The following is a 72,089-nucleotide window of genomic DNA, read 5'->3' on the forward strand; positions in this document are numbered from 1 at the left end:
TCTAATTCTAACCTATTACTAAGCAATAAAGAATAAAATCCAATCTTGGTGACAGACGATGCTTTCCTATTCCCCATGATCAAGTTCATCTTCCCGTGCTCCACATCACTACTTCTTTTTAGACCCTGCAAATTAGAACAAATGTGAATACTACATCCTGTATCAAGGACCCAAGAATTAGCATGTGATGAGTTATTAGAATGAATAGTATAAATACCTGCGAATGTGGGCTTTATATTTCCATCCTTAATGTCCTATAATTACTTAGGGCAGATTCGTTTCCAGTGCCATTTTCATGACGATGGAATCACTCTGCTTCCTTTGGATTGGAAGAGGGAGCAGTAGAACCACTTTTGGATCCACTAGAAGAGGCTCCATCGCAATACTTTCCCTTGTGATTCATTGTAGGAGCTTTCCTTTTCTTCCCTTTACCATGTCCAATTTCCAGGACTGCGGCAACACCAGTAGGAGTACGTACAACAGATTTTCCTTTCAAACTACTTTCAGCAGTTCTGAAAAGGCCTTGAAGCTTTCTTAGAGTGACTTCCTCCTTGTTCAAATGATAAGTCATTCTGAACTGATTATAACAAGAAGGTAAATAGTGTAGGATAATGTTGATAGCCAACTCTTCATCAAAATTGACATTCAACTTCAGCAAGCGGTCCACATATTTTTACATCTTCTGTAAGTGGGCCGTGATGGACTCTCCATCCTTCATTTTAGTTGTTCTCATGGAGGAAATGATTTCATACCTTTCCTGGCGAGCACTTTGATGGTAACTTTCCATCAATTCTTGGTGCATCTTGAAAGGATAGTATTCCTCATAGGACTTTTGGAGTTCAGCTGTCATAATGGCAAGCATGACGCTCGTGTCCTTCTCATGAGCCCTCTGTTCAGCAAGTTCTTCTGGAGTAAGAGTCGCTTCATCAACCTCCTTTAGCTTTTTAACGAGGACATATTCCTTATCCTCGTAACGAGTTACCATCCGTATGTTTCGAATCCAGTCATTGAAATTCGACCCATCGAAAATCACCCTCCCACATAAGTTCATGAGGGAGAAAGAGCCAGGAGAGTTGGAGCTAGCAGCGTTTGGGGTAGACATCTGAAAAGAAAGACAAAGTTTAGTTTAGATAAGAATCCTTAATATAACACCCAAATGAAATATTAAGGCTAGGACCCAACACAATATTTCACAATTCGGAAGAGGGATGCCGTAATCCAATTGCAATATTTGAAGGTAGGTAAATGACAATTTACCAATTTCCACCATGAAAAACGAAATTTATGATTAAGTTTTTAATGAATTGAAATTCCTAGATCTTTGAGATTCATTGAACTTTTTCAATGGCATGTTTAAATCTCGATTATGCCCTTCAAGTTTCTGACTAGGATACTGAGGATCACAAACAAGGTGTGAATAACCATGCAAATGTGCTTGGTACTCTTGATGTCATTTATCACCTAATCAATGTGCCGGTTAACCACACATGCTCCATTGATCTATGACAAATATATAGCTACCCTTTTCTACGCTTGCTAGTCCAAGTTAGTGTGCCGATTAACCACACATGCTCCACTAACGACTTGGCGAGGTGCAAAGTGCAACTTCATGGAATAGCACAAAATTTCTCATTTTTCGTAAAGTAACTAAGATCGGGAGTTTATAAAAACATTTAGTTACTTTTATAATTAACATTATACCTTTTAACCGGTATTAATGTCCCATCCTACCCATTCGGCTAACGACCCTTCACTAGTCAAGGAAGTGGTGGGTGAGAGTGGACACCCATTTAATCACCATTTTATAGGCAATTTCCATATACCTTCTTATAGACCAGCTTTATGAATAAGACATGATAATAGTAAGGCTGACTTGTCTTATATATATACACATATAAGTATTAATCCTTTAATATTATAATAGTATAAGGGTTGAGTTTTAACATTTTAAAGTTCTAGGGTTTAGAATTTAATGTTTCAAAAATGAGACTTTTCAAATTCCAAAACTTGAGGGCAAGTTTTAAAACTCTTCAAAAACTCTTTAATTTTAGAATTTAATGTTTCATAAATGAGACTTTTTAAATTCCAAAACTTGAGGGCAAGTTTTGGAACTCTTCAAAACCTTTTGGATTCTAAAACTTGATGACAAGTTTTGTAAGTCTTCAAGACCTTTTGAATTCCAAAACTTGATGGCAAGTTTTGTAACTCTTCAATGCCATTTAGATTAAATTTTAAAGAAAAAACTTCAAAAATGGTCCCTGTGGTTTTTGAAAATATCAAGTTGAGTCCTTAGTTTAGAAAACCTCACAGATGGTCCCTATGGTTTCAAAACTTTTAACAAATGGTCCTTTTCGCTAACATCGTTAGCTTTTGGCAATTAAGTGAAGGGCATTTCTGTCTTTTCACTACCACAGGGACCATTTATGAAGTTTTGACTTTATTTAAAAAAATATAATTATTTAATATTAAAGGTCTCTCTCTCTCTCTCTCTCTCTCTCTCTCTCTCTCTCTCTCTCTTTCTCGTTCAACCCCTGAATACTCTTTCAAGACTCCTTCGACTCAATTTCCAATCAAATTTGTTGTTTCAGGTTACAAATTTCCAACATTATTTTGTTAGTATATGATCTGAAGAAGTGTGAATTTATTGTTTTCAAATTTGTTCTTTCAGGCGTTACTGAAGAGAAGCATAACAAATACAAGAGTCAATGATCAATTTCCCCAAATCGAACCTGTAGGAGATAAAAATTACATAAATCATTGAAACTCAAGAAAAAACACCATGGGGGATCGGACCAATATTTGAAGGTCAAGAACAAATTGGGGGAATCTGAATCTATCAAAATGCCTCAATAATTGTCAATTTATGGGTGTAGATGCACAGCTCTCTCATGGCTTCTTGACCAACTTCTAAAGCTCTGTCCAGTTAACAGATCCAAAGACTCTCTATTCTCAAAGAAAGATTCAAACCCACCAAGAAAAACCCTAAAGGACTCTCCGATCTACCTGGGATTGATATCTTCGTTTCAATTGTAAATGTAGAGAAAGACCACCTCCCGTCACTGCTGATATTTGCATAATTAGTCATATATTTAGCATACATTCTTATTCATTTTTAGCTAATTATGTGTATAATGTGGACAAAAGATACTTAATAATGTTTAAATTTTGTTTTCAGTCCAAAAGGCATGCTTGGAAGTAAAAAGGAACAAGGAGAAGCAATTAGAGACCAAAGGTTGAAGAATGAAGGAATGACACACTCCTACTCGGCGAGTCTGCGAGCTTACTCGGCGAGTACCCAAGAATATTCTAGAGGATAAGTCAAGACTCCTGGTATAAGACGGATTTTGTGCATATACTCGGTGAGTTGGGTTTTCTACTCGCCGAGTACACCCTGTTTTGTGATAATTATAAATATCAAACCATTATCCAAAGGAAAGGGACTTCTGGCATTTTGGGAGCTGCACCTGCGATTGAAGAACCCTTGGGAGAGCTGAGAAACCCTAACCTTCAATCCCTTGAGGAATCAAGGCAATTTAGGTTAATCATTCCACTTAACCTTAGGAATTAAGCATGTTTAGCTTAGTTGAATTTGGTTTTGAGTTTGTTTTTGCTATGACTATGAACTAAATTCGTTTTGTTTCTGTTGGGGAAGACCAAGTTACTCCTATGGTTTAATTATTACTTTTTGATTGATTGTTATTTGGTGATTTTATTAAATTAAGTTTGTTAAAGAACCTTATGCATTAATAACAACTATTTTCTGTTAATTGGAAGGCAATTAAGTTGCATGAACATCTCTTAGTTGTTAACCTCATATGTTATGTGAACACTATATCATATGCCTAGGAATAATGAATATGAAACTAGGATTAATTAGAGAGTAGGTAAATTAATGTGTGAGCTTGTTTAAGAAACCAACAAACAAGAGGTTAATTGAAACACCAACTTGATTAACCAATTACAAATCTTATTTAATCCAAATAATTGAATTAGGGAATTAATTAGTTTAAACAATTGGCCACTGCTTGAATTGATTAATTGTCTAGGGGTTAGGAGTAATGAATATGAACCTAACCACTATAGTTGGTAACCAATAATAGTTGATCTATTATTTAAATAACCATAGGAGTGAATTGGTTAAACCTAAATAGAAATCCTTTATTAAATTTGGTGAATTTGTCATTTGCTTTAATTGTTTAGTTAGTTAAGTGCTTAAGTGCTGTGTTTAAGTTTCTAGTCTTGTAACACTAGAGAAAAACCCTTTTACTTTTATTACTTGCTTAGTCAAAATTAGTTATTAGATTAATTTCCGTTCCCTAAGTTTGACACCCTACTTATCCAACTATACCACTAAAAGACAGGTTCACTGCCTTTGTGTGCTTAATTTATTAACCAAAAGTAGGATTAAAACTAGCTCGTTTGACACACATCAACTGCAAACACCATCCTTTCAATTTTAGCAGTTGATTATCTGGTTGATAAGGGCGCCTGTTGCAAGCATCTGGTTCTATTTTCTGGCGAATTGTGCTTTATGGTTTTAGCACACCTCGTGCCACTGAACATCATGGATGGTTCGGTGGGAAGAAGATCAAGTTTTCATTGAGAAGAATGAAGAAGAAATAATTCGATAGCGATGTTGTGATGATCTTGCCGATTGTAGATAATCGGAACAATGAAGAAGATGATGAACTCAAACTGGCCTTGATTCCAGAGCGATTCGTAGATTCCACCTATTTGATCGACTCGATTGTTGTTGCTGAATTTGAAGGAAGATTGATTCATGAATTAAGAGGAAAAGGCAGCAATTGTAGACCTTCAAGGCCTCTTGCAATCGAACGCAAACCTATTGATCGAGCAGTCATTGGAGAAACGATTAAGGTTGTGACCTGCTTCTATGAATGGAATGGGGTAAACGAGTAGGGTGGATGTACGACTCAAGTTTGAGAGAGAGAGAGAGAGAGAGAGAGAGAGAGAGATGGGGCCCTTTAATATTAAATAATTATATTTTTTTCCTTTTTTTTTAAAATGAGGCAAAACTTCATAAATGGTCCCTGTGGTGGTGAAATGACTGATATGCCCTTCACTTAACAGTCAAATGTTAACGGTGTTAGCGAAAAGGACCATTTGTTAAAAGTTTTGAAACCACAAGGACCATCTGTGATGTTTTTTGAACATAGGGACTAAATTTGATATTTTCGAAAACCACAGGGACCATTTTTGAAGTTTTTTCAATTTTAAACTAGTAAAATAATTACATATTTTTATCATTTACGAATTTGATCTAATTCAACTCATATAGCAAGATAATTTCAAATCAAATAATAAAAATAATTAACTTATCATATAATCTAGTAATTATCTTAAAATTTGACAATTATCCTCTTAATTGGATGAGGATAATCACTACCATATCAGAAAAACGGATTTTATGATACAAAACAGTTTGTGGTAATGATCCTAATCCAATTCAGGCCAAAAACCTTGAAAATCTGCCAATAGTGGTCTCCGCCCTCGAGTCCGAGACATAAGCCAGAAACCCAAAACACCCCTGCTGAAGAAGTCTCCTAGCCCTCACAGTCGAACAGTGAGTTGGCCCATACAAGGCTCTCTCACCATAAATAACCAGTTCTCACCCACTTGGGGTTCGAACGCTCACCCGCTGCCGCTCACAATCAATTACGGCCCCATTGGGCCCCAACCAGTCCATCCCGATGATTAATTTCAATCGCCTCAAAGGAATCGGTACCAAATTGATAAGAAATCTCTCGCTGAACATATTCAGAATACTCCTCCGAAATACCCTTGCAACGCTCATGGTATGGTCATCCACAATCTCAACCTGGAGAGGGGGATCCAAAGTCCCCGGAGCATCTCGAAACTTCTTGCTGAGTGCAAGAGATACAAAGGATCTCGAAACTTTTGGCTGAGAGCAAGAGATACACCTATGTATCCTAGCGTTCGTAGGGACCCCTTTTCCAAAGAAAAATCATTCTAAGGGAAAGAAAAGTAATTACCTGAATTCCGACCGTTACACATGGAAGGAAACTGAGGTCCAAGATTACATTTTTATGGTTCCTAATAACTCCATAATGGATAAAGTTTCCAACTTTATCCATTAGAATGGTCCAAACAACCAAGATCTAGTCTTTAAATCTCAAAAGAACAGAAAGTGCATCTTTTTCAACTTAATCCATTAAGTCCAAGTCTAAAACCTTTAGATCTAAATCAATATGATGTTTAGAAGGATAAATTTTCCAACTTTATCCAATACAAGGTGACAAAATTTCAAGATCTTAAATTTATGCATTAAAGTGACCAAAAGCTCATAACACCCAAGACTAGGTAGATCTATCAAATGTATCATCAAGATTTAAACTTTATACCTCTAAAAGCTAGATAAAGATGAAAAAAGACTGGATCTACAAGCTCCAAGACAACCAAGACTTCTCCAAGGTGTTCTTCTTCTTCCCAATGCACTAAAAATCCACCAAAATCACTCCAAGGCTCAAAATACTTTCAAATGGGGGCTAGGGTTTCGAATTTAGGGTTAGAGGGGATGTAGGCTGAAGATAAGGAGGGTTTGATAGGAGTTAAGGTCATTAAATAGGGTCCACTACCCTAAATTAGGGTTATCACCTAGCGGTCTTACGCCCAACGTACCAGGTTAAACACTCGCAATCATCTAGTCCAGTATGCCCAGTGTACACCAGGTACGCCCAACGTACTAGACTAACCCATAATCCTCCTAACTTATAAAGTTCATAACTTCTTCATTCCAACTCCATTTTCGATGATCTTTATATCCACGGAAAGGTATTGAGGAACTTTACAACCATATCTAATTACTTTTAACTTAAAACACATCAAACTAAAATACTTAATCAAGTTAAAAGGTATGAAGCATCACTTTTAGCATTATGCCCTTGGGCTCCAAGGCACAAACCGAACTTTTGGATCACATAATCTGCATTACCCACTTCTAATTGGGTCTAAACTTCTCTTTCCCCAAATCCCGAAGCCTTATGATACTCAATATTCGGGTCACGGCCCCGAACTATGAAACGGCTCGGAACAGGGTGTTACAAATTATCTTTTATTTAAACTAAAAGCATCAAAATTAGAACCCCCAACATATAAAAAAATGGCTCAATTAAAAAGAAAAAAAAAAAGTTGTTGATTTATTTTTACCAAAATCTAGAAATATACATTATCAAGTTAGCTTTCCAAAAACAAAACCTAAATTAGATTTCAATAAAAATAATTGATAAAAGCACACAAAATCATCATGGTATATATAGACATCAGATAAAAATGAAAAGCATGTATACTTGAACTATGTATTGAACCATGTAATCTTTGATGCGATTGCCGCAATAACAAGATTGCTCTAGTTAGACAAGGATTTATTTATTCTCCAATGTTTTCCCATTTCTTGCTTCAACGACTATGTTGCCATCATCAACCTAATACCATAAATACATCCATGCAAAGATTTTGTAAAACATAAAACAACGAAAAATTTTAAAAATTACAAGATGTAAGACTTTATAATACAAGATAGATTGACCGATTGATGTTTGGAAAAAACCTCCATCTAACTTTGAGAAAAGATAGCAACAAGAACCACCTTTATATGATATATATCTCACATTAAGCCGAAAAAACAACCAAAACTCAATAAGATGGTAGGTAATACTTAAAATAAGGCTTCACAATAAACTAACTTGACAATCATGTAAAACGGTAACCAACTTTGAGAACATATATAGAAATAACAATAAACTTTAACCTATTTGAGTAACATCTTTTAAAACAATTACTCCTCTTGATCGTTTAAGATTTATATAAATAAAACACAAGAAAGAAAAGTATAAGAAATCATAATAAACATTAGGAATTTTAAAAATAGAACATGACATACTTATACTAAACATGGTACATACATATCTTGAGCAATAGCAAATATTGGTTATACAATGAAATAAACAATTAAAAGGATTAACAAAAAAATACAATCAATAGCAAATATTAACTACCAAAGGGCTTGTAGCCCAGCGGTATCAGGTGGTGTCCTCCCTCTTTGAGGTCGATGGTTCAAGTCTCGTCGTGGAGATAGGTGTAATAGGTGTTGTTAGCTTAGGAGTAGATTAGATTGTCGGTTCAAAAAAAAATAGCAAATATTAACTAGTAATATAGTAATGATGTAACATACAAATGAATGAAATAAATACATAAAATTTTAGAGAAATTTAAGACATAACAACTTTGTTTAAAGCCATTGCAAGTAATCCATCTTTTAACATACAAGGAACCAAAATAAATGCATAAAAATGTAGAGTAATTATAGCCAAAAACACTGTGCTTAAAGTCGTTAATAAGTAATCCTTTGTTAAACATGATTTCTTGAATATAATACAAAAGGAAACGTTGTATGATACTTATGGATAAAGATAATTAAACTTAATTTTTTCTGAAGAACGTCGCCTCATATAAAATAAAATGTTTTTAAATCAAAACAGAGTGAGATTTATATTGATAATATTTTTAAAAGTAAAAAAGAAAGACCAAGTTTATTAATTAGCATTGAATTGTAACAGTGATAGTAATTCAAATTGAAATGAATGTTAACAAATTTATCATCATCACATGATAAAGAGATTTAATGTCTCAAAATTAATTCAAAAATGTCTAAATAGTCTAACAATGTTGTCATCCTTGATGCTGCATTGGTCTATAAATCAATCAACATAACATTAACCGGTTACCACAAACTATAATGGTTCTGTTTGTGGAAAAAACAGTATGAATGTTGCTAATTTTGTTTTTGCCACAAACATAGCCACTCACACCACTTTGGACAATATACATTATGTTTTACCCTACAGATAGCAACTTGCATTTGTTTTTATAAAAGACTACAAAAATTTTTATAGATTAGAACTATAAAACATTGTTTGTTTTAGACAAAACTGCACAAATGGTCCCTGTGGTTTGCTGAAAATTGTCACTATGGTCCAAAAAATTTTGGACTAGCACCACATGTCCAAACTTTTCGTTTTGTTGCGAGTTTGGTCCATTTTACTTTAAAAAACTTTGTAGTGAAGATTTTACCATACTTTTTTGTTTTTTTTTCAAGTTATTTATTTATTTAAATATTTTCATAATTAAAAGAAAATAACTCTCTCTCTCTCTCTCTCTCTCTCTCTCTCTCTCTCTCTCTCTCTCTCTCTCTCTCTCTTTTTCTTCTCCGATTGGATGCCAAAGAAACCTCGAGAGTGGTTGCTGATTCCGGCGAGGTCAAAAGGGAGCAACAAACCTTGCTTTCTGTAACACCGTAATTTTCAAAACTAAAATTTTCATATAAATTCGCTTGATTCTTAAAACACTTTTCGTAAAAATCTCATTTTTGTTTAAATTACAAAACTTAACTCCATAATCAAATAAATAATAATCCAGGATCCTCTAAAACATAACTCTTCCTCTGATGTGTATAATCGATTCGGTGCCGTCCCGTGATCCCGAGAGAAACCTACAACACATAACACATAACACGGTAAGCACGAAGCTTAGTGAGTTCCCCAAAATACCACATACAACACATATTAGCCACTCAAGGCTATAACTCAGTTGACCCTCTGGTCAATGTGTCTCAGTGGGACCCTCGAGTCCCATAACTCTGTGGACCCTCTGGTCCTAAGCTCGTTGGACCCTCTGGTCCGGTCTGTCTGAGCCTTCCGGCCTCATGAATTGTTGGACCCCCCCGGTCCGGTCTATAAACTCCGCATAGCATAAATCACAAAGAAATAATGCATAGCATGTCACATACAATAGGATAACATAATACTCAATGTAAGCACATAAGACCTTCCGGTCACACATAACTACCACTCAAGGTAAAGTATAGTGAGAAGACTCACCTGAAAGCAGAAAGCAGTGATCCTTACACTTGAATCGCAAACTCGCAACCGCTTAACACATAAGGCAAATATCTCTAATTAAACCGACAATTTCTCTTTCCCTCTCTAATCGGGTAGTGGGTAAAAGACCATTTTACCCCTCTATGATCTCTATTACTTATGTTGACCAAAACCCCAAAGTCAATAGAAGTCAACTCAAGTCAACGGTCAACTCTGACCAGACTCATCGAGTGCACAAGAGTGACTCTGCGAGTCCTTGCGTGTCTTCTGACTCCTCCAAGGCCTCACTCGACTCGTCGAGTGAACCTTCCACTCGACGGGTCTCCATTGGATTCGAATCGTGGGGCAACCCGACTCAACTCGTCGAGTCTTCCCATGGACTCGACAAGTTTCCTCCATGACTATGCTCATTCGACCTTCTGAGGTCAGATCTGCTTTACTAACTAGTAGATCTAACCTTCTAGCACTCAAAAGTCACGTAAAGGTTCAAACTTTATGTTCATGGAACCCACATATAGCCATAAATGGGGAAATAACCCTTAAAATGATCACCTAAGCTCCAAACTCATAAAGGACAGCATAAAGCTGGGGAATAGGGACTCTCTGGACCTTTCAAGGTCCCGATCTGAAGATATATACACAAGGGGACATCACATACTCTAGATCTCTTACCTAGATTCATGAAATCTATCACACAAATCAAGATGGACATGAATCCTTACCTCTCACAACATCTTTGAACGAATTGATGGAAGATTTGAGTCCCATAAGACAGCCTAACACGAAATCCATCCTTCCCTTTGCTAAAACACACCAAAATATGAAGAATTGTCCCTCCCATTGCACCACAAGCTTTCTCTCTGCTCTCTAGGGTTTCTCAGGGTGTGGTAGCCGCAAGTGAAGGCCATAAGGACCTTTAAATAGGTCCCAAACCTGAGAAATTAGGGTTTCTCTGCCCAGCACCTACTCGGCGAGTCCCTCCTCTGACTCGTCGAGTCCACTCATTAAATCTGCGTGAGAAACCTGACTCGACTCGGCGAGTTGGATCCTCAACTCGTCGAGTCTCTCGTTTAATCAAAAGATTAACCTACACAATAATAACCCTAAAAATCCGGATGTTACAATTCTCCCCCACTTGAATTAGATTTCTCCCTCGAAATCATTCACACACAGATTAACTCATTAACCCGAAAGGCACTATCGAAATGATCTTCATACTACACTGATGTCTTTCTCTATGGACACCCGAAACCACATAGGACCTCCAAAACCAGAGTTTAAACCAACTCTTTCGCCGCTAAAATACTCCTTCCCAATAACCAGAAACTCTAGTGGCCTAACCCGCCGCCAGACCGCCTACTTGAGCGATCACCATGATATTTGCTCCTCGAATATCAACCCAGTTTCCTCACTGGCTCTCTGATACTCATGAGACCACATCCAACAACCAACTATCTCTCCTCCAAGCCGATCATGCTAAATGATATGAATCACGCCTTACGAAATAAAGGGCTCACACTCCACCGTGGCACATCTACTATACTGCTATCAAAAACCATCCAAACAAAGAATCCCCAACACTCTTCCCTTAGACACAAAAGCATAACCATGCTTGCACAGAAGTGTCCTCAAACATCGCATTCATAAACCTCAGCTCCAAATTCCATATCTCTTTTAACATCACATGAGGTCCGACCTCAACCCAATAGTTGAACCTCCATGGTTACCCATAACATGATCCAAAATGCCTCACTGAGTTCCTTCTAGTATCAACTATCTCGGCCCAGTGACACACAAGTCACAAAGTCCTCTTTACCCCAAATGGATACTTTACTCTCAACTGAATTCGTCTCATGTACCCCATGGTATTTCTCGTGCTCTCGAACTGACCTTGCTCAGGTCTAAGATATTGTTGACAACAATAACCCCCCTCTTAACAAAGAATCCATCTCTAAATCCGAAACTCAACCTGCCTACCTGGCGCATCCCCAGAGTCAAACTCAACTCGAGAGTTTTGTCTGCCCCAAAGTCGGAACTACTCATCCCAACGAAACGCTCACCTCATAACTCATGACTCACAACCTGCGTACAAACCCCGCTCAATTCGGAATATAGTGATTTCCGACAAGGACGGAGACCCCAGTCTTGCCCCTGGTACAACCACCAAGCTCCAAACTCACTACTAGGGCTACTCAAGCCTAAAACTCTTCTACATCATACTCTGATTGGAGATCACTTCACCGTCACACTCTATAATCGTCTAGTGAGTACTATTGTTCCCTGCAGCATCATGATGACCTCTCGATGACTAGTGAGTACCACAGCTCCTCGTAGCATCACAGCAACCTCTGACTAGTGAGTACTATGGCTCCCCGTAGTATCACAACACCATCTGACTAGTGAATACTACGGCTCCTCGTAGTATCACAATTCCCTCTCTCTAACTTGTGAGTACTACGGCTCCCCATAACATCACAACACCCTCTGACTAGTGAATACTACGGCTCCCCGTAGTATCACAACTCCCTCTCTCTGACTTGTGAGTACTACGGCTCCCCATAGCATCACAACACCCTCTGACTAGTGAATACTACGGCTCCCCGTAGTATCACAACTCCCTCTCTCTGACTTGTGAGTACTACGGCTCCCCGTAGCATCACAACACCCTCTCTTATCACCTCATAATCTCATTCTCACTACAACACCACACTACGTCCACTAACTCATGCTCCGCAGACTATCATAGATAGCTACACACACTTGACCCAAATATGCATCTCAGACTCTGACGGCGACCGCCATAACAAAATACCTTCCCCTGCTGAAATCCATAATCCTAAATAATCCCTCTTGATGGCAATACTCGAAAGGCTCCCACTGGAACCGTAGATACTCAAATCACCTCTTGCCGCCTCAAATTCACGACTCTAATATAATTCGGAATTCAGGACGTCATACTCGGACACCCCAGAACACCATCACAGAACATCGCAATGTCCTGCTTCAACCACCAATCCCATACTTACGACATCATACATGGATACCTCCTTGCATTCCCTCAGGATATCATAACTATCCTTCATTTCACACAACGCGCAACTTCGGAGTATCCCAACTCTCAATCGAAACACTAATGAATCGACAATGACTCGGCACATGATGACAACCATCTAAAACTCCCTCCTTTATTGCTCAAAACACATGCAAGAATAAACTGACCGACCCTGAGGTTTGTCGCCCAATCAACTTCTTTCCTATCCATACTGCATATAATAGCCCATACTCTGAACCAGAAATTCGCAACCGCCAATCTAACCTCGCAAGCCAATCACCTCGATTTCACCATTTTAACCTTGAAGGATTCGTAATCACCATAAGGTTTCTGACCAACGGCCACTTTCCATGGAGACACTCATCCTTTTCTCAAACGCGTACCACATGGACTACCTCGCTCTGCACCTCTCCTTGACCACCAATAACTCTGGTCTCAGGAATTCGCACCGCAGGCCTCTCTATCTAGTTCTCTAATCGCTCTTGAACAATTCTTAGATCTCCTTAAAAGCACTCGGTTCTCCCCCACTTAGGGTTTGATGCATCACCAATTGGTTCGCCAACAATCTAACCCACAGACTGTTTTTACCAATAACATCACACCTAAGGTGATACACAATGCTCGATGATCTCCCTGATGGAGGTCAAGTAATTCCAAATTCTCCGAATCTCCGATGAAATCCTCAGAAACTACTCATCATGACTACCTCTAGTCATTCAGAATCTCGTACCATCCCACTATCGGACATCTCAACTGTCCATTCGTAACCCTGACTCTCAGTCTGAAAATAACGAACTACATAATCCTCATCCTCGGCTCTTTATCCAACGTTCCATCACGTGGGTTGTAATAAGAGTGGATTCCTCGTTACCACACTCGATACTCATCATAGACAATAAGAGCCACCACCCCAAAAATCCTCTCCTTGATCGTCTGCCGCTGCAGCTAATACATGCCCTACTATGCTCAAATAGGGTGTATCCTCGTCCTTAACCATCTCAGTCTCCACTGACAACCTGCTCAGGCTCTAACACTACCTCTCGGCAGACATACTGCCCAAATACTCTGATGAAGGATTGTAACCCAAGCCACCCCACAGGGCTCACCCCCATCCTTGGAAACCGAAAATCTCAATACCTCTCCTGTCTCCCACATGAACAGAAATAACACTACTCAGGTCACAGAAAAGGACATCTCCATCATCGGCTGAGTGCTCAACTCAAACCACAACCCTCCGTAACCGCCATCTTTACTCATCCTTGAGTCTTGTGACTACATGTTCCATCTTACCAAGATTACTTTGAAATGCTCTCGACCTCCCTCTCCAGGGATGCCTCTTTGGACTCAATCATGGCCCTCAGACCTAAAACCCTATTGCGTCCAATCTCCACCTAATCAATCATGACCGGATAACCGGAGATCCACGAGCATCATTCGCCACAAACCATGGTACTCAGCCCGTGATGTCACTTCTCAATCCGCTATGATGCATGGTACCCGAACCATGAAATCACTCCTCAATCTGCTACGATGTATGGTACTCGAACCATAACATCACTCCTCAATCTGCTACGATGTATGGTACTCGAACCATAACATCACTCCTCAATCTGCTACGATGTATGGTACTCGAACCATAGCATCACTCCTCAATCTGCTACGATGTATGGTACTCGAACCATAGCATCACTCCTCAATCTGTTACGATGTATGGTACTCGAACCATAACATCACTCCTCAATCTGCAACTTAGAACCTTCAGAATACTCCCTGTATCAAGTACGGGTCCTCTGCTTTTGGTAGTACGGGCCCATAATACCTGCCACATCTACCTATACTTTCCACACGGACCATCACAGAGCTCCTAAGTAGCAGCTCAACCTTCTCGTTCACCAATCCCGTCACGCGTGCTCGCTCCTCAGCGAAATGCTCTACTCTGCTAGCGTACTCATCTGACTAAGGCTACTCCTTAGGCTCTTCCTAGGTTCTCATACTTCTCCGCCATCAGCTGCTGAAGAACTCCTAATGATGCCAGCCATCTACTTCCTAAATATCATCATACTCACATAGTAGCTGATTCCCATCATCGAGAGTTCCACAAAGCAAAAAGCAAGCAACATTCGGGCATCGAAGCATCTCCTTCAGCACGTAAAACCTCCCTAGGTTATTATCCACTCGCTATCCATATACTCGAAGGATATCACCGAACTCTAACATCTTCGCCCCACATGGCCTCTGGCTACCCTTTCGGCAGACTCCTCATATGCTCATATAGATACCTCTTCTAGATTACTCCTCTACTCGAATCCCCTAAAGGATTCCTGCTGAATACTCTCACTCATCTCATACTCAAAAGCACATCACATACAACAGCAACTCCTAGGCTAAGGCATCACAAATCAGGCCACTCTAGTCCTAAGATATGAAATACCTACCCTATCTCTAGCATGCACAATATCTCATAAAATGTATCACAAATATCTCATAACAAAAGTAAGGGTATTTTGGGAAATCACCATTCGGGCTCTGGCTGATTGTACACACTACTCTTTCTCGTTTTCTCTTTGAACTCTTATTCGCTTTAGAAAAATCATTTATTTGAAATTTTTTCTCAATTCCTCAGTTTGAGTCCAGATTTACCTGAAGGTGCATCCGAATCCCTCAAACCAAGGCTCTGATACCAACTTGTAACACTGTAATTTTCAAAACTAAAATTTTCATTTAAATTCGCTTGATTCTTAAAACACTTTCGTAAAAATCTTATTTTTGTTTAAATTACAAAACTTAACTCCATAATCAAATAAATAATAATCCAGGATCCTCTAAAACATAACTCTTCCTCTGATGTGTACAATCGAGTCGGTGTCGTCCCGTGATCCCGAGAGAACCCTGTAACACATAACACATAACACGGTAAGCATGAAGCTTAGTGAGTTCCCCAAAATACCACATATAACACATATTAGCCACTCGAGGCTATAACTATGTCGACCCTCTGGTCAATGTGTCTCAGTGGGACCCTCCAGTTCCATAACTCTGTGGACCCTCTGGTCCTAAGCTCGTTGGACCCTCCGATCTGGTCTGCTTGAGCGTTCAGGCCTCATGAATCGTTGGACCCTCCGGTCCGGTCTATAAACTCCGCATAACATAAATCACAAAGACATAATGCATAGCATGTTACATACAACAGGATAACATAATACTCAATGTGAGCACATAAGACCTTCCGGTCACATATAACTACCACTCAAGGTAAAGTATAGTGAGAAGACTCACCTAAAAGCAGAAAGCAGTTATCCTTACACTTGAATCTCGAACTCGCCACCGCCTAACACATAAGGCAAATATCTCTAATTAAACCGACAATTTCTCTTTCCCTCTCTAATCGGGTAGTGGGTAAAAGACCATTTTACCCTTCTATGATCTCTATTACTTATGTTGACCAAAACCCCAAAGTCAACAGAAGTCAACTCAAGTCAACGGTCAAATCTGACCAGACTCGTCGAGTGCACAAGAGTGACTCGGCGAGTCCATGCGTGTGTTCTGACTCCTCCAAGGCCTCACTCGACTCGTCGAGTGAACCTTCCACTCGACGGGTCTCCACTGGATTCGAATCGCGGGGCAACCCGACTCGACTCATCGAGTCTTCCCATGGACTCAGCGAGTTTCAACCATGACTATGCTCATTCGACCTTCTGAGGTCAGATCTGCTTTACTAACTAGTAGATCTAACCTTCTAGCACTCAAAAGTCACGTAAAGGTTCAAACTTTAGGTTCATGGAACCCACATATAGCCATAAATGGAGAAATAACCCTTAAAATGATCACCTAAGCTCCAAACTCATAAAGGACTGCATAAAGCTGGGGAATAGGGACTCTCTGGACCTCTCAAGGTCCAGATCTGAAGATATATACATAAGGGGACATCACATACTCTAGATCTGTTACCAAAAGAAGAGAAGAAACCCTAGATTCATGAAATCTATCACACAAACGAAAATAGACATGAATCCTTACCTCTCACAACAGCTCTGAACGAAATGATGGAAGATTTGAGTCCCACAAGACAGCCTAACACGAAATCCATCCTTCCCTTTGCTAAAACACACCAATATATGAAGAATTGGCCCTCCCATTGCACCACAAGCTTTCTCTCTGTTCTCTAGGGTTTCTCAGGGTGTGGTAGCCGCAAGTGAAGGCCATAAGGACCTTTAAATAGGTCCCAAACCTGAGAAATTAGGGTTTCTCTGCCCAGCACCTACTCAGCGAGTCCCTCCTCTAACTCGTCGAGTCCACTCATTAAATCTGCGTGAGAAACCTGACTCGACTCGGCGAGTTGGATCCTCAACTCGTCGAGTCTCTCATTTAATCAAAAGATTAACCTATATAATAATAACCCTGAAAATCTGTATGTTACAATTTCATCTTCTTCCTATGTTAACTAGAGCTGCTAAACATACATGGGGTTATCGAGAAACGCAACCCGATAACCCCAAAACATTTTCTTCCCTTGTTCTCCTTCTTCAATCGACAAAGATACCGGTGAGGAAAAACTGCACCGACTTCCACTATTGTTGTTTGCTCTCTTCCATCGGACCTCCGATTTTTCCCCTCCTCCAGTCGAAGTGCATCACCCAAACACCCCCTCGTCACTACTATACTCGATCTCCAACCATCTCTCTTGTGTAGACCTCTAGCAAAGAATAAGAAGCAAGATCCAGTTAAGACAACTTCCCCCATCTCTTCTTTGTTTACTGAGCAAAACCTGTGAGCATTCGACCAACCCACGAGCCTCCCCACCTGCACTGATTTTTCATTGCTCAACCTCCCTTTCATCTCCAACTCGTCTATCTCCCTCGTTTCTCACTTCTCCGGTAGAGAGAGCCACCACAGTTGACTTGGCAGCTCCTCCGCCTCCCCCTGTCGCGACCCACCACCATCCAACATCCCAAATCCAAATCCATAATGGGTGTTCTTCGTTCTTGATTTTGGATCTGAAATAAAACCCAAATCCAAAAGTTGAAGGTAGGTATGTTCTTGGCTCCAAATTTGAAACGAAGATGGAGAATGGTAGACCTGAAACAAAATCCACACACAAAACCTTACATGAAACGAAAACCAACCATCAATTCGAAGAGAAAGGAAAACCCACCATTGATTTTAGATCTGAAATAAATCACTACACTTGTTGCATCCTGTTTTTCTTTCCTACCGGCAAAGAGGTGGTGAGGTCATGTACGGTGGAGTTTATGGTGGTCGTGGTGGTGCTGTGACAGGCGAAGAGGTGATGGATGTTCACGGTGGTCCCCACAGCAACACCACCGGTGTCAAAACCACTGGTGCTCCATTCTTTGTTTGTGAAATAGGGACGAAAGGAAGAAAGGAGATGAATCAATAGAGAGGGAGTTGTGTGTGTGTGTGAGAGAGAGAGAGAGAGAGAAAGTTATTTTCTTTCTCATTTTCTTTAAATTATGAAAATATTTAAATAAATAAAAAAACTGAAAAAAAACAAAAAAAGGGTAAAATCGTCATTACAAAATTTTTTAAAGTAAAGTGGACCAAACTCGCAACAAAACAAAAAGTTTGGACCCGTGGTGCTAGTCCAAAACTTTTTGGACTAAAGTGGCTAGGGATGAGCAAAAGGACCGAACCGGCCGGAACCGGCCCGAACCGGACCGGACTGGGGAACCGGCTTCGGCCAAAATCAAGAACCGAACCGGCCCGGCGGTTCTACCGGTTCCGGTTCTACCGGTTCCGGTTCTACCGGTTCCCGGTTCCTACCGGTTCTTGTCGTGTCTTCAAATGTTGGAACCGCTCCTTGAAAAATAGCATCATATGGTTCCGGTTTTTGCCGGTTCTACCGGTTCCGGTTAAATCGGTTCCGGTTCCTACCGGTTCCCGGTTCCAAAAATCCACAAAAATAACGTCCCGGTCCCGGCCCGACCGGTTCCATCGGGTTCCGGTTCCGGTGCCGGTTCCGGTTCCAGTACCGGTTCCGGCCGGTTCCCCAGTCCATATGCTCATCCCTAAAAGTGGCAATTTTCAGCAAACCACAGGGACTATTTATGCAGTTTTGTCTTTGTTTTATAAACATAGTTATACAAATTCAATTAATTTAGAGTAAATTACGGGAATCGTCCCTATGGTTTGGTTAAAGTTGCAAGTTTGGTCCTTAACTTTTTTTTTTGCACTCGGATCGTCCCTGTGGTTTGATTTTGTTGCGTTTTTCGTCCCTTGCGTACATAAAGTTAGGGACCAAACGTGCAATTTTGACCAAACCATAGGGTCGAAAAACGCAACAAAATCAAACCACAGGGACGATCCGAGTGCAAAAAAACGTTAGGAACCAAACATGCAATTTTTACCAAACCATAGGGACGATTTCAGTAATTTACTCATTAATTTAATTAGAAAATAATGGAATCTATGCTTGTTTATATCAAACATACATGAGATGAGAAAGAATGAATACATGTACATGACATTTGTAAAAACAATCAATACGAATTTGCAATCAACGTGTTCTACTAACTGGTTCAAGTGCTTTAACTGTCTGTACATTGTTTGAGCATTCTTATAACTTGCCAAAAGAAGAGGGAAAAATATATGAAGGCTAGTCTAAACTCGATTGATATTTTGTGTAGTCTTAACTTGTTCCAAAGGCGAATCAGGCACTACAATTGATGTTGATAAAAATGGTGGTGGTAATGGAGTTGAAACTAATGGTATGCATGTCATCGACGAGGTCCTCCATCCATGGTGTTTCAATTGTAGGAAATAAACTGGAGTGACAAAGAGAGAGCGGTGAAAGAGGTGAGAAAAAGTGTTGTTTTCAAGTGGGTGGAGGTGAGAGATGTTTATTTTGTAGCTTTGAGGAGTAGAGATGGAGATCGAAGAAAAAGCATCGGAGAAGGAGATGATATCAAGAGGAGCATTAAAATTTTAAAAAATTTAAAGGGATCACGGGATATTCTTCCTAATAAATAAAGAATTTTTTGTCACATGTTACACTCTCATTGATTTGACCACATGTCATTTTGTGGTTATTTTTAATTAATTTTTTTCACATGGCATTTTGTGGTTTTTTTTTCATTTTATTAATTTTCACATAATATTTAAATGTAATAATTACAATAAATATAATAATAAATGTATATCAATTTGATTAATTGATTCCTTCTAATTTTAAAATTTTCAAATTAAACTATAATTAGTTTCCTTTGTTTATTTATCAAAATTATTTGTTTAATTTAAGAAAAAAAACAAACAATTTGATTTTAATAATTTAATATTTTTCTATTTTTTTCTTATAAATTCAAACTTTTCAAATGTTTAGAATTTTATATATTTTCTTTCTTTAAAACGAACCGATTTAATATATGAGTGTTACACCTAATGTTTTTAATAGTGATGTTGAAATGCTAACTGTATTGGTGATAACAGGAATTACTAATTTTTTGGATACAATCAAAATCGGTAATTGAGGATTTCAGAAATGTTATGCTGATTTTTTTGGATACATTCTATCCTCAATAAAAAAACACAACAAATGCCTAAAAATCTAAGACGTGACAATGCCTCAACATGTGACAAAGTAAAATTATTCTATGTAGGGAAGATTTGACTTTTATAATTTTATATTTGAATCGTATTATAATGAGCATATATATCAGAATACATAATTATGTTATTTAAAATTTTATTAATTTGTGTGTTTTAAGCTTTAACCGTAGGTTACTTCACTTGATTTATGTATATAAACAAAAAATACGTAAATTTTTAAATTTTAATTTGACATTCAAAAAATAGCAATATATACAATATTATTGTCATTTATTTTATTCTAATAAATTTAGTTTGTTTTGCAATTTCGTAAAAAAGAGATATATATTAGTTGATACTATTGCTATAAGGAAATGTTTATTTTATTTTTATTTTCAATGTGTTTGGTTCATCCAACTCAACTAAAGGTGATCAAATGAAAACGAGAATGAAAGCAAATACTTCATCGGTCGATGACACACTTGTGTTTGTGATATAAACATATTTTTTTGTTGTAGAAAGATAATATACTTCGATATCATAAGGAGAATTTCGTATATAGCTTTATTAAACGTCTAAATATCGTATTTGTCCGACCTAAACTTTAAATATCATATATGTCCTTCTTAATGTTTTAAAATATCAAATTTGCCAAAATCTAATTTTTATACAGTTATTATTATTTATTAATCATTTTTTACAACAGAAAAATCATTAAAATTGAAAAAAAAAATTAATAATTAATTGGACAATACTACCCTTACCTTCTATATCGCATATCACATGAATCCTTTTACCTGCTGCCATGGCAGAATTAGTCAATTATTATACCCTGCATCGACCTTTTTTCTGTCTTCTCACCTCTTCCCTATTATAATCAACTATGATTATCATGTAAATTTCTGGCTTTCCGCCTCTTAATCCCAAGTCGTATTCAATTAGGAATCGTCCTGATAATGCTAGGGAATAGATATTCACATGTTTAGCTGTCCTAGTTGTTCTACAATTCATTGTCTATATAAACGCGATACCGAAATTTGTATAAGCATCGATTCATAGAGTTTGGCGAACCCGATTTCTCTATTTTTGTAACACCACGAGTTCAGAAGTGCAAGTTCAAGGTGCTTGGTGTAATTAAGAAGGATAGACTCGGCGAGTCCATGGAGAGACTCGGCGAGTCGAGTCGCGATTTTGGTCACGCGTTTAGTAACCGACTCGGCGAGTCGGCGGCTGGACTCGGCGAGTTGGTGCTGGAATGAGAAACCCTATTTTTCAAGGTTTGCACCCTATATAAGAAACCTTATGTTTTCCGCCTCAGCCTCTTTGCTGCTCATTGAGATCAAGAAAACCCTAATTCGTGAGGAGACCCCATTGTTGAGTGAATTAGAGCTTAGAGGAGGATATTTGGTGCTTGAAGCCTGAAGGTTGGAGGCTTGTATCAGGAAGCTTGGGGAGATTTGAAATCTACAGTTGGTTGGGCTCATTTCAGGGGTAAGGAACCATTTCCTTAAGCTATTCCTTCATGGATTCATGTATGGTGATTGATATGAGATCTAATTCGAGATAGAAGCTTGGATCTGAGGATGCTACTTCAGATCTAAGCGTGTGATGGTCCTTTATGTCATAAAGTTCCTGTATGAGAGTTGTTGGTGAAGTTCCTTTGTCCCAAACCTTAGCTCAAGTGTGTTTTATGCTTAGATCTCTTTGGATTCACGTAAATTTTGCCACTTTACGTGATGGATGGATTGTAGGGGAGTGGATCTATGGTTTGGAGCCCCTGCATGGCTTGGAAAGCCACTATAGGGATTAAGAACTAGAGGTACTCGGCGAGTCACATGGATGAACTCGGCGAGTTGGATGAAAATGGGCATGAACTCGACGAGTTGGAAGAACAACTCGGCGAGTACGTCGAATGTTGCTTTGGACTCGGTGAGTCTGTTCTTGGACTCGGTGAGTTTGGTCGTGGAGTCCTAACCTTTTCTGGTTAAGCTGTGAATCGGTGAGTCAAGGGATGACTCAGTGAGTTGAGTACGGTTAGACTCGGAGTTGTGGGACTCGGCGAGTCTTGGGGCGACTCGGCGAGTTGAGTCGTGTTATGGGAGTTTCAAAGCATGGGGACTCAACGAGTCAGCGGGTTGACTCGGCGAGTAGAGTCAGTCAGGAGGGTTGACTTTGATAGAGGACTTTGACTTTGACCAAGAGTTGACCAGTTGTCTTCCATGGGTATTTTGGTATTTATGGGTATTTATTGAGTTCAGTCTTTTGGTTTTGATCAGTGGTGGAGTTCGTGTCGGAGGTTGGAGCAGCATGATCTTATCCTTTTTAGTCAGCAGTCGCGAGGTGAGTTATCCTCACTATATCAACAGGGTCTAAGGCACCAAGGCCAACCCTTTATCGGATTGTAATCCGGGTATTGTTGTTATGTTGTTGCTTTGCTATGTTTGCATCCTGGTAGTTAGGATGGTATATGTTAGAGACCTGGTTAAGGTCGGTATCCTGGTATATAGGATGATGCTATGCTAGTGACTGGTTAGGTCGGTATCCTTGTTAGGAAGAGGTTATGTTATGTGATCTGCTAGATCGGTTTGATTGGATGTGGATTTTTATATGATTATATGTTTATGTGCACATGGTTGTTGGATTGGGGTTGGGTCGAGGCGGTCCTGCTTTGTGCTGTAGGCCAACATACCCAGGGCGGACTGGTTATCCCGAAGGCCCAGTGAGCAGCCCGGATAGGCTGTAGGCCCCAAGAGGGCGGACCAGACATGCCGAGGCTCGGTGAATGGACCAGGCCGACTGAAGGCCCGGTGCGGGCGGACTAGTCATACTGTAGACTCAGAGATTGGACCAGGTGGATTGAAGGCCCGGTACGGGCAGACCAATCACACTGTAGACTCGATGTATATGGCTAGACTCGGAGGGTGGACCAGGTGGACTGTAGGTTGGTGCGGCGGACCAGTCACACAGTAGACCCGAAGTGCATGGTTGTTCTGTATCGGTTATATGATATGGTTATGATTGTATGGCATTGGTATTTTGGGGGTATCTCACTAAGCTTTCGGGCTTACAATTGTGGTTTAAATGTTTCAGGTGCTTTAGGAGTCCGTGGCAAGGCAAAGGCATGATCGTACCGCTCCTCGAGTTTTATGTGTTTACGATGTGGTTTCTGGGAAATACTCTGATAATAAATGTATTGAAAACCTTTTTGTAATAACTTTATGAAATTAAGTTGTTTTTGAAAAGTTTAAATTGGTTGAAATTTTTAGTGTTACAAGTTGCTCCAGCACCGGCCACTTTGAGGATTATGGGTGGAGGTCAGGGTGGAGTAGATCCCCCGAGGGCTCAGGGGCGTGCCTTTCAGCTTATAACAGAGGAGGTCAGGGCAGAGCCAGATGCAGCTGCGGGTATGTTTCCTTTTTGATATCTTGTTATCTGGTGATTATTATGGAGTATTGCATATCTGCTAGTCTCGTTGTGTGATTTTTGGTATTGTATTCGTTTGTTCCTTGAGGGTTATGGTTCGGTTAAGGGTTTTGGTATTGGGAGTTTCGATGGTTATCATCCATGGGGATTATTAGTGGGAAATTCGGCTTTTGGTCTGAATGTCGGGTAGCATCTGCATTCTGAGGAGTGGTTAGCTGAAGGTCGGGCTTCTTTCGAGTCTGAGATGATCAGTGTTGATATGTGATTTGGTGAAGGTTGCTCGTTCTAGTGGGAATCAGTTCGCGTGTAAGGGTATGTGTTGTGAAGGGTTGTTAAAAAAGGTCGGTTATGGCGACCGGTGGTGGATAGTCAGTGCTCTAAGTAGGGAGAATCAGAAAATTCTCAGGAGGATCGATAAGCGTTAGAGTTTGATTAGCTGTTTGGGATCCAGCAGTGTTTCAGTCAGCCAAGAGTGTGGGTTGGTATGAGTAAGTGACAGATCGATGGGGCGGAGTACAGACCAAGGATTTCGGATAGGGTGATTATTGGTTGTAAGGCCTAGGATCAGGCCGGGATCTGAGTATTGTTGGATTAGTGTCTAAGTTCATAACTATTTTGGTATGTAATTGACCCGATGGTGCATGGTTCTTTTGGGGTTGCCTTCACCAAAGCAACTTAATAGGATGAATTATGGAGAGAAAGGATTAAATATGATTTATTAATATATTATGAGAATAATATATTAAAGGAGAAATCATATTGTTTAATTAATATTAGTCAATAATTACTAAGAATTAAGTTTGTGGCTAAAAGAGATTAATTAAACTTAAGGGACTGGAATTGTAATTATAAGATAATTACAATTGGGCTATGGATTACCTTATAATATAAGGTTGGACGAATTCTATGGGGAAACCCATTAGAAATTGTCCAAGGCTTATTAAAAAAGGGTTCATGGGTTGCTTAGGGCCTAAGCATCCAAATTAGGGTTTCCTTGTTAGATAACCCTAATAGCTTCACTATTTAAGGAACCCTTAAGCCCCAAAAACGTGGTGAACTAATTGGTTAGGGTTTCCACACGTTTTGGGCAGCCTCCTTCTCCTCTCTTCTTCATCCTATTGCTCTTGGTGTTTGTGAGCCATTAAAGGAATGACATTATTGACTCTAAGCTTTCTAAAGTCAATACAAGAAGGAATTGAGATTGTTATTGCTATATAACAATCAAGGTATGATCTAAACCCTAATTCATATTATATATTGATTAGATCTAGGGTTTTAAGTCTTGGATTAAAAGCATGTACAATAGAGAAACCTAGATCCAAGCTTTAGGGTTTGCATGAGCACATAGGATGTCTTTTGGCTAAAACCCATCAAGTATATGGAATGGAGTTAGAGTTCGAAACCCCTAGAGGGCTAGAACAGTATGTATGGGTGGAATTCCCAGGAGGAATAGTTCGGGATGATGCATGATAGTTTGAGCGGTCCGGGGAGACTGAAGGCCGGAAGGCGTACCAGTCAGGCCGAAGGCTCAGAGGACGGTCCACACAGGCTGAAGGCCCTGGAGGGCGGTCCAGATATGTTGAAGGTTCTGAGAGTGGTCCAGATTGGCTGAAGGCCTGGTAAGGCGGTCCAGTCATGCTGAAGAATCTGTACGTGTTAGTAGATCGATATGAGGAGAATGAGGAAATGCATCGCCAGGGAATGGTGATTGATATGGTCTGGCCCTAAGTGTTGATCTAGTTAGTGGAAAGTAGTGCATGGACTCGAGAGTCCTTGCAAGCGGATTCAGAGCATGTGCGATGCACAGAGTAGCAGTTACTCTACAAGGGATAGTGTAGAGTGGAGTGTGTACGCCGTGGCACTTGTTGTAGTGACAAGGCGGCCAAGTATATTTCCTTGGATAAGGAAAGGGAAAGGTATGTAGCTCCGAGAGGGAGTGTAAGTTCACAGAAGTGAAAACAGTAGCGCGGGGGTATGTTTGAGGAGTTCCAATATTGGTTTTGAGCAGAGTGTTTGCACCGGTGGTATGGAGCACATCCGGGTTGGATGTCTGCTGAGGTCACGGAAGGAATTCCGAGGGTGTAAAGCCAATGAGGCTCGGAAGGGATGCAAGGATGGAGCCTTGGATTCCCAGTATAGTTGTGATCAGGAGGTTATGTATGTGGCAGTAATTCATCATGGGGATGTCTAGAGGTATTGTCAGTGTGCTGGTTTTTTCAGCCCGAGGATGTTGGATCAGGTTCAGCATGTGGGCGTGATTGCAGAAGAGAGATCAGGAGAGTTGCTCAGGAGCTGAAGGATGGGTCATCCTGTCAGTGCGAAAGGAAAAGAGTTGGATTCGGATTGTAAGCGGTATGAGTCCAAGAAGTGAATTCGATAAAAGTTATGCTAGTCAAGGAAAGGGATAGCAGTTTGGTACCAGGTCAGGACCCGGAGGTCTGGGGGATGTCTAGCTGTGTAAGGGTCAAGCGATCGTGGTGATCTGGGGCGAGTGAAGTATCCTGGAATGGTACTCGGTTGATAAGTGTGGTTATCAGAGGATGAGGCGGTGGTCAGGACACCGTTGGGGAAGAGTTAGGTTTTGGGTTTCGGTGGTTGTGTTTTGAGGAACCTGGTCTGGTTAATGCCAGGTGGTGCATTGCGAGAGTAGTTTCTGGAGTTGTGTTGCTGCAGGCTTCGAGGAAGAAGCCTAATTTAAGTGGGGGAGAATTGTAACACCCCGAGTTCAAAAGTGCAAGTTCAGGGTGCTTGGTGTAATTAAGAAGGATAGACTCGGCGAGTCCATGGAGAGACTCGGCGAGTCGAGTCGCGATTTTGGTCACGCGCTTAGTGACCGACTCGGCGAGTCGGCGGCTAGACTCGGCGAGTTGGTTCTGGAATGAGAAACCCTATTTTTCAAGGTTTGCACCCTATATAAGAAACCTTATGTTTTCCCCCTCAGCCACTTTGCTGCTCATTGAGATCCAGAAAACCCTAATTCGTGAGGAGACCCCATTGTTGAGTGAATTAGAGCTTGGAGGAGGATCTTTGGTGCTTGAAGCCTGAAGGTTGGAGGCTTGTATCAGGAAGCTTGGGGAGATCTGAAATCTACAGTTGGTTGGGCTCATTTCAGGGGTAAGGAACCATTTCCTTAAGCTATTCCTTCATGGATTCATGTATGGTGATTGATATGAGATATAATTCGAGATAGAAGCTTGGATCTGAGGATGCTACTTCAGATCTAAGCTTGTGATGGTCCTTTATGTCATAAAGTTCCTGTATGAGAGTTGTTGGTGAAGTTCCTTTGTCCCAAACCTTAGCTCAAGTGTGTTTTATGCTTAGATCTCTTTGGATTCACGTAAAGTTTGCCACTTTACGTGATGGATGGGTTGTTAGGGAGTGGATCTATGGTTTGGAGCCCCTGCATGGCTTGGAAAGCCACTGTAGGGATTAAGAACTAGAGGTACTCGGCGAGTCACATGGGTGAACTCGGCGAGTTGGATGAAGATGGGCATGAACTCGACGAGTTGGAAGAACAACTCGGCGAGTACGTTGAATGTTGCTTTGGACTCGGCGAGTCTGTTCTTGGACTCGGTGAGTTTGGTCGTGGAGTCCTAACCTTTTCTGGTTAAGCTGTGAATCGGTGAATCAAGGGATGACTCAGTGAGTCAAGGGATGACTCAGTGAGTTGAGTGCGGTTAGACTCAGAGTTGTGGGACTCGGCGAGTCTTGGGGCGACTCGGCGGGTTGAGTCGTGTTATGGGAGTTTCAAAGCATGGGGACTCGACGAGTCAGTGGGTTGACTCGACAAGTACAGTCAGTCAGGAGGGTTGACATCGACTGATGACTTTGACTTTGACCAAGAGTTGACCATTTGTCTTCCATGGGTATTTTGGTGATTATGGGTATTTATTGAGTTTAGTCTTTTGGTTTTGATTAGTGGTGGAGTTCGTGTCGGAGGTTGGAGAAGCTTGATCTTATCCTTTTCAGTCAGCAGTCGCGAAGTGAGTTATCCTCACTATATCAACAGGGTCTAAGGCACCAAGGCCGGCCCTTTATCGGATTGTAATCTGGGTATTGTTGTTATGTTGTTGTTTTGCTATGTTTGCATCATGGTAGTTAGGATGGTATATGTTAAAGACCTGGTTAAGGTCGGTATCCTAGTATATAGGATGATGCTATGCTAGTGACCGGTTAGGTCGGTATCCTTGTTAGGATGAGGTTATGTTATATGATCTGCTAGATCGGTTTGATTGGATGTGGATTGTTATATGATTATATATTTATGTGCACATGGTTGTTGGATTGGGGTTGGGTTGAGGCAGGTCCTGCTTTGTGCTGTAGGCCAACATACCCAGGGCGGACCAGTTATCCTGAAGGCCCAGCGAGTGGTCCGGATAGGCTGTAGGTCCCAAGAGGGCGGACCAAACGTGCCGAGGCTCGGTGAGTGAACCGGGCCGACTGAAGGCCCGATGCGGGCGGACCAATCGTACTGTAGACTCAGAGAGTGGACCAGGTGGATTGAAGGCCCGGTGCAGGCGAACCAATCACATTGTAGACTCGATGTATATGGCTAGACTCGGAGGGTAGACCAGGTGGACTGTAGGCCGGTGCGGCGGACCAGTCACACAGTAGACCCGAAGTGCATGGTTGTTCTGTATCGGTTATATGATATAGTTATGGTTGTATGGCGTTGGTATTTTGGGGGTATCTCACTAAGCTTTCGGGCTTACCGTTGTGGTTTAAATGTTTCAGGTGCTTCAGGAGTCCGTGGCAAGGCAAAGGCATGATCGTACCGCTCCACGAGTTTTATGTGTTTACGATGTGGTTTTTGGGAAATACTATGATAATAAATGTATTGAAAACCTTTTTGTAATAACTTTATGAAATTGGGTTGTTTTTGAAAAGTTTAAATTGGTTGGAATTTTTAGAGTGTTACAATTTTAATCAAATAGATAGTTTGATTATTTGTTTTGTGTGTGGTAACTGTTTTCTGTTTCAATTCTTCAGTTGGTATCAGAGATTGCAATTCCAATCATGCAGCAGGAAGAACGGTTACTTCCTAGCAATCATTTCTCTATGTAGCACCGATTTAATAATTGGTGTGGTGTTTTCTGTGTTTGGAGGTCTATAGCACAATCAATGCAACACAAATTGATCAGGAGCATTGGTCCAATAGCAGCAATCATTGGGTCCAATTAAAGCAATCTTTGATTTTTTATTCTATAAGTTGATCAAGGAGGGAATTAATATTGAAGGATTATGAAACACGTTGTTTTTCTTACAACTCACTGTTGTTTCCAATCTGTGAAGAGACTGAAGCGAAATCGTATCATCTTCTTGCTACTGATTTCTGCAGTCAAGCATGAGAGGAAGAGAATCATTAAACCTACCAGCAAGGGAATCACCGATGATGACGTTCCAGTTCCCGAAGTTAACATCAATCAATTATACCATATGGTGAATGCGCTCTTCTCGGTGTACATGGAGTGTGGGATGTGATCGATCCAGGTTCAACCGATGCTAAACGAAACAACATTGTGAAAGGATTGTTGTTTCAAGTGATGGGTTTTGAGCATAACAACAATCCTATGGTGCACATGCAAACCCTAAAATTTTGGATCTAGGTTTCTCTATTGTACATGTAAATTATCCAAAGCTTACAAACCCTAGATCTATCATATCAAAATCAAAATAACTTATAAAATAGGTTTAGATGATTACCTTTTGATTGTTGCAAGAATCTTCAAGCTTTAAGAGCCTAGTATCACAAATATAATACCTCTAATCGATCACAAACACCAAGGCAAGAAGGATAATCTTGAAGAGAGGAAATGGAGGCACAAAATCGGCTCTAAGGACTCTAGGGTTCTTCTGGTAGCCTATTTTGGATGCCCTAGGGTTCCTTATATAGCTGAGCTGCTAGGGTTTCAGTCAAAACCCTAATCGGCTAACTTAGGCCTTAAGCAGTCCAATGGAACATTTTGGAATGAGGCTTGGACGATTTCAGGGTGGGCTTCCACCCTAATTTCGTCCACCCCCTTAATCCACAAGATCCACAGCCCAAAATCGAATTATTTTATAATTGCAATTCCAGTCCCCTAAGTTCAATTAGTCTCTTTTGATCACATAATTAATTTCTAAATTAATTCTTGACTAATATTAATTAACTAATATGATTTCTCCTTTAATATATTATTCTTATAATATATTAATAAACCATAATAACCTCTTTCTCCACTAATTATCCAGCCCAGTTGCTTTGGTGAAGGCAACCCAAAAGGACCATGCTACAACCGGGTCAAGTACATACCAAATATAGTTATGGACTTAGACAATAATCCAACATCAAGCAGTCGCGTAGGACGTCATATTACAAATCGGAAACCTTACGACGGGAAAAGAGATGTGGGATGCAATAAAATCTCGTAACCTAAGGGCCGATCGTGTGAGGGAAACACGCCCACAAACTGTAACTTTTGATGTTGAAAGTCTAAAGATGATGGACAACGACACTATTGATGAGTTCGCATCTAAACTTTCGGGCATTGTATTTGTTTCGGAAACTCTTGCAGAAGCAATACCGCAACAGAAGTTGGTGTAAAAGTTCCTCACAAGCCTACCTAGAAGATTCATTCACATTGTTGCTGCGCTCGAACAAGTTCTGGATCTAAAATCAATCACCTTTGAATATGTTGTTGGAAGCCTGAAAGCATACGAAGAACGTATAATAGATTCATATAAAGCAACCGATTTGAATGAAAAGTTACTTTATTCCAGAACCGACAGTTCAAACAAAAACCAAGACTCAAACCGTGGAAAAGGACAAGGATTGAACCGAGGCGGGCGGGGCTGAGGACGTTGTCGTGGTTAGAATTGTTGGATTAGTGTCTAAGTCCATAACTATTTTGGTATGTACTTGACCCGATGGTGCATGGTCCTTTTGGGTTGCCTTCACCAAAGCAACTTGATTGGAGAAATAAATAAAGAGAGAGAGGTTATTATGATTTATTAATATGTTATAAGAATAATATATTAAAGGAGAAATCATATTTGTTTAATTAATATTGGTCAATAATTAATTAAGAATTAATTTTGTGATCAAGTGTAATTAATTAAACTAGAGGGGCTGAATTGTAATTATGTGATAGTTACAAAATAAGGTAAGAGTTATCTTATTGATAGGTTGGACGAATTTAAGGATAAAGAGCCTTAGAATTCGAGTATGATAAGGATTCAAGGATTATCTTATTGGTTGCTTGGTGGATAAGCAACTAGATAAGGATAATGACTGAAACCCTATCTCTACACCTATATAAACACCCCTAGGGTCATGAATTCGTGTAACCCTTCCCAAGAGGTCCTAAGGACGAATTCTAACCTCCCTCCTCTCTCTTTATACCTTCTCCACTTGCTTATGGTGTTTGTAAGCCATTAGAGGAGTGACACTTGTGACTCTCAGCTTTCCAAGGTCAATTCAAGGAGGAATTGGATTGTTATTGCTATATAACAATTAAGGTATGTTCATAAACCTATTTACATGTGAATTCTGATTTCCATTTGCTAGAATTAGGGTTTATAGTCTTGGATTCAAAGTATGTACTATAGAGAAACCTAGATCCAAGCATTAGGGTTTGTACGAGCACATAGGATGTCTTATGACCAAAACCCATCAGTGGTATCAGAGCCATGATTGGTTTCTATTGTATTGATGCTTGATGTAATTGAAAATCATATTTTGGCCTCACTGTTCGACCTGACTCGGCGAGTCACTCTTGGACTCGGCGAGTCAGCCCTACTCGGCGAGTTCCAGAGGGTGACTCGGCGAGTCGGTGCGTCAGATAGTGCTTATCTCGGGATTTCTTGCTGTTTTTGCATTGGGATAATTACCTTATCATATTAGATTAATATTAATCCGATTATATGATATATTTGACTATATTTTTAATCTAATTGAAGATATTTGTCAATTAATAAGATAATTGTTTCCTTATAAGATAATTGATTAGTTATTTTAAGTAAATTGATAAATTACTTTGCAAGAAATCATCAAATATGGATAATTATGTGATTAAATGTTAATTTGAATTATTTGTTATTTGATCTTTGTTGTTGTGAAAAGTTTCATATTTGGCCCTTTAGGTTTTATAGTTTAAATTTGAACCCCAAAAGTTTTGTAGTTTTGAAATTTAAATAGTTGAAACCCTAATGTGTTGAAATGTTTCAAAACTTGCCCTCAAGTTTTGGAATTTAAAAGTTGATTAAAAGTTTAATTAGGAATGCTAAATTCTAAAACTCTAGTATAGTTTTGAAAAAGTTCAAATCACACCCTTATGGTTTATTAATTAATTAAGGTGTATAATTAATAGAGATTTAATAAATATATAAATGTTTAGGTTTACAATTTAATTGAATTAAAGGTATAATTGTTAAAATTAGACCACCTAGTATTTTAAAAGTGTAAAATACACCCTATACTATATATAACATTAAAAGTCTAACATTATATATATGTATGAGTAAAAGTCGGTCTTACCGTTAGTAGGCCTCATTCTCGAAGCTGGTCTACAAGGGGTGTTTAAGGAAATTGCCTATAAAATGGCGATTGAATGGGTATCCACTCTTACCCACCGCACTCTTGACTAGTGGAGGGTCGTTAGCCGAACGGGTAGGATAGGACAAAACCTTCCATTATAAGTATAATGAATTATTAAAGTAACTAAATGTTTCATAAAAATTCCCAATCTTAGTTACTTAGGCAAAAGTGAATTGATGCAATTCCATGAAATTACACTTTGTGCCCTTGCGAAGACATTAGTGGAGCGTGTGTGGTTAACCGGCACACTAAATGGTTCTAAGCAAAGGTAGCAAAGGGTGACTCAATGTTTGTCATAGTTCGGTGGAGCGTGTGTGGTTTACCGGCACATCAAATAGGTGACTATAACATGTGAGGGCACCACATAAGTTTGCATGGTTATTCACATCCGCTTTGTGATCCTCGGCATCCCAGTCACAAACAAGAGGGGCATATCGAGATTTAAACATGCCATTGAAAGTTCAATGAATCTCAAAGGATCTAGGAGTTTTCATAGATTTAAAACTTAAATTTCTTTTTCGTTTTTCATGGTGGAAATTAGTGAATCGTCATTCACTTACCTTCAAATATTCTGCAACTAGATTACGGCATCCTTTTTCTAGGTTGTAGCGTATTGTGTTGGGTCCTAGCCTTGGAATTTCATTTGGGTGATCTACCAAGGACTCAATCTATCAACTAACTTGAATTCGTTTTTCTCCCGTTTTGTAGATGTCAAAGTTCGACAACTATGGTCTTCTCAAATCCCGTGGAACAAGCATTCCACATGAAGATGATATTCCACGATTCGATCGAGGAACAAGAAATCATGCTTCACTTCCGCCACCTCCTCAAATTGTTCTCCCTAACCCACAAGATCGAAGAATTGAAAGGTTCAACATCACTAAAGCCCTATTGGAAATGAAACATGAAGATGGTAAACCCGTGTGTGCACACATTCTAGGAATAAAGTCACACATTGATAGGTTGATAATGTTGGGTGTGTCATTCCCGAATGAGTTGGCTGTGAACTGGGTTTTGCAGTCACTTCCAGAATCATATAATGAGTTCAAAAGAAAGTATTATATGATGGATCATGACGACAACCTCATTGACCTAACTTACATGCTCATTGCTGCTGAATCAGAAATGATTTGGCAAAGCAATGGAGCGTATTTGTTGGGAGAGTCAACCGACCATACTTCCGATGTTCTAGGAGAACCGACCTGTGTTTGCTGCCAAAAGAAAGGGCGTTGGATACAAGTCTACCCAAAGAGCCTGAAGAGTCCAGAAGATGGGAGAGTCAAAGAGTATGGCCGCGCTTCAGGTAAAATCCACTATCTAACTCCATTAAGTTCCTATTCATTAATTCTTAATACATAATGTAATAAGATTGCATTTGAATGTTTTGCAGGATCGGTGAAAAGAAAGGAAGCTTGGTGAAAAGAGCAAGATGAATCTAATCACAAGGAATGGATCTTGATTGCATGGACTTGAAGATTAGATTTTGAGCTTAGATAGTTATGATAGAGTTGTTAGAAATTTTCCTTTTGAAATACATAGTTTTCAATGGATTTTGCAAGACAAATGTTTTCCGCTGCTTTATAAATAAAATAAATTTTCGTTTGACTTATTTATTTGTTTGTTTATTTCCTTGCAATGAAATCGTTATGAAAATTGGTGTTTGCATTTTTCTACAACAAATGGATTTGATTCTTATGTTATTCATGGAAAGTCGAGAATTTACCGAATAGGGAGAGTTTCTCATCGCCCAAGTTTCAATTGGACAGAAACTTGGAATCATGCAACTTGGTTACACGATGAATGAGAAATTTCGTATTTGGAAATTAGACTAATTCATTGACAAAGAGTCAAGTGAAGGACTAGGAGATCGAGTACACAAAGTTGTGTGTTGATCAAAATCCACCATAAGAGTAACAAGATATTCGTCATAATTTACTAAAGGTTTAGTACATATGATTATACTTATAAGATTACGTGTAATTCTTAATTGATTGAAAATGTTTAAATCAACAGCAGAACGAATAAGAAGAGTCAAGTAGGCAGAAAGATAAAAGTTTCTCCATTCTAAGAAGAAGGGAGAGTACCTTTTATGCTTTATGATAGGTCTTAATGATTAAGAACCATATCTCAATTGATCCTCTAAGTGAGTCTTGGTACAATTGTACGTATAAGAAGAGGAATCAAGAATTAAAGAAATGGTTAAATCAAGAAGTCAATCATACTTCGTTCCGAAAACAAGTCTTAAAGTTAAGATTGAGACAATGAGTGAAAAGTATTAAGAAGGTTTATAACATTCATCAAATGTGGAAAGTTGTGATATCTTGGATAAGACAAAGACCAACTAGTACCAATTTATGAAGTGTTTTGGTAAAAGCTACACTAACTCTTGAATATTTGTTTGTCAAGAAATGTTTTGGCAAGAGAGTTGTATATGTCAAGGAGTCAGTGGGAGTCTTAATGGTCTTGAAAGGTTTCAAGAACAAATCAAATAAACCTTATCGATCATCACTAGCACACGAGTTGAGGTTTACAACCTATCGTGATGACATCATTTTGTTTCTGTGCCAATCCAATCAAGTTAATTATGCATGAGAGTTCTATGAGTTCTCATTTTGAACGCATAAAAGGCAAAGCACCTTAATCAATGAAAGGTACATTGATAAGAAAATGTGAGCTGCTTAACTACTTGGAAGACATGGTGGGCAGCTGTGCTACCATAAAGGCAAGAAATCGAGATCAAGAAAGTTCGATCCATAAGAGTTTGAATTTGTCGTAAACTTTGGTTTTGACAAATTCACATGGATAGGAACACATACACCGCTCAAATCTAAGTGTCATAAGATTTCCTCCTTCATGAAAATGATTGTGAGGAAATGCTTTCACTAAGAAAGATTTAAGAAGATAGTGATTGTAAAATTGCATTCTCGAATTCGATTATGGTTACGGTATCCCTTTCCATAATTTGAATTGTGAGGTTTGGCAATTAGTCTTAATTGTTTAGACACACATATGAACTATCGAAGGCAAAGGTGTATAAGTTCAAGAAGCCTTGATAAAGGATTATCAAAGCACTAAGTATTAAAAACATGAACTTAAGAAATTCAATAAGTATTGTTTTCTGAAAGTTAAGATGTTTATGAATACATGTCGAAGCTAGTGTGAGCATAAGTGTTATGTTTTATAATAATCATCATGATAGTGGGAGCATAAATGTTATGATTGTATGATTATTAAGGAAAGTATTACAAGGTTAGCAATATTAATTATAGAAAACATGAGTCATACTTTGCAAAGGGACTCGCCAAAGAACTGTGATGATCAAATACGAAAGGCAAAAACCATGAACAAGGAGACCTATCAAATATTCAGTGTTACCGGTGTGATAAGTATGGACAATTTGTTTCGCGATTCCCGGAACGTAACAGGAAACATGAAGCAAATCTCAACGATGCCCGAGAGGAGGTCGATCATGAAGAAGGAACGTTTATTATAATGCAAGAGGAGACAGTCTTCCTAAATGAAGAAAAATACATTCCACCCAAAGTAGAGGCGAATCAAGAAGACAATGATATGTGGTACCTCGACAATGGGGCAAGTAATCACATGACCGGGAAGTACTCGTATTTTTCAGAGTTGAATGAACGGATAAACGGAAGAGTAAGATTCGGAGATGGCTCGTGTGTTCGAAATGAAGGAAAATGATCAATTTTGTTTGAAGGTAAAAATGGTGAGCAAAAAGTTATGAAAGATATCTATTACATTCCTTCTCTTCGTAGAAATGCCATTAGTCTTGGCCAAACAACATTATCTGGTTGTGAAATTAGAATACATGGTGATTACTTAATAATGAAAGATCGATATGGGAGGTTGCTAATAAAGTTTCCGCGTAGTGAAAATCGTCTTTATAAAACACGACTTAAAGTCGGAAAACCTCAATGTTTGCAATCAAAGACTGATGACGAATCTTGGTTATGATGCACAAGTTGACTAGTGGAGTTCCGGTTTTGAAAAACCAAAAAGAAGTTTGTGAAGTTTCCGTGATAGACAAACAAAATAAGCATACATTCCCAAAGAAAGCTAATTATAAGTCTAAAAATATTCTCGAGATGTTACACGGAGATATTTACGGACCGATAGATCCTCCTACCCGGTAATATTTATATTTTGATTTTAATTGATGACTTTTCAAGATACATGTGGTCCTTTTTGTTGAAGCATAAAAATGACGCGGCGGATGTAATCAATAGATTTAAAAATTCAATCGAAAACCGAATCGGGAAAGAGATAAAAACATTCCACACGGACACAGGCGAAGAGTTTACTTCAAACAATTTTAATCTTTTTTGGAGAGAAGAAGGTCTTGCAAGAATGTTAATGGCTTCGTACTCACGCTAACAAAACGGCATAGTAGAACGATGAAACCGGATGCTAATTGAGATGACGCAATGTCTTATGAAAGCAAAAGAAGTTCCAAATCAGTTTTGGGGTGAAGCCATTCGACATGAAACTTATATTATAAATTGTACCCCTACATGAGCATTAGTAGGAGCCACACGTTACGAAAAACTCTATGGTAAAAAACCGAATCTTGAAGATCTAAAGGTGTTCGGATGCGTTACGTATGAAAGAGTTATTTCGAAACATCTAAAGAAACTTGACGATAGATCAAGACCAATGGTTTATTTTGGTAAGGAACCAGGCCCGGGAGGTGCTCGTTTATTTAATTTGTACGGAAATAAAATTATTATAAGCAACAATGTAATATATGATGAAAAGATATCATGGAAATGGAAAAAGGCACGAGAACAGTAGCAGCGGAAAAAGGAAAATGACTCTCGTACTTTCAAAATTGCTTGGGCCACTTGGATAAATTAGTCGCATAATAGGCCTCACCAACCCAATACCAATGATACCCTATCTTCGCAGCATTTAAATGAAAGCCCACTAGCAACACCAATCCCAGTAGCAGACACCCCAATCTCGACAAAACCTGATACGGACAACATCGATCACGATTCCAACGATAATAACGAGTTCGAAAATAACCTGGTACGTCGTACTAGTCGTGTCTCCGTTTTGTCGATTCGCCTCAACGATTATAAACTTAACATGAATGAATTGATGTTATCATTTGAAGAGGAACCAACAAATGTTAAAGAATCCATTATGAAACCTGAATGGCTTAAGGCAATGAAAGACGAGATCAAGTCAATAGAGAAGAATGACACTTGGATCCTAGTACCTCTACCCAAGCATGCCAAAGTAATTGGTTTGAAGTAGTTATACAAAATCAAGAGAAATGCAGATGGAAAGATCTCAAGGTACAAAGCGCGACTTGTTTCAAAAGGCTATGTACAAGAATATGGCATTGATTTTGATGAAGTTTTAGCACCGGTACCCCGAATCGAGACGATTCATTTATTGATTGCTCTCGCGACCGGGAAGGTATGGAAAATTTACCACTTGGATGTAAAGACGACCTTCTTGCATGGTGAATTGAAAGAAGAAGTGTATGTACGACAACCCGAAGGTTTTGAGAAAAAAGGAGAAGAAGGAAAAGTGTACAAGATCATGAAAGCTTAATATGGCCTAAGACAAGCACCAAGGGCGTGGAACATTAAACTTGATGGCAATTTATGCGGAATGGGATTTATACGATGTTTATAAGAAAATACAATGTATAAAAAGGTGGAAAAAGGAAAATACATCATAACCGGGATATGCGAGGAAATTACAAACCAATTCAATAGTATGATATCCGCGAAGTTTGAAATGTCGGACCTTGGATTATTAACTTATTATTTGGGGATTGGAGTTTCTCAACAAAAGGGGTGCGTGAAAATCAAACGAGAGGACTATGCAACGAAAGTTTTAAAAGAAGCCGGGATGGAAGAATGCAATGCCACTCAATGTCCAATGGAACCGAGACTAAAATTGTCAAAGGCCAAGAATGAACCGGAAGTTGAAGCCACTCATTACCTTCTACACACTCGTCCAAACTTATCTTATTCTATGGGAGTTATAAGTAGATACATGCAAAGTCTGAGGGAATCTCATGCACATGCAATCAAGAAAATTCTTTGTTACCTTTGTGGTACAATTTCGCTTGGAATTAAATATGAGAAGTGTGACGAGTTGAAACTTTTGGGTTATAGTGATAGTAGTCATAATGTAGACAAGGATGATGGTCGGAGTACTATTGGTCATGTTTACTTTCTTGGTAAATCCCCTAGTACTTGGTGCTCGTAAATGCAAGAAACCGTTGCTTTATCCACGTGTGAAGCCGAATTCATGGTAGCTACTTCAACAACATGTCAAGCAATTTGGCTAAGGGAGTTGCTCGTGGAGGTGACTGGATTAGAGTAGCAAAAGGTGTTGATTCGTATAGACAAGAAGTCAACGATCGCGTTGTCTAAAAATCTGGTGTTTCACGGGAGGAGAAAACACATTCATACTCATTTCCACTTCATTCGAGAGCATGTGGAAAACAAGCAAGTTGAATTCAAACACGTGGCAGGAAAAGAACAAATGACAGATCCCCTAACAAAGGCCTTAGCGCGAGTAAGGTTTGGTGAAATGAGATCGTTGCTCGGTGTGTGCGAGTTGCCTTCTCAACCATTCAGAGGGTGCTTGTTGGGCGAACGAGCTGAGACCATGGGCTTAATGTCGCGGGTAGACCCACCAGTGTCTTGGAGCGTAGTCCAAGCCCAAGTCGTATTCAATTAGGAATCGTCCCGATAATGCTAGGGAACGGATATTCACATGTTTAGGATTCCTAGTTGTTCTACAAGTAATTGTCTATATAAATGCGATACTGTAATTTGTACAGGCACCGATTCATAGAGTTTGGCGAAGCCGATTTCTCTATTTTAATAAAAGAGATAGTTTGATTATTTGTTTTGTGTTCGGTAACTGTTTTCTATTTCGATTCTTCACTCGTCCTCCCAGACTTTGACCGCCATCTTCCATCTCCGGTGATGTTGCCCTCCTCACATTAGCTTGAATTTATCATTATCTAGAAACAGAAGGTCTCTCCGGTTTGCTTTATATTTTTTGGTTTTTCTGATTTAATCCTACACATTTAGGGTGATTGGAAATTATGATATGAAACATATCCATCTTGTAAGATTTAATCCTACACATTTAGGGTGATTGGAAATTATGATATGAAACATATCCATCTTGTAATATATTTTTTTTTGCTTGGTGGATAACCAATTTTTGTGGATTAACACCAATTGTTTGGGTAGTACTCGGTGTGCTTCATTCTTTGTTGTGTGTATCAAGTGTGAAATGGCGGTTCAGGTTTTTGACAAAATTAGACGATGGTGTGGTATTAATTTCGCCAATCTTCTTTTTGTTCGAGATTTAACTGATTTATTGAGTTCTCAACATATATTGGCAACAAAGAAATTGGTTTAGGAAGTTATAGTTGTCATGGCTTGGTGGTCCTTATGGAAGTTCAAAAATAATTGCATTTATGACACGATAAAACCGAGAAAAGATAGATTATTTGATGATATTGTTTTGTTTGCTTTTAACTATGTTGCTCATAGGAAGCAGAAGTTCCAGGTTAATCGGAATGATCGGCTTCAGAACCCTATATTAAATTCTTTGATGTAATCGTTTGGTTTTCGCTCTAGGTTTTTGTTAGAGCTTTCTTTTTATAATATTTCAGTTGTTCAAAAAAAAAACCTTATTTTTATAACCTTCTAAAACTTGATTCTTGATTCCTGTCATAGATAGATGTATGATAACAATGAAGGAATTGGAGGCGATGATGATGTGCTCTAATTGTCGATGAAGAGGTGTATGGTATTATAATGGGGGCTGAGAAAGAAAGTAGATGAAATAGAGAAGATGTTCGCTTCTACAATGATAAAAAGAAGATAAATTGACGACAAAGAAGATAAAATGTATAATGCGAGAGGATAAAACCTACTAAATAACATATGTGCAAAAAAAATATAAAAAACTTCTGATTATAACACACCTAAAAATGATTTAGGATTAAACCGAATTTTAAAAGTAAAAAAATTAAGAATATTTATATAGTTTTCCGGTTACTACATTAAAAAGATGATGCAAAATTAACCCATTAAAAAGTCAAACATAAGGTCAAACATCACATCCTGTTGAGCTCTTCTATACGGTTACAGGAACGCAGAAGCCCTAAAAAAGAATTTGGGTTCAAGATCAATTTCTAATAGCTGCAACCTGAAAGTTGTAAAATTAGGGTTCGTCTTTGAATTTCCAATATTTCCATCCTCTTGTTCTGAAAGAGTTACGGTTTTCTATCACTCAAATTCTAATTTGTTTAATCAGATACATATAATTCCGGCATTAATCAAGACAATTGAGGTTTTCATCATAAGTCGCAGATCAATGGAGCGAAAACGAGCTTTTGCTTCGTTAGATGGTAGAAAGAGACAGCGAATGTTGGAATTAGAGAAGATTACAATCGACTTTCAGAGAGAATTGGAGCAGCAGAAGAAGCAGAAACTTGAGAAGCTGCAAGCTCAGATTTCAAAGATAACGCTTACAGATAATCAAGACATTGATTTTATGCAGAATGTAAGCAGATAATCTGGCATTCATCTTCAGTTCTTTTTCTTTTTTGCTTCATTGAGTTTCTGCTTTTGATAATTTCGTTTTTGAGACATAATCAAATCATAATCGTATACTAATTTCATAAATTGTGAATACAATTGAATCATAGATTTAAACTGGATCTGGGAAAAGCTCATCTTTAAGCGAAGGAGCGATCCATTGAATCTGAATATAAGTGATTTCCCACAAATCATTCCCTTCTTGAGGTACCAATATTTCCTTCTCTTGCATAGTCTGGATCATCTTCTTCAATAAACCAGGAACAAGTTCTCGCATCTTCGATTCTCCATAAACCCCAAGATCTGCTTTCATAACACTATCCATTCTTCTCAACATACTCAACCAAAACGTCTTGAATCCAGGGCTCTCCACCAGCACCTTCAAGAATTGCAGATAAACATCCACAAAAAACTCCATAGCCAACTTCAATGTCCCTTCCATGCTCCTCGTTTCCCTCTCTGCGTTCTCTCTCGTGGAATATTCCAACATCTTCTCGTGCACATCATCCACCAGTGCAAAAATCACCAAATTGAAACATTGCATGATGTTGTTTGGAGTGAAGTAAAGCTCATCAGCGTTTATGAAGCTTTTATGGAGGGAGGTAACCGCGTAGTTTCTTACCTCTTCTCGTCTCGCTAAACTCGTCTTCCTCAAAACTTCTCCAACCTTCACGAACAGATTCATTGACATGTTCATGGTTCCGAGAGCTTTCGTGTTATCATCAATGGACGCCGAACTGTTTATGCTCGAATTACTCCCCGGATCCGAGTAACCGTTTCTCGACCATTGGACTATCAATTTCACCGAATCCGCCATTAAATCCATCAGCTTCATGTTCTTATCCACCGGACTGTTTCTCAACGCGACAAATCCAAACGCACAATCGATACAAGATGGGTAATTTGTAACTGAAATCCCCGAACCATCTGCCATTAGGTTTATTAGCGCTTTGACACCACGTTCATAACTCTCCGGATGTCGACCTGTGATTGACAACAAATGAAGAACAGTTTTCCACCCTAATTGAGACAATAAATTCCCTGAATACTTGTTTAAAATCTTCGTAACCGATTGGATTATGAAATCGTTACAAGTATCGAGAATCTCCCGTTCCAATTTCCACATCATGTTTATCGATTTGAAAATAAGTTCTTCAGCAACCTTTTCATTCGACCTAGACGCAAGAAGCTTCAAGCAGATTCTTATCAGCGCAACAATGGCTTTTTCTGCAAACGGAATCGGTGAAAAAGTCGGCAATTGAACGACAGTGAGAAGATACTCATTATAAGTCGGCCAGAATTGTGTAAGCCGGTGGACATTACAAGACGCCATCGCTTGAATCAAATCCCAACAAAACTGAACCGTTTCCTCTTCTTCCACCGGAGTATTAAACTTCTGCCCTTTTCCCGCCGCCGCAAAAATCAACGACCGGCCAAGGTTTAGCAACGGATCGAGCGGTAATGTCGAACTCTTACTGAAAATACTTCCGATTTGACATTGTTGAATAACTTTCAAATTCTGTTCGAATTCACTTATCCCAAGGTTTAACGACTCTTCTAGATTCTCCATTGATAAACAATGAGATATCGCCGCCATTAAATTAGAGGTGTTGATCTTTCCCGTTTGATCTTTGCTAATCACCGATTCCGATTCCCCCCGTCTATGCAGGCGGCCATTGGCGGTAGAACTCCCGACATCGACCACCGATTGTGGCAACAATTTAAGTTTTTTTAATTTCAATAAACAATCAATAATACTCCTCCATCCTCCCCTAATTGAATTCTTGAAATTATTAGCGACAGTGAAAACTGCAAGTGTCGCCATTCGTGGCTTCAAATCATGCCCAAATGAAAACAAAGTTTCTTCAGCTGAAGCATACGGATTCAACAAAGTTGTAAATTTACAAAACGAGGATATAAGTTCATCTAAAGTATCTTCAAGTCCATATTGACAAATCCTCGCAATTGCAAATAATCCTTCAATGCATTCATGAATAATTTCTTCATCTTCAGCATGTTCAAAAATAGCGGAAAGTGTCGCTACAGATGGGCCCGCAATCACCGCAAACATATCTCTCCCGATCCTCCGATCGAATCCACACTTGACATACGGTAGGATTAAGTTCGATTTGTTTATGAGTTGGATCCAACGGCTAGGATTCATCTCGATCGGGGAACCGGTTTGACCAAAGATCGTGATTGCTTTACTCGCGATCGATTGGAAAAGATCCGATAGGTATTCGCGCGGGAGATCGTTGCCTCCGTTTATCGCGCGATTATTTCTTATAAATTCCTCTTCGGTCATTTTCTTTTTGACTTGCGGGTTATGTTGATCAGTGTTTAACATGATGACCGAATAACATAATATGAAAACCGCGTCTTTACTCACAAAAATTTCCGATGATTGTTGATTGTAAAAACGTTCGGAAAATGCTTCTAGAATTCTATGGATCTTTTGCGATTCACCCGGGAGGCGGAATGTTTCTAGATATGTTCGTAAAGCAGTGTCGAGTACCAACCCGGTTAACTCGAATGACTCGGTGAATTCTTTGAGGACTTTGAGATTAAACTCACCCGGGTCACCAAGAAAGTCACCGATTTTGACTTTATCGAGGCCCGGAGTGTACCGAAAAAACATTGCGTAGCCTCTCGGGTCAGGGGAATCGGAAATTAGCTTTGATATTTTCAAATAATCCAACCCTTTTTTATCATCGCGATTGAAATGACTTCCTGCGATCATTATCTTTCTCTTTTGCGCCTTTCTGAGTCGTACCGAGTCAATCCATGTTTCCGACTCGGTACCTTCCACCGGGGTTTCCTCCCAAAACGGTTTATAATCGGTAATCTCAACCGGGTATGGGCCTGTACCCGAGTCGGTTTGTTTATCGACAAAATCAGCGATATTATGGATTAAAACCATAAGCCCTTCGAAAGATTGAAATTGTAAGCTCGTGGGAGCGGTTCCACCTGATAAAAATGCGTGTTTGCAAAGAGTTTTTCCGATTTCTTCGAAAATATTGTTAAACATCGGATCACAATCGTAATTTATGTAGGCTTCGATTATGAAAGTTGGTTGTCTGCAAAAGTTTATAATCCCTTCGATTGCAAGTTCTTGGAGTTGAATTGAGTAACCTTGGTTTGCGGTTTTGAATAAAACGAATAGAAAGAATGCCTCGAGCTGTAAACGGATCGATTTCCGATGGAAATAATAGATGTTGAAAACCGTACTGCAAATCATCGAGAACACAAGCGGGCTTGAAGATGTTCCGTAATGGATTAAATGATGGAAAAGATCATCTTTAACCATTCGTAATAGCTTCTTGTGTTTTCCGATTCCGTCCCCGCTCAATTCCAACGCCGAGTTGATTAACACAAGCGCGAAAACTTGCACATCTTCGTCCGCAGTTAACGACGGAGACCCGTCGGAATCAACGATTCCTACGACGTTAAGTAGCGAACAAAGGAAGTGAAATATGTCAACCGCACACCGAATTCCATACCCGGTTTCATCCGTCGCGTCTTCGGTATCTGACTCTGAATTCTCCCAATCCCCGACTTCAATCTCCAAGAGCCGCGAAAATATAATTTGTATCAAATCATGCATCGTATGGCGGGCGGTTCTTTGTAAGAGATCACCTTGGTTGGCTGCCTGCTGAACAACTTGAAAACACGTGTTGACGATCGTGCACACTGCATGATCATTAAGGAGGACGGAGGCAACATGGCGCATCACCGCCGCTAAAACCTGCAAAATCCTCATCATCACGGCGGCTTCCGTCACCGGATGTGTCTTTTCGAGGCGGCATCCGGTGACCGCCATGACAACGTTTGACACTGCTTCACGAGCTCCCGGTGTTTTCTTGTCAAACATATCGAGTTTTAGCATCTTTAAAATGGAGGAGAGGGCAACTGCGGTGGCGGCGGCGGGTACATCGTCAGAGGAGATGACGTCGAGAAACGGGGAGAGGTAGATTGACGGATCGACTGCCCGCCATGATTGGCGGGGATTGAAGATTAGTGATCTTAGTGATTTTAAAGAACTCAATATATTTGAATCCAAGGCGTCGTCTAGGTAAATATATGAGGATGGGTCAGATCTGCGGCGGATTACTGCTAGAACTGCCCCGACCTCTGTATTTAACATACATGAGATTCCCAGCTCTTTTGATTTTCTGATTTTGATTGTTTTGTCATCTTCCTCGTCCTCGTCATCTTCCTCATCCTCATCATCATCTTCGTCATCGTCTTCCTCCTCTTCCTCCACCTCCTCTTCTTCTTCGTTTTGTTTCCCCATTTAATTCACCGATTTGAATAGTGACGGAATCTCTTTTGCAATGGGAGCATATGAAATTACCATTTTTTTTGTAAAGATTTACTCTGTTGAAGTGAGGATAATGTGTGAAGGACAGGGGTAATTTGGGAATTTAGTATGTGAAACTAGGTGTAAAAGGAAGAAAGAAAGATGGGTATGGTGGTGTGAGGTAAAACAAGAGGATGAACCGAATGGTAGTACCTAAAATTACTCTTTATATTTTGGTTTTCAGTGGCTATAATTCAGTTTTTGAATATTTCTACCTCTAATCTCTCACTTCTAAAATTATAGTTTTTATTTATTTATTTATTTATTTATTATTATTTTTTTAAATCCTTTTAACCAACATATAAAGCAATTTTATTTGTTAATATCATTAAACCAAAATATGAACAAATTATTCTCATAATACATTACTTGACAATAATGATGAAGATCATTTTTTGATCAAATAATGGTAAATTTATATGTAAAATTTATCATTATTTGATCAATTATTTGATCAATAGGCTATTTTGGGAAAGCCTAGAGCCACGGGGAATCATATATGGGCGTGGCCACGGTTTTAACGTGAAGATAATGATCAAGACCCTCAATTCCCGATTCTTTTCCAAACCCACTCATTTTATACCCTCCATGAGGGGCATCTTTGTCAAGTGCTAGAAAACAATTGACCCACACCGCACCAGCTCGAATCGATCTTGACACTGTGTTTGCAATGTCAATATTCTTTGTCATTACGCCTGCTGCAAGCCCGTATTTTGTGGCATTTGCTCTCTTGATCACCTCATCAATAGTCCTGTATTATTCATCATTAAGATATATGTTGTAAGTAAACCTAGGTTTAATAACCGTTAATCTTTATATTGTAGGGTGTAAATATGTAAAAGTGGAAAGTTTGGTGGTTGAAATAAGAGAAATGGAACTTTAAGGTGAATGTATCCTATCTATCTAGAAAAAAAAAAAAAAAAAAAAAAAAAAACTTACTTGAACTTGAGAACGGAGATAACGGGGCCGAATATTTCTTCCTTCGCTATGATCATATCATCCTTCAAAACCAAACACCAAAACGTAAACGAAATTAATAACCGTAAGAGATGTATAAGATTTTGTTTGATGTGTTAGATGAAAAAACTAAGCTTTTAGTTTAATATGAGTTATTTTATTAATAAATTATCTCAAATAGCTTATCAATAGGCTAGCTTATAAGCTATGAATTATGATAAACTATTTTTTTTGGTTTAGTCAAACACTAAATTACAATAAGCTAGTTTATGCGCGTCAAACATACTCATATTATATCTATATACCGTAACATCTGTGAATATAGTTGGCTCGATATAATATCCTTTCTTTCCAAAAGGTCGACCCCCAATCAACAAAGTTGCACCTTCCTTCTTGCCATGCTCAATCAATGAAAGTACTTTCTCATATTGTTGTTTATTGCTCTACGTAAGGCTCAAGTTAACATTGTATAAATCAATGTGACATATGAAAGCTATGAATAATTAAGTTTGAAATCCATAATTTTGTTATACCTGAGGTCCATGACGAGTGGTCGGATCAAATAGGTCTCCAATCGTCCAATCTTTCGTCTTTTCTGCCAACTTATTAACAAACGCATCATGAATTCCTTCTTGAACAAAAACACGAGATCCTGCCACACATATTTCTCCCTGTATGTAAAACGAGTTATTTGTTGCCTTTTAGTATACAACTTCAACATGGCGTAATTTAATTACTTTTTTTTCCCTCAAACTTTGTGATTTTCTATAATATTTTAAAACAAAATTTATTATTGAAACAAAAAGAAAAATGGCCTTAGAATATACCAATAAAGAAGGTTGAATTATATATATACTTTGTTAATGAAATTTCCATAAATAGCAAGATCAATGGCTTTATCAAAATCTGCATCATCGAACACTATGAAAGGCGATTTCCCTCCTAGTTCTAGCAACACAGGCTTTAGATTGCTTGTCGCAGCAGCTTGCATTACTAGTCGCCCAACTTCCATGGACCCTGTAAAACTAACCTGGATTCATCACATCACAAAAAAGAGAGATCCGTTAACAAAATACTCAATTTTAAACGTTCTCTTTTGTATATTACCCCATAATTTTTCTTTTTGGTTGTTTGTTTAACTATTAATGTTTTATTGTTAGTATCATTTTTGTCCAATAATTTAAGGTTTGTAAATTATATTAGAAGTGTTATTTTTACCTCCATTTGGAAAAAAAATTCGGTCTTTACATATAAGTATTACGAGTAAAAAAAATAAAAAAGAGATAGGAATAACCGTATCAATGTCCATATGGGAGCTTATAGCAGCACCAGCGGTTTCTCCAAAACCATTGACAATGTTAATCACACCATCAGGAATACCCGCCTACATCAAGAAAATAAATCAAAGACATGAAAACATAAATGAATCAAAATAAATCGCCAAACTAACTTCCATTTTAAGTAATTTATAAACCAATTCAATCATTTTTGTTCACATTGAGGTTCTAGTAAACAAAAAGACTTAACTAACCAATTTAGACAAGTGAGCGTAAAAGAGAGCCGAAAGAGGTGTTTGTTCAGACGGCTTGACCACCATGGTGCACCCCACGGCTAAAGCCGGTGCAACCTTCATGGCAAACCCTTGAGAAGGGAAGTTCCAAGGAATGATGTGTCCCACAACCCCAATGGGTTCACGCAATGTGTAAGCATGAATACTTGTACTCATTTTAAGCGTTGTTCCATGGATTTTATCTGCTGCACCTGCATAGTAGCGAAATAGCTCTACAACAGTTGGGATTTCTAAAGACCTAGACAAACTTATGGGTTTTCCACCATCGATCACATCTAAGGTTGCTAATTCTTCAACATTTTCTTCGATCAAGTCTGCGAATTTCAACAATATCTTTCGTCGTGCCTGATCATAGGAAAAAAATAAAATAAATAACAGTTGTATGATACAATTTATTGGTTGATTGTTTAATTAGTTGTTACTGATACACATTAATCGAATTTAGAGTGAAATGGAGAAATATGATGGAACAAAAACAAATTTGGTTTGCTCAAGAATAATGATTTATCATTCCGAAACCAAATTAAGTATAATAGAATGAATTACCAGTCCTTTACATAAGTAGCCGAGTCAAATTCGAATGATAAATATGATTGATTGACAGTTAAGTCAAATTCAAAAACTACATGTTTGTCATCCACGCTAGAAAGGTTACCAAGAGAGGCACTATTTTCACATTGATTGGCATAAGGTTTTCATCATGGGAGGAACTCTTTCAATATAATGAGCATCTTCCATTGGTTATCATTTATGACCTTTGTTGGGTTGTCTGATATATCAGATAGTAACAATCCAATTATGGTTTTCTTAGTGCATCTAATTCCATTATAACAATTGTAGGAGTTCTTGACAAAGATCCACCCATTGATATCGCAAAGATATAACTGACCTTCGTAGCATAATAGATCAAAACAACACACCACTTGTCCAAATGCAATTTGATTCTCATTTAGAATAACCAACACATAATACCTCTTGTTAGTGATTAGGGTTTAGGCCCAATACATTTAGGGTTTAGGTTAAGCCATTTTTATATCTCTATTTATATTATATGACCCTCACAATTAATAAACAATCTATTTTATAACCTCTTTTATTCCCCATAACCGTTATGAACTTATTCTGCATAACGGATATTACATAACTTGAAATCATGACATTACAAGCAAGTGAAGCAACTATATCTATGTGACATTTCATGGAACACCTTGTTGGATATCTCAAATCTTTAGTCTTTTTTCATATGACTATGGATAATCATCCCATTCCTTGGATAAAAAAATCTCTCCGCTTATTCTCTTTCTATAAGCGAGGTGGAGGAGAACAATAGCGAAGTGGAAGAGAACAGTAGCAAGCAGAAGTGGGAAGAATCTTGGGAATAGTATTAGACAAACATTTTTGGATGAGAATCATATCGATTTTGGTGTAGAATTGAGCAAACGGTTACGTAGGCAAGGAGAAAAGCAGCCACGAACAACGCAAATAGAAACAATATAGAGAAATTTGTTTGTGGCGACGGAGAATGGAAGAATGACGATCATGAAGGATAACCCCAAAATCTTTGAGGTGGATGTCGAAAGAAGAACATCACGAAAACTACATAGAGACCAAAATCGAATTTGATGAAGGAATGACCATGGGTTTGCCGGTGGTCTACTTTAGCCAAAACAACAATGTTTTAGAGGTTCTATACCTATATGTTCCGAACTTACTTGGTCATACATTTTAGATTATAATTTATTTCCTTGTATGAAAGATACCTTTGTCTTTATTAGCATATATAATTTCTTCTTTCTATTTATGTATGACTTTTAATTCTTAAAACCTAACAAAACATAATAATAATAATCAACTATAAAAACTAATTTTGTTATTTTGTCTATTATACATTTTATTTTATTTCATTTCATCATAAATTAAAGTAGAAAAATATTGATATTTGTCACCATATCATAAATACCATCTTACAACATACATGTATGCACAACATACCTGGCCAGACAAACGAGGCCAGGGTCCATGGTCGAAAGCGTTACGGGCGGCTTTGACAGCCAAATCAACATCTTCCTTTGTTCCTTCAGCCACTCGGGTTATTATTTCTTCAGTCGTTGGATTTGTTGTCTCAAATGTTTTTCCTGTATGTACGTAGTTTCAACTGAGGTTACACAAAAAATCATTTAAACATGTCTAAGCATGATTGCATACCTAAAAGGGAATCAACAAATTGGCCATTGATGAAAAGCTTAGTGAACTTGATCTCATTGGTGGCTCCATTGCTTTTGGAACTCATTTCTCTCCCTTTTTTGTTCTTTCAAAATTTGACTTGATATGAGCTTATATATAGGCCTTCGTTAGTTATATCATTACCGACGAGTAGCACAATTGCACAAATATTTTGAAGATTCATTTAAAAGGGCATAAATTTATTTGCAAGTTTTTTCGATTGTTGGTTTAGAAGATAAATAGTAATGATAAATATATGTAAATATCAACGTTATTAGATAACTGTTAATTTATTTATATAAAAAAACATGTTAATATGGATTTTTAAACGGTCAAATATTTCCCATAACTTTTTTTTTTAAATACCTATAACTATTAGGCTGTAGCAAAAAGGACACTTTTCTATAAGTCAAAATGTGTATACGTTCTTTTTGTTGTAATTAATTTTTGTTGTAATAGTTTTACTATTAACACCCACGGCATTGAATGTGTGTTATACTGATATCAGGCTACTATAGTTAACTAGCTAGCTGAGACGATTTGTGGTGGGTTGTATTAGGATGATTATATATTTATAGACATTGTGCAACTCGTATTTGACAATTTTTTAAAAATTTTCTAGAAGGTATCTTATCACATGTAAAATACGTTTATTGAGTATGGTTGGAGACAAATTACATACATATAAAACATAAAAATGACTTATATTATTATCACTGTCTTCAAGGAATTATTGCCCTTTGATAGCTTGTAGCGTCTAGAGCCATGAATTTGGTCATGGAGGTATACACGTATAGTAAACACATATTCGAAATTCAAAATAGTGTTGATAAAAAGTTGTGAAATATTTAAAATTGTCTATCCTAAAAACATGATATAAAAAATTGACAACAGGATCCACCGAATCTTTATTTGCTGAAATAGGTGGATTATGTGTTACCGAAAATATGTAAAAATGCGTCATACTCGATGAAAATAGACAAACAATAGTTTATAATTTGATTATACATGCTGCCCTGCAAACTTATTTTTGATACATTATTCTGGAAAAGAAAAAAAAAAACAATTATTAAAAATTAAAACTAAGCATAGCTGTACCTTAAAAAGTTGGGCAATTACAAGGATAAATAACAAGACTAATGGTCATTAACTCATTATAAGAATTAAGGATAAACATACCTCAAGAGTTACTTTGGTCCAAATAATAATATTTTTTTGAATAAAGAGATTATTGTATAGAAATGAAATTCGAAGGAATTATAATAAGAGGAAAGGAATCTGAAATGTTTATGGTTAGACATGAATGACATGCTTGGTTATGTTTTTTTGTTTGGTTTTCAAATCGGTTGATCATAGATTAAAATATTAAAGAGTTTTGAGTTAATTGGCCATTAAAATTCCACGAATGCTATAATTTAGCCATTTAAGTTCTAATTACGCTAATTAAATCATATTGAACATTTACTTTTGTTTACATTTCCCTCTTATGAAATGGTTACTTCAAATTTGTTCGACTTAAGTGATCATTCAAATTATAAAAACGTCAAAATTTAGTTATCTAAGTTCATCCGAACTTTTTAATTTTTTAAAAATTTATTTATAAACTTTTTACAACTTTTTTATACTTACTTAAAAAATAGTTATAAACTTGTTTTATATTTTTTTTAAAACTTGAACTACAAACATATAAAAAATACACTTTTATACAACTTCTTTTAAATGAAAATGTATTTAATATTTAAATTTTTTAATAATCTTTTTGAATTTTTTATAGGGTTTTATACGGAAAAATCTCACTATTTTGGGAAATTTTTTAATAAAATCCTAAAACTTTTTTTTAACAAAAAAGTCTTTATTTTGAAAAATTACATAATCTGTCATTTGTTGTTCAGATATAAAAAAAACTTTTCGTTAATTTGGACAAATATAAAATAATCAGGACTTTTCTGTTAAAAAAAACTTTTAGAAGTTTATTAAAAAAATTCCAAAATAATGAGATTTTTTTGCATCAACTTTAATAAGACTATTTTGCAACTTTCATATAATCATTTTTAGAATTTTTTATAGAAATGTCAAAATTTTGTCATCTAACTCAAATCGTGACTATTTTACCCTTAGAGACCATTTCTGCAACCAAACTACAATGACCATTTCTACATATATTCTTTTTATTTTTATTAAATTATTATATATTAATAAATGTTGTTTTTATTGGATTATTAATTTCTTTTAATTAATTTTTTTAATTTATTTGTTATCGGATATTTAAATTGGATTATTATATAGAGAAATTGTTAGAAAAGTCTCAATATTTTCGGAAAATATTACACTTTAGTCCCAAAACTTATTTTTTAAACATAAAAGTCTCAATTATTTGATTTTACACGATAATATGTCGTTTTCTGTTAAAAAAATAGTTAATGTCATAAAAACCATCAAATTTTCAGAGTTTTGTCGGTCTTGTCCAAAGTTGAAATTTATGTTCATTTTTACCTAAACATTTTCGAAAAAATGTTCAGTTTTACCCCTTTACCGGTGATAACAGGTTTTCCAGGTTACTATTATATTAAATTCGCAAAAAAACCCCTTAAGTTTACCATTTTTTTTTTTTTTCGTTTTTACCTTTAAGTTTATAATTTTCTTTTTACACTTTTACCCTAAGTATATTTTTTTCATAATATACATATTCATATGATTTTTCTGCTTGAACACGTATAATATGAAAAAAAAGATACAAAGGGTAAAAGTGTAAAAAAAATTATAAACTTAAGGGTAAAAACATAAAAAAACTATAAACTTAAGGGTTTTTTTTGCAAAGTTAATATAATGGTAACGTGTTATCACCGGTAAAAGGGTAAAACCGAACATTTTTTTTGGAAAATGTTAGGGTAAAAAAGGACATAAAATTCAACTTTGGACAAAACCAACAAAACCCTGAAAACTTGAGGGTTTTTATGACATTAGCCCAAGAAAAAATGACTTTTTTTTTGTTAATTTGAGCCAAAATAAAGTAATCAGGACTTTTATGTTCAAAAAATAAAATTTGGGACTAAAGTGTAACTTTTCTGAAAATATTAGGACTTTTCTGACAATTTTCCTATTATATATGAATAAATATTATTTTTAATATATAATATTTATATATTAATAAATATTATTAAATTGGGTAATTAATTTATTTTAGTTAATTTAGTTTATTGGAGTAATTCTTTTTTATTGGATTATTATATATTAATAACTATTGTTGGATTAATTTTTTACATTATCAGAATATTAATTTTTTTAGTTAATTTTTTTCATTCCTTTTGGTTGGATTAATTCTTTTTATTGGAATATTATTTTTAATTTATTGTTTTTTATATAATAAATATTATTTATTTGTTTTTTATTGTATAATATTAATTCTTTTTAATTTTATTAGTTCCACCACCAAGTTGTCGGAATACGCAAAAGCGCCGCCTCTCATCAATGAAAATCATCGGGATCACCGCCAAACACCTTTATCAGAGGTCCGACGTAAACCTTACTAGCTTTTTCCATCCAACATCACCGGTAGCCACCTGCGATAATCTCTTAACAATCCGCTAGAATCCTCCATATCCCACACAATGCACAACAAACACTTATAAACATTAAAAGCGGTGGCGATGATTGGATCATGGTAGTCGTGTTATTGTAGGTGAAAACCACCATCCTTGTAGTTTCATTGGAGGTCGGACAGAAACGCACAAACATTTTCCAACCAATGATGCCGGTAGTCACATGCGATAACACCACTACCATCACCCGATCACCATCACCACCACTTTTAATGTTTATAGAAGTTTGTTATGCATTCGTTGATGAGAGGCAGCGTTTTTGCGTATTCCAACAACTTTGTGGTGGAACTAATAAAATTAAAAAAAATTAATATTATACGAACAAAAAATATAATAAATAATATTTATTATATAAAGAAAATAATGAATTAAAAGTAATATTCCAATAAAAAAGAAAAAAATAGGAATTTAAAAAATTAACTAAAGGAAAATATTAATATGATAATGTAATATTTATTAGGATATAAACATTATAAATTAAATATAATATTTATTAATATATAATAATCCAATAAAAAGTATTATTCCAATAAACAAAACTAACTAAAATAAATTAATAATCAAATATAATAATATTTATTACTATATATATATATATATATATATATATATATATATATATATATTAAAAATAATATTTATTCATATATAATAGTCCAACTAAAATATCCGATAACAAAGACATTAAAAAATTTTAATTAAAAGAAATTAATAATCTAATAAAACAATATTTATTAATATATAAATAGTATATATTAAAAATAATATTTATTAATATATAATAATTCAATAAAAAAATAAGATATGTGGAAATGGTCTTTATAGTTTTCTTGCAGAAATAGTCTCTGAGGATAAAATAGTTATTTTAAAAAATAATTAACAGCTAAGCTGTTAAATTTAACGGAAAAGGGACAAAAACCATTAAAAAAACTTGTTGATAATGCAAAATCTATAACTTTTAAAGGTTTGGACCTTAGTCATGTAAACTAAAAAAACACAAGAACAATTGTTGCAGTTTTATCGGTTAGCTAGTTAGTAGAAACCATATGTTGATGGAGTTAGCTTAGAATGGTTACAACCATTGGGCAACTCATAATTAATGTGATTTCATTCATGTTCTAAAAGGTAATGATACTATAAGCGTGTGAAACAAAACTAGCTGGAGACCAGTAGCTAGAAACTGGTAATATAAAAGTTAGGTGCTAGAAGCTTGAAGATGGAAGTTGTAGCTTTAATTTATATATAATAAACATGTAAAATTACGTAAAAAAAACTTATCATTGATTTTTAAAGTGTAATTAAACAAATTTAGAAAATATAATATAGTTTTTTTTCTGTTAAACCTACTTGAATTAGAATTTGGATTTGAACCTTTTTTTTTTTTTTTTTTTTTTGCTTAAAAGTAGAAATTTGTATTGTCCAACAAAACTTTTTCTTAAAACTAAGGGGTGTTTGACATTCATTTTAAAACAATTTTTGGATTTTTAACTTTTCCAAAAAGTTAAAAAAAAAAAACCAAAAGATATTAGTAAAGCAGAAAAGTTTTTTTAAAACAATTTTTTGCCATGAAAAAAAAATAATTTAAAGTCATAAAAAGTCTTAAAAATCAAGCCAAACAAAATTTAAAGACATGGTTTTAGAAAAAGTTCTTATATAAAAAGCCATTTTTATAAAAGAAAATTTAAATTAAAAAAGAAATCCAAAACACACCCTACAACTATTCTGATGTATAAAAACATGAGGTTCGCTAAAAAAATCTTATTTTACCATATAAACAATTTAATTAAATTTTAAAATATTTTTATTAATTAAAATTACATGGTTTTCCGAAAAAGTTAACTATAATTAGTTATTTATAGGTTTTTATAAAAATATAAATAAGATGTTTAAATGATGTCTTATTAGCATGGCTCAAAAACATAAAGATAACTTTGTGTTGCTTTTGCCACCGTCTTTTAAGTTATTATTGCCTCTACTTGTTAACTATGAGAAACAAGAATAAATATGGGTATTTTGCCCCATAAATTGCAGCCACACTTAATGCAATACCAGCTACCCTTTATCCAACTTTAAACCTTGAATTTAACATTTTAACCCCATTTATCACTATATAACCAAACCTTCAATGAACTTTTCACTCATCTTCCTATTTTTAATTTTAACCTCCAATCTTATTTGACTTCTGACCTTTGACTTTGACTGTTACAAAACTGCAATCTTCTTCATCAATGGCAACCATAGGGAAGCTTGATGTTGAAGTGAAGGTGCAATCTAAAGCAGATAAATTCTTTAATAGCATTATGAACTCTGCGACCATCTTTCCTAAAGTTTGCTCTGGTCTCTACAAAAACGTTGAAGTTCTTGAAGGCGATGGACAGAACGTGGGATCTATCCGTGTGGTTCACTTTGCTGAAGGTATGAACAATATAATTCCCTTTTTGGTGTTCATATCTAACATATTTAATTACTACAAAATATATAGGGTCGCCAATGAAAACAGTGAAAGAGAGGATAGAAGAAGTTGATGAAGCAAATATGAAAGTGGTATATAGTGTGATTGATGGAGATATGATGCAATCCTACAAGACTTTCAAGGCTATTATTGTGGTGATTCCTGAGGGAGAAGGAAGCCTTGTGAAATGGTTTTGCGAGTATGAGAAAGCAAATGTTGAGGTTCCAGATCCTAGCATGATTACAGATCTTGTTGCTAAGAATTTCCAAGCGGTTGATGCTTATCTTCTTCAAGCATAAGATGCATGTATTTGATCAACTTATGTTTGCTATAATAAAATACATGCAATAACATTCATATTTACGTAATTTGAGTTTTATAACATCTACTCCTAGACAACATCTTGTAAGAGAGATGCCCCTTCATTATGCAACTTTGACATACCTCCATTGTTAAGAACCACACCTTGCTGTAGGGGTGAGCATTTGGACCGGCCCAGACCGAACCGGACCGGACCGGCTCTTGGACCGGACCGGTTATGGAGAATTTTGTGGACCATGGACCGGACCAGATGAGTCGTGTCCGTGTCCGTGTCCGTGTCCGGGTCCACGTCCGGGTTTTCCGGTTTTTGGACCCGTTTGAACCGGTACAACTTTAATTGCATAGAGTATAATAAGTAATCTACATTGATGTATAATATTATAACTTGCAAAATTAATATGTTTACATTTCATGCCTAACTAATCTACATTGATGTATAATATTATAACTTGCAATTTGCAAAAATTAATTTTCCAAATAAAAGCAACTAACATATAAATCAAGTTCACCAAAAAAAGTTAAACAATTTTAACAAACATACAAAAGTATTACCGTAACAACAAAAATCATAGTTTAAACTTTAAAATCAATTAAACTAACAAATTTCATAAACTCATAATCTAATCTTCCATTGGCCTATTCCCCATATCATTGTCATCCATATGTAACATATTTAAAGCTTGTGCAATCTCTACATAAACACAAATGAAAATGTTGTTAGTATTTAATAAAAAGTAATAATTGTATAAAAAAAGAATAAAGATTGTAATTTTTTTACCTAAAGCTATATCATCATCGTTCAAGATGTCACCAACGTTGTCAACTATCAGATTTGTAAACTTTATCACCCAATCTTGGGTGCATAACAAAGATTCAACTATCAATATCGATAAACTAGTTTGATACTCACTTACAACTCTACCACAAGTGCTAAACGCAGACTCGGAATTATAGTATAAAATAATACTAAAAAGCTGAAATATTTCAGCTTTGATAGCTCTACTTTGAAGGATTGTAACTCAATGAATATAATACCAAAATAAACAAAATTATAGTCTAAATTCATCTACAAATTGTAAACTAAATGTTGGAAAAAACCGTAGGTCAATCCGACTTAAAACGAATGAGTTATGGGTGTTTAAAAAACGTCACAGATTATAAAATCTTGCTAAAAAACTGAATTTTTTCAACTTTGATAGCTCTACTTTAAAGGATTGTAGCTCAGTGAATATAATACCAAAATAAACAAAATTATAGTTTAAACTCATCTACAAACTGTGAACTAAATGTTGGAAAAAAATCGGAGGTCAATCCGACTTAAAACGAATGAGTTATGGGTGTTTAAAAAACGTCACAGCTTACAAAATGTTGCTGAAAAGCTGAATTTTTTCAGCTTTGATAGCTCTACTTTGAAGGATTGTAACACGGTGAATATAATACCAAAATAAACAAAGTTATAGTCTAAATTCATCTACAAACTGTAAACTAAATGTTGGAAAAAACCGCAGGTCAATCCGACTTAAAACGAATGAGTTATGTGCGTTTAAAAAACGTCACAAAAATCTTAATCATGTCCAACCGATTCTAAACCCGGTAAAAACCGGACCGGACCGGGAAAAAAACCGGACCGAACTGGCGAGAAATCTTAGAACCAAGAACCGGCCTGGGGTTCCAAAAAAACGGTCCGGTCCAGTTCACCGGTCCGGTCCGGTCCACCGGTCCAAATGCTCACCCCTACCTTGCAGCACTTTCTTCTTCTAGCTTTTGCTCACATTATAGTGAAAACCCCAATAACTACATGATATTATCATAACAAATGGCACGAATCATATATTAGCCACGGGATGTTGGTGTTGATCCAAACCGGGCCAAAGCCGCATGTTTTATTCAGAGCATTTTACTCTTTTTATTAGGAGTATGACCTAGTAAATAGCCACGTTGCTAATAGAGTTTTTAGTGGGTAATAGTTGCACCTTTTTTAGGATAAGCAGTTGAGATTTATATTATTTAAGTTAGCTGAAATTAGCCCCCTCGAAAATACTCAATAACTGATTTATCCGTCGGAATTTTTTGGGTATCGGGTTAATTTTTTCGGGTATTCGGGTAACCTGATTTTTTTTTCATGTCAGATATAGGGTACATTTCTTAGGTTTTGGGTATACCCGAATTACGTAAATTATTTTAAAAATTATTTTATTTTTTCTTTCGTATATCTTGTACTCTATTGTTGTTGTAGCAAGTATTTGCTCATGTTTAACTTAATTATCATTATTGTAAAACATGAATCTCCTTTAATATGTCGGTATGACACCAACAATATTAATAACAATTATTTATATGTTTTTTAAAACTTAACTGTTTTCTAGATTACATTTTTTAAACTTTTTATTACAACTAATAAACTCATTATCTTGACCAAAGTTCAGAACATGACAAAACTTATGACTATAATTATCTTAAATATTTTAAACTTTTAAACTAAGATCTTTAAGTATTTGTTTTTTTAACGTCATTAGATTAGATTCAACAATCTCAAGTATTACTGATTAAAAATTCTTAATATTCAAAGTTTAAGTAACTTCGTTTATGCTTCGTTTGTTTATATAAAGACGAAATGAACATGACATATTTATTTCATTAAAGTTATTTTCAGGTGTCATAAAAAAATTATATATTTCTGGGAATACCCGAATTACCCAAACTCGACCCACTACCCGAATTACCTAAACCCGAGTTACCCGAATTTAATTTGGGTCGGGTAACATGTATTTTCTTTTAACATGAAAAACTCGAATTATCCGAAACCCGAAAAAAATTACCCGATCAATAGCCCTAGCTGTAATCGTTGTTTTTGGGGATGAAAAACATAAAAAATGTCCCACAAAGCTTCTTTCTTCTTCTTTTCTTATTCCCTAGAAATCACACAACAAAAGTGCTGCAATATCCTTTTGTTTGTTATTGCAGTGAAGTGAATACCAGGGCCTATAATATCCTATTGTTTGTTGTTGCAGTGAAGTGAATATCCTATTGTTTGTTGTTGCATTGAAGTGAACACCAGAGCCTGATTTCCAATATTTTTGAATAAAGGGGCTTAAAACACTACTAAAAAGCGCCTTTGTTCCGATAAATATTATTGTCGTAAAATACCAACATACTTGTGGCAAAAATAAAAATCATTTAGTGACAGAATGACGATGAAAAACGACTAATTATAATTTTGTTGGAAAGTATCGAAACATATTTAAAGAAATAATAATTTATTTATATTTTTTATGTGTTGTTGGTATTATTTGGTAATTACCGATAGATTTCTTGTAACAAAATTAAGATGTTTCGAAAGATAATAAGAATAATTAGAAAAGAACTTTAAAAAGATCAGATATATTTTCATATATGTTGGCATTTTGTAATCTTTAAAAATTTACTTATAGTCATAGCGCATGAAAAAATATATAAGGGAAACATGGCACATCTCATTCATTTACAGGGTCCATGTGGACTTAAGAATGATGAAAGAGTAAAATGAAAAATATTTTGATATCTAAACATTTGTAGTGGCTTAGAAACATTTTCAGATCATAAAGGTCAAAAAAAAAAAAAAAAAAAAAAAAAAAAAAAAAAAAAAAAAGACTTGAAAGGGTAATGGTCTTTTGATTTTGTTCACATTTAGTTATTAAACTTTTTTTTTTATAAATGTCAAAGTTGAAAGTTCGTTTCCCTCTCAAATTATCCTAATATTACACCTCGGAAAAGGTATAAAAAAAGAATTATTTCATCACGTTCCTTAAATTGTTCCTAACTATTTATAGTTATTAAGGGCTACTCAAAAAATATTTTGTTTTTAGTTCATAAAGTTATATCAATTTAGTTTTGACCTTAAATACCTAATCTAACATTTTTGGCTACCAATAGGGTGTTTTGATTCTATCTGAATATCAATGCTCAACTTCATGTTTGAGTTGATGCAAGTTAGCTTGAAATCTATAAATACGACATCCTTAATGTAAATCCAATAGTTATTGATAATAGATTTAAAATTGATGTTGCTGTTTTGTTTCAATAAAGAATCAACTTCTTTTCCTCTCTCAGATTGTAACACCTATAAAATTTAAACCAAATTTTAAACTTTTCAATACATTTAAATCCGATAGTTATTACAATTTTTGTTTTCAAAATAGTCTTTATCAGAGTTTTCCCAGAAACATAAACAAAATGTAAGGAGCTGTACGATCACGCCTTCGCCTTGTCGCGATCCCCTGATGTACCTGAAACAATAAACTGAAACTGTAAGCCTGAAAGCTTAGTGAGTTCCCCCAAAATACCCATACTCACAATAATACACATATAACCATAAACAGCATACTATAGGTCCAATCAACCATCGGGTTGGAATACCCCAGGCCCTCAACCTTCCGGTTGAAATGCCAATATACTATGGGTCCAATCATCCTCGGGATGGAATACCCCAGGTCCTCAACCTTTCGGTTGGAATGCCCATATACTATGAGTCCAATCATCCTCGGGATGGAATACTCCAGGCCTCAACTTTTCGGTTGGAATGCCCAGGTCTATTGGCTTTCGCACAAAGCAGATAAGCCTCAACCAATAAACAGACATGTGCACATGTAACAGATAATCACATAACAGTCTATAGACAACGAACTGATATACCACATAACATATAATATTATCCTACTCTCTTGGATATCTAACTAACAGGTCATACTAGCATAACATAACCAATAACAATTTAAAAGGGCCGACCTTGGTGCCTTAGACCCTTGAGTATAGTGAGGTAAACTCACCTGACTAGTAGTGCCGAAATGCTAAACTTCTAACCGCTGCCTCACAGGAAATCCCGAGCTGACACACCATAATAAACACTAGGTTATTACCCGACATTACTCCCTTGACTAAGTGTCCATATTATTCATAAAGTCCATTCCTTTTTGTTGGGCCAAGGTCCAACACCAAGTCCTTATCTTGATGGTCCATACACTAAAGTCCTTTATTGGCCCAATTTACCAAATTGGGCCCAACCTCCTTATTTGGCCTATCTCCATGATCCACTAACATAACCTGGCCCAAAATATGCTTTTTGCAGAGTCCAACAAGGCCCAAATCTATTTAGCCCACAAACCCTAAGCCCAAATGACAAGAGCCCAATCAGAGAGCGTACACGGGGCGTACCTCCCTGGTTACGCTGGGCGTAATGTCGTTCTACGCTGACTGCCATCAGGATAGTTGACCCCGTACGCTGGGCGTACAGAACTTACGTCGGGCGTACGCTGGATTTTACTAAAATCTTAATAAGTGCTTAATGGATTAAGCACTTAAGCCCATATCCCAGATCCATCGACCAAATACACCTTGGGACCATAAAGTTCAGGAGTTTATCACTTTGGACGTGCAGAAAGTCCTTAACTCATGGTCTTAACCCATTAAGACCTTCTTACTTCATGCATGGGACAAATCTATCCTTTGGGAACTGATTTTTATCACTTAGGACCTTTCATAAGGTCTGAAAGGACAGCTTATTTCGCCTAAACATCACATGCATCTTCTTGGGACTCTTGGGACCATAAGACCTCTATAAAGTTAAATGTCTAGATCTATAAACAAGTAAGCACAAAGTTTCAATCTTTTTACATTCTGGAGCTTTAATGGCACAACACAACTTTAGATCTACAACCTTGCTCTCCTCTTCTAGCTCCTTGAAGTAATGTCTTCACTTCCAAGGTTCAAGATGCACACTAGCTCACACTTCTCCACACACTCTAGGGTTTGGGACGTTTTCTGAGGTATGGAGGCTGAGGATGAGCAAAGGAATGAGCCATAAACATGGTTATATAGTCCTCAACGCCAAATATTAGGGTTTTCATCGGACATAAGTACACCCAGCGTACTAGGGCGCGTCTAGTACGCTTAGCATACGCTTATGTACGCTCAGCGTACTACTTCCAGTCCCAAAGATGCAACTTTAGTCCTTATACTTCTCGTGACCCATCACAACCAACTCCAGGGACCAACAATGATAACTAATAAAAGGAAGAAGGGCTTTCAAGATATACCTGCAAGATTCGGGACGTTACACAGATGTTGTTGGTTAGTTTGTTGGGTAGTTTTAGTTTATATTTAACTATGTGTTTCCTATACACAACTGATCAAGAAAAGCTATTTTGTGTATGTTTAAAGTAAAAATACTATATTGTTCTTTATTGTTTTTTATTCTTTATTGAAAATAAGATGCTTTAAACTCACAGACAAATTAATAATATACCATTTTATTTTTAATATACAATCGTTAAAAATGAAAAAAAAAATTTTAATAAAAAATTTCTTACTAACGAGGGATAATTCCCATAATAACTTTTTACATACAGAGCTACTTTTGAAATTGGAATATAATATGGACCATTTATGTATCTATATATTTGACCATATGTATGTTTTCAACTATATTTATATATATGTTAACACAAGTTACATAAGAAAACTTAAAAAGAATAATAATATTAAAAATATTTCTAAATGTTTGTTGTGTGTAAGATGAAAATTTTGATATCCTTTTTAATAGTAAATATATTAATATGATGTATGTCAATACATGGAGTATAACAACATATATAATGTATCAATGTATGTATGTATTCTTTTATAAACAATGTATATTGTTTAATGTATGTCAATTTATATGTTGCATAATTTTATAACACAAATTCATACATATAATACTAGGATAATATTTATACATATAATATTGCATAGTTTTATAATTTTGGTTTCATTTTTAGTTTTTTATACCTTTTTCGGGGTATAATATTAGGATAATTTGATAGGGAAACGAACTTTTAACTTTGTTGACATTTAGTCACTAAACTTTTTTTCATTATCTATTTGCTACTGAATTATTGAAACTGTTCACATTTTACCCTTATGACCGGCTGTTACCGATCATAAGGGTAAAATGTGAACAATTTTAATAGTTCAGTGGCAAATAGATAATGTAAAAAAATTTAGTGACTAAATGTGAACAAATTCGAAAGTCCATTACCCTTTCAAGTCATTATCCAAAAAAAAAGTCAAGGTTAACACTGCTGACTATGCTCTAAACAAAATCGTTGAATGACATTCAACATAAGTACCTATGCTCTAAAAAGAATTTGTTTGATCCTTTCAAAAATAAGATTGAGAGAAGGAACTGAAATTATGACCTTTTTTATATAAACTAGATATGTTATCCATGCTCCGCATAGGCCGTGTGCGTCTGATTTGAGTGTCGTTTTTGTTTATAGATTAATAGGCGCCGTTGTTGATTTTTTTAGTTGACTTTGGATTATTTTCATACGGGTAAACAGTCGGAGACAGATAGATAGAGGGCAGGAAAAAAACAAAAAAAAAAAGTTAAATATGAGGACCAATATGATGGGTTCTAAGCACTCTAACAACCTAATGGTGCACATGCAACCCTAGATGCTTTGGATCTATGTTTTCTCTAATTATACATGCAATTTGATTTTCCAAAGCATTAATCTTAACTAGCACACATTTGAACAGAATTACTAGTTAGAAAATTTACCTCTTAATAGGACTTGTAGTTCTTGGCCTTCAAAAGCTTTAGCACCTCAAATGTGATGCCTCTAATGTGTTACAAACACCAAGTGCAAAAGGATGCTTGAGAGAATAATTTACGTAGCTCAAAAATCAATACACACTATCCAAGAATGTTGTGGCAACCGATTTTGGCTCTAGAGGGGTCTATTTATAGTGTGGCAAGTGCTAGTGTTATATCCATGTAAACCCTAATGCACCATGACTCTTCATCTTACTTAGGATCCATGGGTTAACCTCCATGGACTATCCATGTTTGCTTAGCCCACCCAAATAACCATGGATCATTAGCCCACACTATAAGAATCATTGATTTACCAAATCGGTCCCCGTATATTTAATTAGTCTCTTTTGATCACTAAATTAATTCCAAATTAATTCTTGATCAGTACTAATTAAATAATATGATTTCATATTAATATATTATACTTGTAATATATTAACAAATCACAAATAACCTTATTCTCAAAAGTCCATCCTATCAATTTGCATTGATGAAGGCAACCCAAAAGGACCATGCTACTCTCGGGTCAAGTACATACCAATTATAGTTATGGGCTTAGACACTAAATCCAACAGTCTCCCACTTGGATAAGTCTAATAACTATAACTGCAAGTACGACTTAAAACACCTACTATCAATCATAACTCTCAAAAGCCGTCGTCAAACTCTGACCCAGTCAGTGACGCGTCCTTTCTATAAGGAATCATATAATCCTCTATTCTTCAAGATATCAGCCAGACAAATACATGGAACAATGTCATACTTATTGTCCAACAGTTTGTTTCTTGATTTCCGATTTGTTTGACAGAGAACATAATTGAACACATCAATTTAGTCTCGATCGGGCCTGACACATAAGTCAAAAAAAATCATCGAGGGGCCCAAGATATCTCTTTTAATCCTCCAAGAATTAAAAGAAACAAATAAACTTTGACATTATATGCTTGTACTAAATATTCATCTAATCATACACAACAGTGTGTTTTATAACATCAAGTTACTGATGCGTTTTCACACTATCACATGTACAAACAACTCATAGTCAACAACTCATATATCTTGGTTTAAAGACTTATACGATATTATCGTCTTACGATCACTCGAGATAAATTCCATGAAGTGATTTAAGTGAGAGCGGGTTTAATTCAAAACTCAGACCTTATGAGCACTTATGAATGTTGTAGCAAACTTGCTATGTCTAATATACTTCAGACAATCTACAAGCCAAATTCATAATAGTCTTTCCTCAATACCTACTTCCAAAGTATGATCGACTGTGGATAGTTTGAATAATATAATTATTCTGGAAGTCAAAACATGCAAAATGAAACAATAGTAAACAATTGACACAAGATAGTAACTTTACTCATAAATAAAAAACACCTTTTATTTAATCATCAAATGTCAATTACAATTTATCTATTACAAGTTTCAAAATAGCTACCTAATCATTAAAACTAATATCATCCTTCAGCCCAATATGCCTCGCATGCTGTAAATGCTTAACCCTACTCAGTCCCTTTGTGAGGGGATCTGTTGGGTTCTCATCTGATGATACCCTCCTTACCAAGAGAAGTCCTTCTTCCACCCGATGTCTTATGAAGTGATATTTCATGTCGATGTGCCTTGATCTGCCATGATCCCTTGGTTCCTTGGTTAAGGAAACCGCACCCTCATTTTCATAGAAAAAAATCTCTATAGGCTCCTTTATAGCTGGTGCAACTCCAAGGTCTCCGATGAAGTTCTTCAACCATATCGCCCCCTTCAACGCTTTTCTTGCTGCTATGTACTCTAATTCACACATTGAATCAAATACAATCTCCTGTTTGGAACTTTTCCAAGTTATCACTCCTCCATCCAGAGTAAAAATCCATTCTGACTGAGAGTGGAAATTATCCTTTTCGGTCTGAAAGAGTGCGTCACTATACCCTATGACTCTTAAGTCATCACTCCCACCAAGAGTAAGGACCCAGTCCTTAGTCCTACGTAGGTACTTAAGAATGTTCTTTACCGTAGTCCAATGAGCCTTACCAGGATTCCCTTGATATCTGTTGACCATGCTCAAAGCTAAGGCCACATCAGGGCGAGTTCAATTCATAGCATACATGATCGAGCCAACTGTGGAAGCATATGGTACTCGACTCATCTTACCTATCTCAGCCTCTATACTCGGACTCTGAGTTTTACTCAGTTTGGTATTGCCTTGGATGGGTAAGTCACATTTCTTGGAATTCTCCAAGATGAAACGCTTCAGCACCTTGTCCAAGTAGTTACTTTGACTAAGTCCTATTAGTCTTTTACTCCTGTTTCTCAATATCCTTATCCCTAGGATGTAACCAACTTCTCCAAGGTCCTTTATAGCGAAACACTTCCTAAGCCAGGACTTAACCTCCTGCAAGGTTGGAATGTCATTTCCTATGAGTAGTATGTCATCCACATACAACACCAGAAAGCTAAGTCTACTCCCAATAGCCTTGACATACATACAGGACTCATCCTCACTTCTTGAAAATCCAAACTCTTTGACTTTCTCATCGAAACAAAGATTCCATCTGCGAGATTCTTGTTTCAATCCATAAATGGATTTTTGAAGCTTACACACTCTATTAGGGTACTTTGCATTGACAAAACCATCTGGTTGACTCATGTAAGCATATTCAGCTAACTTCCCATTAAGGAAAGCAGTTTTGACATCTATTTTCCATATTTCATAGTCTTAAAATGCAGCTATGGCTAACATAACCCTAATAGATTTAATCTTTGCTATGGGTGAGAAGCTATCATCATAGTCAACTCTATGAGTTTGAGTAAAGCCCTTCGCAACCAGTCGCGCCTTATATGTGTGTACTTTCCCATCCATGTCGGTCTTCTTCTTGAAGATCCATTTGCACCTGACTGTCTTACAACCTGGTACATTGTCAACCAAGTTCCAAATTTGATTGTCATACATGGACTGAATCTCGATGTCCATAGCCTCTTTCCATTTTTGTAGATTCGGGGCCTACCATGGCTTCCTTGTAATTGTTAGTTTCATCCAAATTTACCAGTGTGCTATCACTGATAAATGTATCACCCTCAGATGTTATATGGAAACCACACAACACAGGTGGAACACTACCTCTACCGGAGCGCCTCAGAGGTACGGACTCGTCAACTGGTTCAACAGGAGTTTCCTCTTCAGGTTGATTGTTAGTGTTTGAGGTTCCTTGATTGCTTGACTCTTGAAGCTCTTCAAGGTCAATTTATCTCCCACTGTCTCCTTGGCCTATGAGTTCTCTCTCGCGAAAGACTCATCTCCTCACTACGAGGTTCGAGCTTGTCGTGAGTCTCGCGTCTCACGAAAGCCTCATAACCCCAAACCTTGATGTGTGCTAACGAGGGAACCTTCCCTGTCCACATCTCGTGAGGTGTTTTGGAAACCTTCTTATTTGGGACTAGATTAAGGATATGGGCGGCAGTCTCTAAGGCATACCCCCATAATGAGATATGTAACGAAGCTCGACTCATCATGGAACGAATCATGTCCAAAAAGGTTCGATTATGCTTCTCAGGCACAACATTAAGCTGTGGTGTCCTAGGTGGCGTCAATTGTGAAACAATCCCACATTCCTTAAGATAGTCTTGGAACTCGATACTAAGATAGTCACCACCCCGATCGGATCGGAGCATCTTTATCTTCCTGTCCGGCTGATTCTCCACTTCTTGTTTAAAATCTTTGAATCTTTCAAAGGTGTCTAACTTATGTTTGATTAAGTAGATATAGCCATATCTACTATAATCATCAAAAAAAAAGTCACATAGAAGCGGTTAGCATCCCTTTTGGCGGTTCTGAAGGGTCCACACACATCGGTGTGTATGAGATCCAACAAACCTTCACCCCTTTCACAAGTACCAGTGAAGGGTGACTTGGTCATCTTTCAAAGTAAACAAGATTCGCAAGTATCATCCGACCTTAAGTCGAATAACTCCAAGACTCCAACCTTTTGGAGTCGGCCTATGCGCTTCTTGCTGACATGTCCAAGACGACAATGCCACAAGCATGCCTTATCCAAATCATTGGAAGAATCAATGTGCAACACATTATTTCCTAAGTTGTCTACAACCATCACAATTTCATATACACCATTACAAGGCAATGCTTTAAAATAAAAAATATCATTATAAAAAGCATTAATAGCACCAATTTCATTATCATGTGAAAAACTAAAACCTTATTTGTACAAACCATGAAAGGAAATAATATTTCTCGCCATATTAGACAAGTAGCAACAATTATTCAAATCTAATTCTAACCCACTACTAAGCAATAAAGAATAAACTCTAATCTTGGTGACAGGTGAAACTTTCCTATTCCCCATGATCAGTTCATCTTCCCGTTCTCCACATCCTTACTTCTTTTTAGTCCCTACAAATCAAAACAAATGTGAAATCCACAACCTATATCAAGGACCCAAGAACAAGAATGTGATGAGTTATTAGACAGAATAGTATAAATACCTGCATGGGTGGCCTTAACCTTCCCATCTTTGACATCCTGTAAGTATTTGGGGTAGCTTCGCTTCCAGTGCCCTTTTTCATGACAATAGAAACACTCTACTTCCTTAGGAATGGTAGAGGGAGCAACAGAACCAGCCTTGGTCCCACTAGAAAAGGATCCATCAAGAGACTTTCCCTTGCGGCTCTTAGATGGAGCCTTCCTCTTCTTCCCTTTCCCATGTCCAATTTCCAAGACAAAGGCAGTTGTAGTAGGAGTAGAAACAGATTTACCTTTGAGACTACTTTCAACAATCGTCAAAGGCCTTAAAGCTTGCTAAGAGTGACCTCCTCCTTGTTTATACGATAGGTCATACGGAACTGATCATAACATGGAGGTAAGGAATGTAGAATGATATTTATGGTCAACTCCTCATCGAAGTTCACATTTAACTTCAGCAAGCGGTCCACAAACCTTTTCATTTTCTGCAAGTGGGCCATGATGGGTTCACCATCCTTCATTTTTGTTGTTATCATGGAGGCGATGATTTCATACCTCTCTTGACGAGCACTTTGATGGTATCTTTCCATCAGTTCTTGGTGCATCTCAAAAGGGTAGAAGTTCTCATAGGATTTTTGGAGTTCAGCTGTCATAGTGGCCAACATGATACAAGACACCTTGGTGGCATCCTTCTCATGAGTCCTAAACTCAATGATCTCCTCAAGAGTAGGAGATGACTCATGAATTTCCTTTAGCTCTTTGTCGAGTACATATTCCTTATCCTCGTAATGAGTAACCATCCTGATGTTCCTGATCAAATCATTGAAGTTGGAACCATCGAAGATAACTCTCCTAAATAAGTTCATTAGGGAGAAAGAGCCAGTAGGGTTTGAGCCAGAAGCGGTAATGGAAGATATCTAAAAAAGAAAGACAAAGTTTGGATTAGATAAGAGTCCTTAATATAACACCAAATGAAATATTAAGGCTAGGACCCAACACAATATTTTACAAATTGGAAGAGGGATTCGTAATCCAATTGCAAAAATTTTGAAGGTAGGTAAATGGCAATTTACCAATTTCCACCATGAAAAACGAAATTGATTATTAAGTTTTAATTTGATTGAAATTCCTAGATTCCTTTGAGATTCATTTAACTTTTCAATGGCATGTTTAAATCTCGATTATGCCCTTCAAGTTTGTGATTGGGATGTCGAGGATCACAAACAAGGTGTGAATAACAATGCAAATGTGCTAGGTACGTTTGATGTCATTTATCACCTAATCAATGTGCTGGTTAACCACACACGCTCCATCAATCTATGAAAAACATGAAGCTACCCTTTGCCACCCTTACTAGTCCAAGTTAATATGTTGATTAACCACACACACTTCATTAACGACTTGGCAAGGTGCAAAGTGCAATTTCATGGATTAGCATCAATTTCACATTTTTCCTAAAGTAACTAAGATTGGGAATTTAATAAAATATTTAGTTACTTTATAATTATCATTATACTTTGAACGAGAATTATCGTCCTATCCTACCCGTTCGGCTAACGACCCTCCACCAGTCAAGGAAGCGGTGGGTGAGAGTGGACACCCATTAAACTGCCATTTTATAGGCAGTAACCTTATACCCCCTTATAGACCGACTTCGTGAATGAGGGATACTAACAGTAAGACTGACTTGTCTTATACATATATAATTATTAAAATTTTAATATTATAATAGTATAAGGGTTGAATTTTAAACTTTTAAAATTCTAAGATTTGGAATTAAAAGTATTCATAAGTGTGACTTTACAAATTCCAAAACATGAGGGCAAGTTTTGAAACTCTTCAAAACTTTTCATTTCCATAACTTATGAGTTTAATGACTTTTTAAAGAAAAGATTTTCATTTTCCATAACTTGAGGACAAGTTATGGAGTTCATTAAAGAATTTAGATCAATATTTTAATTAACAAAATAATCAAATAATTCATCCAAGATCTAGTTAAACTCATAAGACAAGATAATTCATATCAATAATTTGCAAGAAATTAGCCTAATCATATAAACTAATACAAATCTTGAAATTTTGACAATTATCTTTTAATTAGATAAGGATGATCACTACCATATCAAGAAAACAGATTTCATGTTTCAAAAACAGTTTGGGTTAATGATCTTAATCTAATTCTGGCCAAAAACTGAAAATCCAGCACCGAGAGCCATCAAGTCAGCGAGTGCATGAACATGACTCGTCGAGTTGGTGTGTTACTGAGTGGACTGGTCGAGTCACGCAGTGGACTCGGTGAGTTCACCAGTCAGAAGCCAGAAAATCGATTTTTTCAAGTTGGAAAATTAATAGGCATCAAATATAATAGAAAACAATCATAGGCTCTAATACCACTGACGACTTTTGAGCACTCTAACAACCTTATGGTGCACATGCAATTTTATTTTCCAAAGCATTCATCCTAACTAGCATACATTTGAACAGAATTACTAGTTAGAAAACATACCTCGTAATAGGACTTGTAGTTCTTGGCCTTCAAAAGCTTTAGCACCTCAAATGTGATGCCTCTAATGTGTCACAAACACCAAGTGCAAAAGGATGCTTGAGATAATAAGTTACTTACCTCAAAATCAATACACACTCTCCAAGAATGTTGTGGCAACCGATTTTGGCTCTGGAGGGGTCTATTTATAGTGTGGCAAGTGTTAGGGTTACATCTATGTAAACCCTAATGCACCATGACTCTTCATCTTACTTAGGCTCCATGGGTTAACCTCCATGGACTATCTATGTTGGCTTAGCCCACCCAAATAACCATGGATCATTGGCCTACACTATAAGAATCATTGATTTACCAAATTAGTCCTTGTATATTTAATTAGTCTTTTGCTCACTAAATTAATTCCAAATTAACTATTGATCAATACTAATTAAATAATATGCTTTCATATTATTGATTCCTGCAACCCTACTGTAGATCTAGTAGCACACCAGAAAGATTGAGAGAAAACGCTGCATTATTTTTATTCATCACTGATCTAATTCTGAAAGAACAGGAAAGAAATATTTATACTGAAAAAGCTAGAAACGGCTCAACCCTATAACATAACTAATAAAGCGATAATATCCCACTCGACTCACCGAGTCTCCACTCGACTCACTGATTCGAGTCTCAACTCGAAGGGTTTGGGGTTTCGCGACATGACTCGCCGAGTCTAAGAACAGACTCGCTGAGTCCAAGGCAATCTTCAACAGACTCGCCGAGTTGTTCTTCCAACTCGCCGAGTTCCTGCCCAACTTCATCCGACTCGATGAGTTGTTCATCCCTCCCGTCGAGTTCCTCCTAATCTTCATGCTACTCGCCGAGTCCAAACAAAGGACTCGCCGAGTCCATTCATAT

At 36.9% G+C, this 72,089-nt stretch overlaps 2 protein-coding genes across 2 annotated transcripts; one reads left to right on the plus strand and one right to left on the minus strand.

Annotated features, from left to right (window-relative positions):
- Window positions 1-45,780: 45,780 nt before the first annotated feature.
- LOC111897913 (aldehyde dehydrogenase 1) lies at window positions 45,781-50,434 on the minus strand. Its single transcript, XM_023893867.3, has 9 exons — window positions 50,211-50,434; window positions 49,998-50,140; window positions 47,967-48,350; window positions 47,730-47,819; window positions 47,292-47,465; window positions 46,969-47,106; window positions 46,741-46,878; window positions 46,418-46,479; window positions 45,781-46,229 (listed from the first exon to the last, which is right to left on the minus strand). Exons 1-9 carry the CDS (start codon window positions 50,293-50,295, stop codon window positions 45,956-45,958), a joined length of 1,488 nt encoding a protein of 495 aa, XP_023749635.1. The 5' UTR covers window positions 50,296-50,434; the 3' UTR covers window positions 45,781-45,955.
- A 5,549-nt stretch (window positions 50,435-55,983) lies between these two features.
- Window positions 55,984-56,647, plus strand: LOC111897915 (MLP-like protein 423). Its single transcript, XM_023893868.3, has 2 exons — window positions 55,984-56,242; window positions 56,310-56,647. The coding sequence occupies exons 1-2, from the start codon at window positions 56,056-56,058 to the stop codon at window positions 56,576-56,578; spliced, it is 456 nt and encodes a 151-aa protein (XP_023749636.1). The 5' UTR covers window positions 55,984-56,055; the 3' UTR covers window positions 56,579-56,647.
- Window positions 56,648-72,089: the final 15,442 nt, after the last annotated feature.

Source organism: Lactuca sativa, chromosome 5 (genome assembly GCF_002870075.4).
Source record: "Lactuca sativa cultivar Salinas chromosome 5, Lsat_Salinas_v11, whole genome shotgun sequence".
NCBI lineage: Eukaryota > Viridiplantae > Streptophyta > Magnoliopsida > Asterales > Asteraceae > Lactuca > Lactuca sativa.

Coding starts and splice junctions, on each gene's coding strand:
- LOC111897913 (XM_023893867.3), bottom strand. CDS start 50,295: ATGAGTTCCAAAAGCAATGGAGCCACCAATGAGATCAAGTTCACTAAG. Junction 47,820..47,966: donor ACGCTCACTTGTCTAAATTG/GTTAGTTAAGTC, acceptor TTCTTGATGTAG/GCGGGTATTCCTGATGGTGT. Junction 46,230..46,417: donor ATCTCCGTTCTCAAGTTCAA/GTAAGTTTTTTT, acceptor TGAATAATACAG/GACTATTGATGAGGTGATCA.
- LOC111897915 (XM_023893868.3), top strand. CDS start 56,056: ATGGCAACCATAGGGAAGCTTGATGTTGAAGTGAAGGTGCAATCTAAA. Junction 56,243..56,309: donor TGTGGTTCACTTTGCTGAAG/GTATGAACAATA, acceptor CAAAATATATAG/GGTCGCCAATGAAAACAGTG.